This window comes from Paramormyrops kingsleyae, chromosome 5, assembly GCF_048594095.1.
Source record: "Paramormyrops kingsleyae isolate MSU_618 chromosome 5, PKINGS_0.4, whole genome shotgun sequence".
Lineage (NCBI taxonomy): Eukaryota > Metazoa > Chordata > Actinopteri > Osteoglossiformes > Mormyridae > Paramormyrops > Paramormyrops kingsleyae.
In genome coordinates, this window is record NC_132801.1 from 30,218,994 (window position 1) to 30,279,941 (window position 60,948).

At 40.7% G+C, this 60,948-nt stretch overlaps 4 protein-coding genes across 7 annotated transcripts; 2 read left to right on the forward strand and 2 right to left on the reverse strand.

The window, feature by feature from the left end:
* The first annotated feature begins 14,473 nt into the window (after positions 1-14,473).
* Positions 14,474-16,272, forward strand: LOC111845498 (QRFP-like peptide receptor). The gene has a single exon (XM_023814955.2). The coding sequence runs from the start codon at positions 14,637-14,639 to the stop codon at positions 15,957-15,959; it is 1,323 nt and encodes a 440-aa protein (XP_023670723.2). The 5' UTR covers positions 14,474-14,636; the 3' UTR covers positions 15,960-16,272.
* A 13,470-nt stretch (positions 16,273-29,742) lies between these two features.
* LOC111845488 (kinesin-like protein KIF19) lies at positions 29,743-47,705 on the reverse strand. 2 transcript variants are annotated; one of them, XM_023814940.2, is made up of 21 exons: positions 46,526-47,705; positions 45,691-45,788; positions 44,932-45,012; positions 43,983-44,093; positions 43,450-43,537; positions 43,203-43,339; positions 42,619-42,744; positions 41,501-41,695; positions 40,816-40,968; positions 40,388-40,510; positions 39,919-40,078; positions 39,163-39,337; positions 37,933-38,131; positions 37,316-37,586; positions 36,817-36,935; positions 35,943-36,109; positions 35,428-35,515; positions 34,926-35,339; positions 34,131-34,296; positions 33,296-33,403; positions 29,743-33,097 (listed from the first exon to the last, which is right to left on the reverse strand). In XM_023814940.2, the coding sequence occupies exons 2-21, from the start codon at positions 45,730-45,732 to the stop codon at positions 32,964-32,966; spliced, it is 3,057 nt and encodes a 1,018-aa protein (XP_023670708.2). In that variant the 5' UTR covers positions 45,733-45,788; positions 46,526-47,705; the 3' UTR covers positions 29,743-32,963. The 2 variants fall into 2 exon arrangements, with proteins under 2 accessions (XP_023670708.2, XP_023670709.2); XM_023814941.2 differs by having other exon boundaries at positions 39,163-39,334; positions 45,691-47,705.
* A 355-nt stretch (positions 47,706-48,060) lies between these two features.
* LOC111845489 (eukaryotic translation initiation factor 3 subunit B) lies at positions 48,061-55,610 on the reverse strand. The gene is made up of 19 exons (XM_023814942.2): positions 55,401-55,610; positions 54,643-54,835; positions 54,276-54,395; positions 54,093-54,150; positions 53,874-54,002; positions 53,596-53,753; positions 53,352-53,483; positions 52,999-53,065; positions 52,817-52,863; positions 52,101-52,311; positions 51,279-51,351; positions 51,066-51,188; positions 50,899-50,977; positions 50,592-50,730; positions 50,364-50,489; positions 50,181-50,258; positions 49,114-49,222; positions 48,772-48,881; positions 48,061-48,540 (listed from the first exon to the last, which is right to left on the reverse strand). The coding sequence occupies exons 1-18, from the start codon at positions 55,498-55,500 to the stop codon at positions 48,778-48,780; spliced, it is 2,046 nt and encodes a 681-aa protein (XP_023670710.1). The 5' UTR covers positions 55,501-55,610; the 3' UTR covers positions 48,061-48,540; positions 48,772-48,777.
* A 228-nt stretch (positions 55,611-55,838) lies between these two features.
* Positions 55,839-60,738, forward strand: brat1 (BRCA1-associated ATM activator 1). 3 transcript variants are annotated; one of them, XM_023814903.2, is made up of 14 exons: positions 55,865-55,951; positions 56,206-56,336; positions 56,822-56,976; positions 57,068-57,215; positions 57,516-57,936; positions 58,036-58,155; positions 58,261-58,352; positions 58,452-58,567; positions 58,759-58,939; positions 59,026-59,099; positions 59,199-59,283; positions 59,395-59,493; positions 59,646-59,785; positions 59,944-60,738. In XM_023814903.2, exons 1-14 carry the CDS (start codon positions 55,938-55,940, stop codon positions 60,643-60,645), a joined length of 2,478 nt encoding a protein of 825 aa, XP_023670671.2. In that variant the 5' UTR covers positions 55,865-55,937; the 3' UTR covers positions 60,646-60,738. The 3 variants fall into 3 exon arrangements, with proteins under 3 accessions (XP_023670670.2, XP_023670671.2, XP_023670669.2); XM_023814902.2 differs by having other exon boundaries at positions 55,839-55,915; positions 59,199-59,493; XM_023814901.2 differs by having other exon boundaries at positions 59,199-59,493.
* Positions 60,739-60,948: the final 210 nt, after the last annotated feature.

Below are 60,948 nucleotides of genomic sequence, written 5' to 3' on the forward strand. Positions count from 1 at the left end.
ACTCCTTTCTGCTGATCTTTTCAGAATACTGTGTCACGATCAGTCCCTTCCCTGTCCTGTGTGTCATTTCCCTGCTTGGCCAACAGCTGTCACTGGCCATCCCGTTCTTAGTGTTCCAGTCCTTTGTGATTGTTAACGACCCACACCTGATCCTTGTTAGTCCTAATGTAGCTCTAGTGTTTGGTTTGTTGTCATTGGCTGTACCTGTTTCTTGTCTAGTCCTAGTCACCGGTGTGTATACTGTATGTGCCTGCCTTTGCTCTGTTCTTTACTTAGTCATTCTCTGTGTTTCTTGCCTGAGTTTCTGTGTGCTTGTAGTAGATGTTTTTCTTTGTGTATAGTTTTATAGCTCTAAACTAGCCATGCCTGGGACTTGTTAGTCTTACCTCTCATTCTTGCCCTCCTGTTTGTCAGTCACCGCTGCCTTATGTTTGCTCCTTCATTAGTCAGGTATATTAATGTCTCCCAGACTTGCGCTACCTCTTTGCTCATTGTTATCTGTCAGTGTCTGTTATCCTGTGTGGTTGTGTCAATAAAGTCCCCCGTGTGGGTTTTCTGCCAAGTCTACAACCTGCATTTGGGTCATGTCTTGCCCGTGGATGTGACAGTGCTTCATTATTATATATAAATTAAAGTCTCATGTATTCTCGTGTTTCATATAAACTCATGTTTTCACATATTCAACAATTTAAAATTATTTGACTTTTTATTTCCAGTCAAGTAATAAAAGAATCATGAGTTCACCAACACATTGACATTTTTTTGTGCCCTGTAGAGACAAATATTATAAACAGTGTCTAAAAATTTAACATGTTACTTACAAATGATATTTTCAAAGAGACATATTGATATTTTTAAGGGAAAGTATTCTTGCAACACCAGAATATCTTCCATTCCCCCAACGTACAGATCTCAGGTATGTCAGTTTTAATAAGGCCAGTAGGACCATGAGGGTGTTTACGAACATTGACTTCTTTTCTTGGTGCTGTATTATTCCACTACATTTTGCCTTTTCAGCAAGTAATCTAAGCAAATATGTAGGCATGCTGTGGAAGAAAAATCAAACATTATGCAAATTATATACTAACCCAATAAGTAATTACTAATGAGACTTAGGGTGACACTGTTCATTCAAAATATGATGATATAATGATTGAATTATGATATGATACATTTAATTTGTTAAACAATAATATAAGCTTGTATTCAGATAATAGGCTTTCATATAGGTAAGAGGAACTAACATGTTTTGGCACAAAGAGCTTGTTTTTGTAAAAGGTCAAGGTACTGCCTTGATTCAAGAAGTAAGGCTACTGTAGTAAACAGCTATAAGGAATTTGTCTAATTCTGGAGTAAAAAGTCAGGAAAAGAGAACTAATGGGACATATGGAGAATTGAGAAATACGTGTTTTTGAAGGAAGCTTAACAGAAGTAACTGGTGTCTGAAGATATCAGACCCCTCCCTAAATTGTCTGTAAGCTGTCACATTTTTTGGCTATAAAAGATGTAAGCACCTGTTGTTTGGGGAACAGATCACAAGACGCATGAAAGATTGCTGAGTGCCTGTTCCCCAAAGCTTTGCGAAAGAAATAAAGTTTTGTCAGACTTAAATTAATCGACTTCTTCCTGATTTTCTACCACAATGCATCTGTAGTTGTGCAACTGGAAAAAATAGATCAGAACATTGTCAGAAATATATTTGCTAAAATAGATGAATAATTACAAATTTGTAAACACTGCAGTGAATTAATAGCTGGTGTTATATGAAGTAAACAGAGCTTGTGTTCTCATTATCACGGTGGCCCACAGTCATCACTTTCTCCACATTGCCTTCAAGATGTTATTAAGTGCAATGTCAAGCTAATGTGTCTGAACCTGTATCACACTGTGATGTTCAGTGGTTGCAGCAGGGGGCACCAATAAGGAATAACACTGGTTTATAACGTTTTTGTTTCCATTATCATTTTTGGTGTTTGGGATGCTCATCGCAGAAATAACTTCAAAATTGCCACATCACATAAGGTTTTTTATAAACAGCTAGTTTTGTTATAACTATCGTAAAACAATGAAAACATGGCGCTTTCGCATAACACTGCTCAACAAAGACTTTTCACAGAACAACTAAGGAGTGTCTTTTATGTACTTTTTAATGCTGATTTAAGAAATGTGTTCAGTCATTTTTAGGCTATATTGATAGTGTATAATTTCTTATCAAGAATGCATGGACATATTTAAGAGTCATTTTGGAAAAATTATTTAATTCCAGTTTCTGAACACTGGTAGGACATTACAGAAGGACACAAAGTACTGCCGGTCTATTTTGCTAGAGGTTACAGATGAACAACTCTACATCCTGCAGGTCTAGTGATGGATTTGTAGGTCATCAGAGGTCCATACAAAAACATACCAAAGTAAGTGACTTTAACATGTTTGGGCATGTTGTGACGCCGTCCTGCTCTCTGATATGGAAAAATGATATCAAGGCAAGTGGAGTCCCAATACACTACTACTGACTTCTACTGGACCCTTAAGAGGGATGTTCCTGAGGCTAAGTGCAGCACAAAATCATACACTTCTACCTTCAAGATGAGTCACTTCCACCATGTACATATGCTGTAAATATACGTATAGTGTAACGCTTAACTGTGTGTCAATCAAAATCCTTAAATGATAGGTGAATTATGATTGCGATAGATATTTAAATTTGGCACAAACAATACTGCAAGATTCACGTATTTTGATTTGCGTAACAAAAATAAAGTAAAAATTTGTTGAACATGACTATCATTTTTTCAGACACACGGCATAAAGTGCTTCCTTACTGAGTAGTATCGCATAACCACGGAGGAACCAGGTGAGACAGGAGAAACTTTCCCAGCCACATGCACAATGATAATATTAATTCACAATTTTTTTAAAAAATACTACACTAAAATCTTGTGCAAATGATGCACACTAAGGGGAAAAAAATAATGTTTGATCTCTTTGGCTAATGGTGGGGGAATCAGTTCACTGCCTCTATTATGAAGAAAATTCTGATTGCGTGCATGAGTGAATAAAATGTCTTTGCTGTATGCAATGATATGAAAACAAAACTGTGTTGCCTCCCTCTCTGAGCCAAAATATGTAATTGACAGTTATTTAACATTGGTATTGTGCTGGATTCGTTGCAAAAAAGCTCTTTTGAGTATTATTTTATCAAATTCAAAACATTCTATGTAGGTGAATTCTTGTGTTGTACTAATTTAATATAAATGTTTTGATAATCCCTGATACACTATTCATTATGATTTTGTATGGCATATTTTGCACTATGGTGCACTATGGTTTTGCATGACATATCTTGCTGTATGATACACTGTGATGCACTATGATTTTATATGGCATATCTTGATGTAAAAGAGTATTGGATGAGTTTGCATTTTGGGGACTCGTGTTTCAAACCGTCCTGCATGAGCATTTGCTGTTGATGGGCTTGCATCGATCATTTTTGTCATCTGTTTAACAAGCAGGTGCCACATTGGCTCTGAAGGTGTTGTTGTTGACTCTCACCTCAATGGCTGAAGCTTCCAGTTCTGTCTCTGATCATTGTGTGTAGCGTTTTCCATGTGATTCCTCCGGAGAAATGCTCTTAGACTGAATGGTGTCTTCTAATTGATGACATCACTACTGGGATGTGTCCTGTGCTGCTTTCTATGACCCAGACCAGGATAAGTGGTTAGAAGATGGATGTGTAACAAACCATACTGCTGTATATGTGATGTAATGTTGTGGGCAATCAACATAAACCAGGCCAAGGTCTCAGTCAGCCCCACATGCAGAATGTTTTTTTTTTCTCAAAACCACCATATGATAAAACAGAACCATCCTCACCCACATCCCATTGCATTTGAGTTTTCCTTCACTAGTGCCGAAGTTCGTACATAATTTAAGCCGCTTCACCACTGTTTTCCCAGTGTGAGTTGTCCTCAATTCAAATGGTAATGTATGAACACTGACAACATATATGATCGAATTTCTATTTATTTAGCTATATTTTATTTATAAATTACTGATAAACACAGTGGTAAATCACTGATAAAGATGTGATTATGGTTTCCCCATATTTATGTATTTCAGGACGCTTCTCATTTTCCATTGTTTAAGATTTTAGCTGACATCTGCACTGCGGCTGAGTTGCCTCGTGATCTAACTTTCCATAGTTGGATTCCATAGTTATTCATTTCATGGCTACATAAGGCTTCCCACAATGGTTATGATACAGTAGATGACATGTTCATTAATTCACGTTCTACTTACAATATTTATTGCAATAATAATCGCAATTCAATAGGCTTGTTTTTGCTTTTGTGCAGTACGTACAAAAAGGTGGCATATTGAATGGACTGTTTTTAAATTAATTTCAACACATTTTGAAATGTTACTTGAAAATACAGAAAGCATGCGATGGCTAAGTATCAACCGGTCTTCCTAAAGCCAGCGGGGCCTCTATCGTCAGTGGCAAGCAGGACTTGGCCCCGTTGGATCTTCGGGTATGGTTATAGGGAGACTGGAGCTAAGGTCCGTGTAGAATGAGGAAGCTCCAGATCGATGGATAAGGCAGATGGCGCGCTGAGAGTAGATAAAGGGAGGGATCAAATTCAGGCAGTGGTGTGCTTAACAGAAGACTGGGCAGGATGAAAAGAACGACAGGGCAGACAAGGGGTAAGTGGAGAAGTAATGACAAGAAGCAAGTGAGGATCAGGAAGCAGTGAATGATACTTTAACACAGAAGCTTCCTGAATGAGCACAGAACAGTTCTTTCTATACACTTTATAGAAGATCCCAGTGAAGCTTTCAACCAGGAAACCTTCATCATTCTCTTGGTGTCCTACATGTGAAAGATCAACACTGCAACAAATAGATCTTTTAAGTGAAAGACAAAGCTTGTATTTTCGGGATGCATTGGAAAGAATTGGTCGAAACTTGCTAATGCTCTTTTTAATAGCAAACCACTTTGTTCACTTTTTAGACAAAACTTGCTTTCAATATTTTACATTTTATTATATGAACTGGGAAATTGTGTCATATAACACAATTAAAACATAGGAATAATACTCAGACAAGTAAGTAGCATCCTGCTCTTATTCTAACACGCTTAAATGAATCAGCAAGGCTTAGCTACCTTAATCATTCTAACTAATGTTCAAAACTTATCCAACACAAGGCAATTATAAAAGGACATTTAAATGGATTTAAAGCCCAATAAATGACTAGTAAAAATATAAGGCATCAGAAATGTCATTCAGGTCTTTTAAATAAACAGATAAAACTGTATACATGTGAATACATACATTTGAAATAATAAAAATCTAAATGGGGTCAGACAGGATTATAGAAAATCCATCTATCACCCATACTAGAATTTTCTCCTGGTGCTACTTGATAGAATATTTTTTCACATAGGAATTCACATACTGTAGGCGTAGGTGTTCTAGTATCACATTAAAAAGTCATTTTCAAATCTGAAAAATGAAAAACAAGTGTTTAATTAATATCAGTTATATTTAATTCCCTTTGTTCTACGATGTAGTTTTGCCTGCTGAAGCATGGCAAAAAGAAACGACTGAATTTATGAAAACAAGACACGAACGACATAATGGTTGTGGAGCATAACTTCAGCTGTATATAAACAATGCTGTGTCAAAAATTCATACCTATATTGCACAGAGCATAATCCTTTTTAAATGTAAAATTTTAAATGAAATTCAGAATTGGGTAGTATGGTATTTATGAGCATGAATAAATCTATACGGTAAATAATGCTGAATGATGGAAAGAGCACAAATAATTCCAGGTTATTAAAGATAGAGATCAAAGTTTCAGGGTAATTTGCTGTTGTACTGTAATACATAAAATCTGTAAGTTATTTTAATAAATACTGATTTGGAATTTGCTGTCTTTCCATTTCTTGGCTGAAACGTCTTGGACTTTATGTTCTGCCCTGGCTCCTCTACCAAAGGAACCTGTCCAATGATCCTTTCACTCCCCTTCAGTCATCTTATCTTCCCCTCATAGACATAATGAAATTCAGAATCATGTTATAGTTTGTTTGCCTTTGCCCTGTTTCTCTCGGAGAGACATCTTTCGTCTAGCGGAGAAAAGCTGCTGTCACCCACCGGTGAAACTGACCCCAAAAACAACAAAGGAATCGATTTACTCATACTTGCTGTCCACGTACGCCCATAAATAGCAGTGCCTGAAGAAATTACGGTATACGTAGATGAGAGGTGTTTTTAACACAGAGAAGAGCTATCCAGTTTAATTCATTATCCTTTTACAGATAACACTTGCACTTCATAGTTTTAATTTAAACTTCAAGGTTGTATCGTTAGAATCATGAAAACACCGCTTTAGACTAAATTTGATCACGGCCCAAAGCATTAAACCAGCATGGGGATATTACATTTCCGGGGCTCAGTCTGGTGTAGTTAAAAGCAGCAATTCTGAAAAGCCATGCAGTAGTTGAACATCACACTTTAGCAGAGCTCAATGAAAAATAGCACAGGTGCTACCATGTAGCATGAGCCTGGGTTTCAGGGAACCACTTCAGTCGGTGCTTAATGCAATGATGGCATTTTGAAGATAGATTTGAAGATAGAAATAGTTCAAATATTCATCAGAGCTTAAAAATAACCAAGAGATTACCAAGGGGAAATAGCTCTATAGTGGATGCCTGCTACGTCACACTTATTAGCATGTTATTTTAGCTGCAGAACAGAATTAAATCTATTGGCTCCGTTTTTACGACTGCAAATATGATTCTGAATAAACACACCACAATGGAAGTTAATAGAATCTATCATAAACCAGAGAAAAGAATGCAATCTTATTTATTTAAAATTCACAAGTATGACCCTAGGGCTGTGATATAGGGGTGCAAAGTGCAGTACCACTGAGCATCCTATTAAATAGAGAAACTGAGGAGGTAATTAAGGTATACATGGAGAATAACTACCGTGGAAGCAGGCTGAACACGGAAAAGGTTCAGTCATCACGCAGACGCTCTGAATGTGAATGACGAATATTGGCAGGGCCAATAGATTTTAAGGTCACACACTGGATTGTCAATAGGCTGTGGGGGATAATAAGGAAATCAGGATGCAATGGAAAGTTAACGGTGGCGATGTGGGCCTCTGCGGGGAGCCACTCTCATATACAATCGTTTGTCAAGAGCAGCTCTCAAGAGGGTACAGGCAATTACGTCTCAAGCTCACTCTCTCTTCAGACAGACCAGCTATACCACCATGTACGTTACGAGGAGCTTCCATGTTCAGGCGTCATCGAGCAGTTTAGCTATGCAGGATGTGCCAACACACAATAGAGGTAGTCAGCTTCAGATACACGTTGAGTGTTTGCAGTAAGCAGCCCTGCAGCTTAACACACCTAGATTTGGGAGTATTGATTCAAGCCCAGTCTAATTGCAGGGAGATCAATGGTGGGCATCCCTCTCAGGCCCGGACAAGTTGGGGAGCAACTGGAATGCAGAGAGGGGGCGGCGATTTAACTCCCAAAATATGCACACTGTACGATTGTTAGTTCTACATGATAACTGTTTGATCGCACACTGTTTAACAAACCCTAGACGTACGTTTCAAACACCATAGCACAGCAGCGATGTTTAACATTAAACATAAAGCAAGTGGGCGCATATTTCTCGATCAAGCTCGTTTTTCGGAACTATACTATAAGCCCGGGCAAGCTCTTCGTTCTGTCTCAAAGTGTAATCAAAGACAGAAAAAGTCCACTTCCCGCTTGATCTCTGTTATCAACCGAATCGATGGATCCCCTCAATGGCAATTCGTTTGAGACAAGGAATTCAATAACGTCTACAATGGCAGAGACATACAGGCGGTTTTGAGAGAGCTGATCGGAATTAACCAGAGTTGAAATCTCACTGCCTGTAGAACATCGCAACTGTCTCTCTTTCCAAAAAGCCACGCATGTTCTTTACTATTGGCATGTCTGTTAAACCCTTTTGCTGTGTCTGCAGCATGTTTCCAGTTGCTAAAAGTTGTGAACGAGTTAGTTTGCTCCCGCTCACCCAATTGACCAATCAAGTGCCTGGATTTGAAAATCTAGTCTAGAACGTACCGACACGTATGTAAAATGTAGACTTCATTTTTTAACTATAGTGGTCTAACTTATATATTAGTCTTTTAAAATGAAAATAAATAAAAAAAATAATAAAAAGTTCAAGTTCGTCCAAGACCCCGAGATACTTGAACTCCTCCACTTGAGGCAGTACCTCTTCCCTGACCTGAAGAGAACAATTCACCCATTTCCGGCTGAGAACCATGGTCTCGGACTTGGAGGTGATAATCCTCATCCCCGCCGCTTCAACCGCAGATGAAGCCAACAGGACGACATCGTCTGCAAAAAGCAGCGAGGAAATCCTGAGGCCACCAAACTGGACACCCTCAACACCCTGACTGCGCCTAGAAATCCTGTCCATAAATATTATAAACAGGACCGATGACAAAGGGCAGCCCTGGCGGAGCCCAGCCCGCACTGGGAACACATCCAACTTATTACCGGCAATGTGGACCAAGCTTCTGCTCCGTTCGTACAGGGACCGAATCGCCCACAATAGTGGACCCCGGACCCCATACTCCCGAAGCACCCCCCACAGAGCACCTCGGGGAACCCGGTCGTAAGCCTTTTCCAAGTCCACAAAACACATGTAGACTGGATAGGCAAATTCCCAAGCCCCCTCCAGTACCCTTGCAAGGGTATAAAGCTGGTCCAGTGTTCCACGGCCTGAATGAAAACCGCATTGTTCCTCCTGAATCTGAGATTCGACTATCGATCTCACCCTCCTCTCCAGTCCCCCGGAATAGACTTTCCCAGGGAGGCTGAGAAGTGTGATCCCCCTATAGTTGGAATACACCCTCCGGTCCCCCTTCTTAAATAAGGGGACCCCGGTCTGCCAATCCAGCGGCACCGTCCCTGACCTCCACGCACTGTTGAGAAGGCGTGTCAGCCACGACAGCCCCACAACATCCAGAGCCTTAAGGTACTCCGGGCGGATCTCGTCCACCCCCGGGGCCCGGCCACCACGGAGCTGTTTAACCACCCTGGCCACCTCAGCCCCAGTGATGGGCAAGCCCCCCCCAGCACCCTCGGGCTCTGTGCCCTCAGATGTCTCAAAGACAGTGTGCGTACATGGCATTCATAAAAAGGGAAAACCATGTATATGTTATAATTTCAGACTATGAATTACAAAAACATCGAAGTAAAGAAGGTATAGACTTATGAATTACGTACATAGCCACAAAATAAGGAAAGTTAGAGAAAAAAGCTAAGGACAGTTGACTACCTAACAGCTATTGGTCATACTGACTTTATACAATCAGAATGGTGTTTGTGGTGTTAGAAGTGATGTTTGCTATAGAATGATGGTTCTCTGTTCAGCCAATAATGGCTGGTAGGTCAACAGGTCAATGGGCGATTGTAGCCATTAACAGCAATTTTTATGCATTTATTGTATGTCTAAGTGTGCATGGATTTCCATTGCGATGCTGAATTGTTCATCTCAATAGTGAATCTCTTTATTCCATTCCATCAATAAATCATTATGTCTTCAGTACCATGGCAACCTTGCTGACCATTCTACAGTCATCAGTAAATCGCAAAGGACCCTGTATCTTAGAAGTGTTGAAGGGTGCTTTATTGATTTTTCTTTCATTTGTAAACAGGCTTGCCAATCCTCAGATCTATATTACATAAATGAAAAAAAGAAAATGGACGGCCGAATGGATGTTTAACTTCAGCTTGTCATAGTCCTGTTTTTCTTGCATTGCAAACTGAGTTCATGTGAACTCTGAAAGCTTGAAATCCCGGATGCTGGAAAACAGCTGAAGGCAGTTTGGATAAACAAGGTATCCTGTGTTTAAAACAGCTAAATAAAAACAAAATATATATATACACACACACACACACACACACACACAAATTATTTTTTTGACCTCCATATAATGTGAATAATATTGGCTTTCACATAAAAATGGTGCATATTAAGGTCTGGGATATATTAGACCAGGGCTATTCAAATCACGGTCCCCAAGGTCCAAGTATTGCTGATTTTCCGACTTTTCTTTACCTGTGAGCCAGGTGTGAAGCCTCTGTGGCCAATCAGAATCAGTAATTGTTAAACTAACTACCTAGGAGAACTGAAAACAAGGCCTGGATTTGGAATTGAGGTACAAGAGCCTTGTATTAGATGGTAAGCTAGCATTCATTACTTGTATTTAATGTTTAATGAGTTGAATGCAAAACAATTTGGCATGAGAAAAGATTTGAGTGACTTTGATAAGGGCCAGTTTATTATGGCCAGATCAGAGCGTTTCCGAAACAACAAAGTTTTACTCCTGATCTAACAAGACTCGTTGCCCTACATGTCGTGACAGAGGGTGTTTCTAAATATGCATACATCTCCATACTTGATCGTAGATGTTCTCGCATACCCATTTTATGTCATCTTCCATTGCCGAAGGCCAGTACCAATATAAGAACAGAAGTATGGAATATGGAGGAGAGTAAAAATCCACAGATGCCGTTCTTGCCCCGCCCCAAATATCAAGGGTGCATCATTTGCATCCTCACCAAATGAGACCAATCCCATGATCCATTGTGCCCCAAGTTCAATCTTGGGAGGCAATTTTGCAAGACCAGTATAGCCAAGACCACCCAGAGTGTGAATGAGAGGAGGAATGAATCTCCCAGATGGGGTGGGACTATCCTGTGAGGTCAGATCCTGCCTGGTTTAACCAATGTTCATTGGTTACTTGATACAACAATATGAATATACATTTCTCCTTTTGACAGTTGAAGCAGAAAAGAGTAAAAATGTAGGTATGCTACAATTACTTGTGCATTAGCCATTTTTCAGAACTGCTTAAATGCATCTGGTTTTGTCTTTAAGAGCCTTACTGTACATTATGTGTCTAAGAGAGCAGTAAGATTGATTAGATGAATAATGACTTTATTTAATAATTGCTTTACTTTACTTTTAGCATCAGTTCTCTACTTGAATGCTCAAAATAGCCCAATGTAGCCTTTGTTCTTACTTCACTTTTCACTAAACACATCAATTTCTTATCACGTCAGACATTAATGTCATGGTATGTCTTGTTAATCCAGCTTACACATATGCACAACTTTACTTTTGCTTGTTAGCAGATACTAACAGGAAGCAGGATCAGCCAGTCCCTATAAAAATTGGGGTTAAGGGTCTTGCTCAAGGGCTCAACAGTGAAATCACTATTCCAACCCTGCGGTTAGAACTGGTGATCTAATCACAGGCTCAAAGCCCAGCTGCTGATTCACACACTGCAGGTTATATGAAGGTGAAAAGTTAAAACTTGAATTTTTGTGTATTCTCTATCATTCTGTTGAATGAATGTCTGATTGAAAATTTGCTCAGCATCTTATGATTTGCTAATAACACTGTTTTGATTGGATGCTCTGTTACAATGACACAGTCTTTACTTCAGCAGCGTGAGCTTGTGGTTCTGAAAGGACAGCTCCAACTTCAAAGACAGGGATTGCATTGAAAATAGAGGACCAGGAAGCAGGGAACCTAAAAGAGCAAGGATGACATGTGAAAAATCCCAAACACAGGACACCAATGACACAGCATACTACTCGTGGAGTGCAGCTACTTGGGAGTGTGAATCCCCAAACCGGAAACTGGCTAAACAGAAGCTCAAAGCAAAATGGCAGTCAACAGGAACCATAACCCCCAAGCCACACAGACCACCAAGTCAGAACCAGCAGGTAACCGACAGGCACAGGGAAAACACACCTACTATATCTAGCCCCCATAAAACAAACCTCTGACAAGGAAGCAACTGAGCCCTGAGTTCAGTGAGCTCGCTGGTCTGCTTAAATAGAGTTGAGGTCTTTGTACTCCAAAATGTCATGGTACAGTAATCTTCAGATTTTGTGATGTGATTCACAGCTTCAAGTTACACAGTGCCAGAGGTGGCAAAGCAGCTGCAAACATCTGGAAACCTCCTCCATGTATGACTGGAGCGATACTGTTCTTCTCTTTATTTTGCTTTCTGTCGACATAAAAATTATGTGCTTTAGCAAAAATGCTCTAATATGGGTTTGTCTCTGCAGAGTACATTCTCCCAGAAGGACTTTTTATGTCTCTGTGTCAGCAGTAGGTCCTCCTGGACCTCCTAACACAAAGGCAATGCCCCTTGCATTGAGATGGTGACAGATAGTGCAAGTCGAACCTGTGCTACATTGTGTCTGAAGGTCAGCTTGAATCTGTTTGTCAGGTGAATGAGGTTCTTTCTCCACGGTTCAGGTGATCCTTTGCCATGCAGCTTTTGGCTTCCATCCACATCTAGGCAGGTTGGCTGCAGTGCCATGGACTGTAGACCGTAGATAACATCACATACAGAGGACACAGAAACATGAAGGTGGATGGAGATGGACTTCTAGCCAAGCAATTGTCCCTACGCTTCCGAAATTTTATTTCTTACCACCTCAGAATATTCTCTTTTTCTCCGTGATCACTGTGGTACACACATACGCACAAACTGTCCTTTCTTTAAACTGATTGAATGGTGACAATTTAAATTACCAACACCTATAACTTGTCACAAAGTGAACCAGGGTTACGTGTTTAAAATGCGCTAAATGCAATTATTTCTTACAAATTATAGGCTAAAAGATGCCAATAATTTTATGAATACCATTTTTTGTTCTGTGTGAAGTAAGATTAGACTTTTTGTTTGTTTTTTGTGCTGTTGCAGTGCAAATAACGAAAATACACATATGTTAACAGCAATATGTTTATCACGTCAACATTTTTGTGATAGAATTGGTGTATTACTTGGGAAAAAAAACTGCAGCGATGTCAATATTTTTGGATGCAACTGTAAGACTGCTAATCTGAACTCAGAGCTCATTCATCACACATACATTACATTGCCCAACACAGATCGATGGATATTGAGCAGTATTGAGCACTATATAGATCGTATTAATGTTTCCAGATGTCCAGAAGGCGGTTACATACGTCATTGTTATCGTAGGTCTTTAATTATCTGAACGAGTCTGAGACTGGAAAGCATTTGATTTATACAGTCTTTCCAACGAACAGCAGAAAATTGTTACATACAATATGAAACGAATTTTTATGTTGCCTTGCCTTCTGGTTCTTTCATTTTGCACTAACAAGCACCGAAATCATTTTCTCTGTCTAATTAGTTGCGTTAATTTAATACCCTTGCATTCTGAGAGATCAAATGAGTAATTCCAGTCTACTATAAGTAAGAATTGGTATTAAAAGAAAGTCATATAAATTAGGCGCCTCTGGGTTCATTGTGGCATGATAAATCGTAGATTTATATGTGCATTCCGGTCGGATACTTCATAAAACTGTCCATGGGAATGTGCAATGGGAGCCGTAGACTATGAGAAGAATGAGTGAAGGCTTCCCATGCAGGATCACGAAGGCGCATTTGCGATTCGGTTTAACATCTGCATCAAGGAGCTTCTGCGCTGCAGAATTAAACACACGCACTTATGTGGAAGACTCTAAACGCGCTTCTACGGATTTATACAAAGAATATTTAGCATTTTTACTTGAAACTAGACGAAGCACAGTTATTTAGCAAGCAACTCAAGGCATATACCTTCCATTGGTGATCGGGATTATCACTGTTATTCGGCAGAGGAAAAAATAAATGTAAGTATTCGGTAATTAACTTGTTTTTACTAAGTTGATTCGGTAAGTGAACGGTACATTTCAAGAAATAGTGTTTTAGATCTGTCTTCGTTCTAGTAAATTCAGCTGTTTTATAAAGACAGGCAATAGTGAAAATACTTTCCGGTCGAACGAAATTAACAATTTTAATTCTTGGTAGCGCATAAATACTTTCGTTACCTATGGATAAGCGAACATATTCGGAATTGTTTGATCTATGTGAAATATTTTGTAAAATACCAGAAAATATTGGGTATTCTGATAAAGCCGTTATTCTTTACACGCCTGGGTTTAACAGGTGTTATAGTTAGGGTTCATAAGGTTTATAAATTGTGTTTACAAAGGTTTGTGTAAGTAATGAACTAATAAGGAACAGTACAAGTCTGAAATATAAACGATTTATAATTTGATAATCAGTTAATTCGATATTAATTCCAAGTTGCTATTGTTGTAGAAAAATTACACCCTGTCACTGTGGGAAATCATGTTGTATATTAAAATCAGACGGCCCAGATTTGCTGGAAAATATGATTAGAAAACAGCAACCGGACTCCAAACTGAACCATTTCTTTACAAGACGTTTGGGATGCCAAGCTAGACTTCAGTGCAGATGTGCAAGGTTTACGACATGTATCAATTTATTCGGCTTGCAATACTCTATTTGGTGGCTTTTAACATACTTCTAACTTTAATTTCTGTTTTGCATTGTAGCTGGGGAAACATATATATGTGGTTTAAACGTGAGAAGAGGGACTATTGTAGCCAAGAAACCATGACACAGAGGATTCCAGATGTTTTAAACATGAAGGCTTCCTGTGGGCTATGGGGTTAAGTGACTATATTAAATGCCACAAATAACAATGACAGAAAGATGAATCTCTCCTCAGATCAACACACTGCAGGCCAGAATTTAATTCAATCAGTACCGTTTCAAAATGGATCTCCAGATTCAACAGAGAAGATGAACGAGGATTTTTTCCTCTCTGGGGCTGGAGAGTTGGAAAGACTGCTGCTGACCATCAAAGAGCCCACCACTATTGCCTTGACCGTGATGTATATATTATCCTTTGTGGTGGGCTTTGTTGGCAACATCATGTCCATCAAGGTCTTAACTGGCAAAAGAAGCAAGAGGCTTAGAGGAGTGAGTGCCACCCAGACTTTTCTGATCAACCTAGCTGTGTGTGACCTCATGGTGGTCTGCATTTGCATGCCCATCACATTGGGTCATAAGATATACACAGCCTGGGTATACGGAGACTTCCTGTGCCGGGCGGTGCCGTTTATCCAAGCCACGTCCGTGTCTGCCAGTGTCCTCAGCCTCACTGTCATCAGTGTAAACAGATACTACAGCGTCCACAGTCCTCTAAACGCAAGGACCTTCTTCACCTGGAGGAGGATCTTCTTAACCATTATTGTTGTATGGGTCCTGTCTATAGCGATCTGCATGCCTCTGATATTCATGAACAAGAGGGATGAGATCCAGCTGATCGAGGACCTGCCCCTTGTGTTTCCCATCTGTAGAGAGATCTGGCCTCAGGCGAAGCTGAAACAAGCTTACAATGCCCTGCTGTTTGTGATGTTGTACTGCCTCCCTGTAGCTTTCAACCTGACCATCAGCTTTCTGACGGGACAGAAACTGTGGAGCACCTCCCAGAACTTCAGCGAGTTTGATTACCGCAGCCAAGTCGTGCATTCGTCTCGACTGAAAACCCGCAAGAAGATCGCCAAGATGGTGGTGGCCCTGGTGGTGCTTTTTGCCGTGTCCTGGTTGCCCCTCTATGTGGCTGAGATTTGGATCGACAGAGAAGAGCCCCCACCGTCATGGATTCTGCAGCTGCGTCCCTTTGCCCAGTGGCTCGGACTGACCAACTCCAGCCTGAACCCCATCTGCTACTGCTTCATTGGAGATCTATACCGCTCTGCGAAAGTCATTAAAACTCGCTACCATCAGCGGTTCATCTCCTTCTTCAGCTCCTCTTTCACCGAGGAGGTAAACGCATCCACCACGCCGTCCAAACTCTCGTTCAACAGGCAGATGGCCGCTCTTCAGGAGGAAACCATCTGCAAGGCTTTGGAAGGGAAGCTGTCCGACTGGTGTCCTCATGGCAGCGTTTGTCAGACCACACGGGTGTCGCTGCACTCCCCACCGGCCGCAAGCGACCCCAGGAACCTGACAGACCAGACCAGCCTGTGAGCTGCACATGTGCCCTGTGCCCTGTCCCCTGTGCCCTGTGCCCTGTGTCTGCATAGCCTGCTCTACCTACCAGACAGCAAGCTTCCAACTTAGATACAGTGCACAGAAAATACAACAAATTGATGCCTTAAAAATACTTTTATATTACCCAGAAGATTCTGATAGAGACAATTCCACTAACGAAAAGTATTTTGTGAATCTTGTAGACTATAGGTTAGCAACATAGTCATCTATATTGGGAACAAAGTTGTTGGTTGAAAATTGGTTGTGCACTTAAAATTATATATATATGGGTGTGTGTGTGTGTGTGTGGAGTTCTATCAAAAGCATGTCATAGAAAATCATCCATGAAAGTTCCTTTATTGTTTTAAGAAAACATTTTGTTTATAAATTAAGAATGAATATTAGTTGATTTCAATTATGTAAAGTAATTAAGAAGAATGACAGTCAGTAGTCATGTTGTTTTTTACAGTAATATTGTCAACAGATGAATTGCGATTCAGTAATGGAGATCACAAACAAGTTTAAATGTTAAAATATTAAATATTTTTGTATTAAATATAACATGCTGCTAGAACAAATGTTGTACGTTACAATCCGCTAGCTTATTGTAAATTTAATGTGCTTGTATATGTATTTATAAATACAGACTGATTGATATCTGGTAATCAGTGGGTAGTTGTGTTATATGATTCATAGAAAAGATTCCTGGAAAAATGTTATTTATGAATTTACTGGGAAAAGAGGTTTTAACCCTATAGAGTATTTTCCTTCAACCTTGAGGACAAAGTGAATATACCTGAATATATTCCTTTTTATGTGTTTGTGTGTGTGCGTATGTGGCACACTCTTTTATGTATCCTTGTGTCATTTCAGGCACTAGGTCAATGGTGAAATGATGAAACTTTAAGGAAATAGGTAGCAGGTATAGGAAGCTGGTTAGACCGTACCTACAGTACCTACAGTACCTACTGTAACTACTGCAGAGGCTATAAGTGCTAATTAGGACCTGTCTGTTTTCCTTAGAATTTACAGAGCAGAAAATAAGTTTTGAATTTTGATCTGAGTTACATCGTAGAAAAAATTATTAGTATAAATAAGTATGAATAATAAAAAATATTGATTAACTATAGCTCGGTAAAATATTACTCTACAAAAATGTAATATAGTTTTCATATTCTACTTGTTCTTCCGATAACTGTTAAGGCGATAAAAAAGAGAGTAAAATATTCAATTCATATATGCACTAGTGCAGAATAATTGGTTCTTCCATGTTCTCTAGATTAAATATCAGTTCCGACTGTCTGTGCAAAGGAGGTAATGGGGAATATCTATGCCGCACTGCACAATGCACTGTGTGTGTGTGTGTATGGGCTTGCTGAGAAGCAGCCCTGATCATCATAATGCTTTCTGATCTCCAGATATTGTGCAGTGGCCTTCACACCGCCCATGCTGTGGGAGTAATATCACACAGGATATGAGAGGTGGTCCGGCAGGACGCAGTGCGTTGTGCAGTGTGCAGTGGGCTCCGTCTGCCTGAAAGCAGCCTGCTGTTAGGCGGAGATGGGAGCCTTGTCTTCTGTCAGTGTTTGCAGCAGCACTTTGTCAAATTCCATTGATAAAAGGAGCCATTAAATCAGCCGCCGCATGCCTCCCTGGGGAGGGCCCGGGCACCAGTCCATCGTTACGTGGTGCTCCCCCGTGTTCCTCCCCCGTGTTCCTCCCCCCTGTTCCTCTCCCTCGTTCCTCCTTGTCCTAGCTTATCAGCTATGCCATATTTCAGCACTTGTTTACCTTCACTTATATGTGGCACTTGTCTCATATACAGAGATGGAAATTTCAGGTCCAGGAAGCAAAAATCCAGATCGAGATTCAACCAACCATTTGCGCACTTTATGACTGTGACTCTTTATTCTCAACTGGTTGGTTGAAATAAAATCTTGGTCCGGATTATTACTTCCTGGATCTGAAATTTCCACATCTGCTCATATACAGGCAGAAATTAATCTGCATATGATTTAATTCATGCATTAATAAATAATAATTATATACTGTATACACTATTTTATAAAAATGTGATTTGCTGTTACTAAATACTTCAGGCTCAAAATACTCAGGCACTTCCTTAGAAAGTAAAAATGCACAGTGTATAGTGATGCTTATTAAGTTGGTGTGTGACAAAGCTTTACAGAATTAACATACGTAGCAACAAATATAGTAACTGCTTGAGATAAAACATCATGATTAATGAACATGATATCAGTATGTAACTAGCAATTAGTTTGTGGTTAATTAATACATAAGTAATAGCATCATAGTATATTATTTGTGCCCCCTCAAGTATTATTACCCAGGTACTGTGAGGTTAGTAACCACTGATGTGACCATTTTCATATCGCTCTAAGTGCTTCACAAGCTTCATAACTATTATTAAAATAAAAATTATTATTGCAGGTTATTAACAATTATTACAGGTTATTGGAACCACAACAAGAAATTGCAAGGTATAAAACTCATCAAAAAAAGAGAAATTAGGCACTGGGTCTAAGGTGGACTCAAATGAAATTAGACATGAAACAGAAATGAGATACATTTTAACTAAAATTAAAAACAAACAAAAAAAATTTTCATATTTAATATTAAGTATAAATGTGACTCAATTTCTCTAAAACTCCAGTCTAATAAAACACTCCAGTGTTCTCCAGTGTTTATACTGTATGTCAGACCAACTGATTAAACAGTCATTTTATCAGTCCTTCCAATAGGAGTCAGATGGGAGATTCCTCATATATGAGGGACCTGAAAACTCTTGAAAAACTTGAGCAATTATATGTCCTTCACAAGGTGATAGCCATATCAATATCTAGCGTATGTGTTTTGTTATATGATGGATAGCTTCAGTACAGTGAGTATGAATGTGAAAGGATTCCTCTACAGTGCTGACTGAGTACTATCATTTACCATCTGTGTGCATGACTACTACACAAATTTAGTAGCAACATCATATGTCTCTGTACAAACAATGGCAATGTGGTTAATCAATTACAACTGCGTAAAATAATGGGAACATTAGCTGCTGAGACCCAGTGCTGAATTAGGGAAATAGGGAGAAGGCATAACACTCATTAAAATTCAATGTGCTGTGGATTTAAAAACTGCTCCCAAAGATCTGGCAGTTACATAAAATAGAACTGCTTTTGGATATAGGAAGTCTTGAAAGGGGAAATTCCTCTTTGGGAAATGGCTAGCTGGATTTCACATGTGGCATAACAGTGGAGGTGCATATTTGATTGTGTTGCACCACTCAGCCAATAACGAATCATTATGTGAAGGCTGACAGATGAAGGCTTTGCCGGCATGATGTTAAATAGTTCTCTTAGCTCCCAAACTAAAGCAGACAAATGTGCGTGTAGCAGTTTATCATTTAGAATTAATCAAATGCAAATGTATCCATCCATTTTCTGTACCCATTTGTCTGATGAAGGGTCACAGGAGCCTTCACACACATAGAGCTAGGACGGAGACTCAAACCCGGGGCCCCGAGGTATGAAGCGACGTGCTATAACACTTCACTTGTGGCCATGGTTTCAGTAATTTATAAACACTTTCAGAACAAATAATAATGCATTCATAAAGCATTATAAACATGGCTATAAATATTAACCAAAAGGCATGATGCATTGTAGCCATGTGTATTATGCATTATGAATGCTTTATGAAGCTCTATAATGCACTATAGATACCCCTGATCTATTCAATAGCTGGAAACTCCCTTGTCCTGAATGTAATGTGTTATGTCTTTTGATTAATATTTATAGCCATTTTTATAATGCTTTACAAATGCATTTTAATGCATTACGAATGTGTCTATAAATTACTGAAACCATGGCGTTACGTAAAGTGTCAGCTGCGCGTTCTTAGCATAGCGTGCTAATTGTCTCCACCAGCCTGCAGGTATCATTACCTTGAGGTGCTTCTTGAAGCTTTCCAGAGGAGAACCTCATCTTACTTCTATTATTTATCTGTCATTGTAAATTATAATTTAATGGACAAAATAAGAAAGTACCCATCATATAGTTTAAGGAACCACAAGGGCAAACACTTTTGATGTTACTTACTGTAAATAAAGCCAGATCAACAAAACGTTAAGGGCACTTTCTTGGATGTTTGATTAAGCATTTCAAGAGCACAAGATACAAATTTTGTTTTGTACAGAACATGGAAAACAGAGAAGAAAAATATCTGGTTATATTTTTACTTGAGGTGACATTATCTTGCAATAACAGCTTAACTGCCTTTTGATTGAATTAAAAAAAATAGGACATATAAGAATTTTGATATCCATCCATCCGTCCATCCATCCAGCTCTCCATTTTCTGTAACCGCTTGTCCTATTCAGGGTAGCAGGAGTCCGGAGCCTATTCCAGAGGCTACAGGCGCAAGGCGGGGAACAACCCAGGATGGGTTGCCAACCCATCGCAGACAATTTTAATATAGATTTTTTAATTCACAGTCCATTATTAATGTTATTTTACAGTGTGTTGTTATCACACCTGACAAATACAATGCAAACTTTGTTTTCTGTGGAGGACTATAAATCAGCCTTTAATAGTCATCGCTGAAAAGTATTACAGCACAATGACCCTCCAGTATTGATCCATTATGCTGACAGTGTCAAAGGCTCTGGAATTAACCTGATTTATTAAATGGTTTGGTCTAATTAGCTTTTGTGTTCTGACAATCAAAAAGAATTTACCTTGAATCTGCAGTGGGGAAAAAAAATCTATGTTCCTAATACCTGACAGCTATTGGCTGCACTGCTACCCAACTTTATATGCTGTTTGGTCTCATCACCCAAAGCCATGCTGTTTTATTAGACAATTATCTCGGATTTGGACCAAGACACACAAACATTCATGAATTACCTCAATTATTAAATTGGTCAGTTATCCCTGGAACAATTAGCTTAAAGGGCCTTAAGAGTGCAACCACTCTGCTGTCCATGGGTGTTTAGGGCCCCCTTATCTCAAATTACTAAGTATCAGACCCAAAAACAAATATAATTATTTTTTAACGAATTCCAAATGTTTTAAGGCTTTTCTGACAGTTGTTGTTTCAGATGTCATAAGAAATACTTTCAATTGAGTATAAATGCTTTCAAATGTACTTTCGGGCAAGATTTGTAGCATATAAATCAGCCTCTATAAATGCAATAACCTCCTACCCCATATATATTTAAATTCATTCCTTAATTAAACCAACTGGAGCAGAATATGTTCATTTCCATTACAAGACAGAAAACATGTAGCTTGGAGGACAGATTAAGATGCTGCACATATTAGCTCTGAAAATTTAATTAGTGTTTATTTGTACTGTGACAATTGCTGTAAGTCATTACTTTTTGGGTTTGAAGTGCTATTACCAACATGCACAGGAGAATATCAGAGAATACTTGTCCCTGCCTGATGCATGTTATCAGATCTTCTACAAAACCTGAAGCTTAGATGAAAGAAAACCAGGGAACTTTATTGGTGATATAAGTTATAATGCACTCACAATGCAACATAATTGTCAATCCATCCATCCATCTGCCCAAGAGACACATGGACAGACCAGGAAATACTCTGCAAACCGTATACACAGACAGAGTCAGGGGAGGGGATGCAGCCCACGTTCTTGGAGACGTGGGACCATCGTGTCACCTTCTGAGTGGACAGCATGGCTTGATTGGAACACACTTTAGTAAATTCGGACCAAGTGACATGACTGTGACTGGAAACCAGTATCAAGGGATAGATGCAGTGGTCAGAAGAGGGAACGATGCAGGTTATGCTATTCAAGCCTGAACCAGACCAAGACCTGGGCTGGCAGCTGAGTAAAGCTGAAAGTATCTTATAAATTACACTAAAATGTCTTTCTTCTTCTAACCAAACCTTTGGGTAGAAAATGAATGAGCAATACATTTACCTTCCAACATACAGTCAGCAGACCGGGGAAAAGTGAAAGATTGGGCTGCTCGGAAACACCCCCCCAGGGGGCAATGTGCCCCGGCTCTCGTGGCTATTCTACCCCATGCATGTTAAATAATAAATGACAGTAATAAATACGCTCTCAAAATTTAGGAGACGGTGAAGACGGAGCTTCAGTCTGATGAGCAAACATACAAGAACAGCAAAAAGCAAATCCAGTGCTGCATTCCAGACTCTCATACAATAGTACGGCTTTCCAATAACATCATGGGCTTTTCAATATGCATGATTTTACATATGCTACACTAACCTTATATCTACTCTTTACTAAAAGGTCACAATGAAGATGTACAAATAACTGAGAAGCACAGCCTATGCAATTTCATCAGTATATTTGCTGTGCAGTTTTTTATGCAACAAGAATTCTTGTTTCAATATGATAAGATGCATTGATTTTAATCTGTGCAGGCATGGTAATCAGAGCAAACAGAGAACACAACTGCAACGCGCAATTGGTTTTATAAAAGAGTATCGCATCCATTCTTTTTTAATGAATTGTTTTTATGATTCACTAGCTGACAGTCCCCCTAGGTCATTTATGACATGTTAATATTTATTTTACAATCTATTTCTTTTACTTTAAGGTGTATTGAGAATATACAGCAATTGTTTGGTGGTGTCCATCTGAAATGGATCGATTTTGAAGTTAGCAGGACAGTGTTGTGCCGTTTGCCTTTAAAGCATGAGACATATGCTTCTCTCAGGTTTACTATCCAGGTTCAGCGTGACTGTTTCCTGTGCTGTTTGTATCCTGTTGTGTCCCTCAACACTAAATGAACTCCATCATCATTATTTTATTTTGTATCTGCTGTAATGTCTCTGCCTGCAGCAGCTGTAAAGCCCAGTGCTCCTTTATAGGGGCAGATGGTGGATAATAACAATCTATTCAAGGTTTTCAGAATCACCAGAAAATTGGGGGAGAATCTGAAAATTAAGAATTTTATTAGATGATTTAAAAGTTTGAAAACAGCCATATCAACTATCAACAGCTTTGTGCATAAGCTGCCAAATGTGAGCCTGTGTAGGCTCTTGATTTTAACAGGAAACACCTTTATAAAAACTGTCCAAACCTGGCACGTGAATAATGTGTTTATTTTACAGAGGCCAGTGATGGTTTGCAATGGCTTAAGTCATTATTAGGACAAAATGTTACCTCACATTGTGTTTTTAAAATAAATAGGTCAATAACCAAAAGGTTAACACGATATAGCGCTGAGTGAGTTTCAGTATCAACTTGCTGAGGGTCAAGATAAGATATGGTTTAATGAGTGCCATGCGGACTAATTTATGTCACAGAACCAAACCCGACATCCATTATTAGAAATGTAAAGAGAACTCCCTCGGGACCTTGCTAGTAAGATACCAGAAGCTGAAGAAGGACTGGAGAACGTGGTACAGGAGGGGTGGAGTGAGTTTTGACCGTAGCTGCACCAGAGGAACACAAAATACTGAGTTGACTGTATGAGTAAATGCAGGCCAGAGGTGCAGCCAAGGCAGGCAGAGGTAGAAGCCATAGGTAGAAGTTCTATAGATTATTTCCTAGTGCTCCAAACCCAGCTAGAGCCCTGGGAAGGAAACAATGAAGAACTACTGCAGAATTCAGAGAACTCTTACAATGCTAAGCCTGCTGGCCACACAGAAGTTAAGAGTGAATCAAGCGAGAGCATGCAGAGCCATTTTGACAGCATGGAGAGGCGCGAGACGGAGAACTTATCCGAAAGAGTCTGTTGGCGGTGGGGACAGGCACAGTCAGGGGAGGGACAGCAGGACGAAGCAGTACAATGACGGAGGGTCGCACAGCTACAGAAGGGATGCGGTCTGTCGTGTGAGAAGGACCAGAGGAGAGGGAAGCAGGAAGGTGCAGGGAGATCCAAAGGAAGGGGTGTTAGAGAGAGTATGGCATCCCAGGTAACCTGCCCCCCATTACGGCATGTGATGCCTTGTACACACATATTACATCTTAAATATCCATCTTCTAAGCACTTATCTGGATCTCAGTAGTAGGGATGGGATGATCCTAAGCATTCTAAATGTACATTGTAATAAGAAAAATTAGAACTGGTTGTCAAATGGAACATTTTAAATATATTACTACAATAGTAATTATATGTTATATTATAATCCCATAGACCCTGAAAAGAATTAAAGGTTGGAATTTGGTATATGATTAGAGCAGATGAGTGGTTTTACAGTTGAAATGTATTGAGGTATTGAAGTTTGTCGGATGGCTGGATTTGTTTTGTTTATCTTGCATTTTAGCTGAATGTTAGTGCCAAGACTGTCAAGACTTTCCTGACATCTCCACACCACACTGACCCCTGCCCAGCCTGTCTGATGCTCCCAGGAGACAGTTTGAACTGTTTAAATAACAGAAGAGAAAGAGAAATCAGACACTTGGCCATTGGCCTGTGAATTGTTTTTACACGGCAACAGAAAAATTATCAGCAACCTCGACTTAAATCAATAAAAGATTTTTCTTAACCATTTTTTCAAATAGAATCAGTTTCTTGTAGTCAAATTTTATTTATGGGCATTTATAAGTACACTGCCTCAGGTTGCTCAAAATAAAATAATTTAGAGTCACTGAATTGAAAAGTTTTGACAGATGTGCCCCTCAGAGCAAGGGCTCTGACCCTTGACGGTAACCTACAGATGCGTATCCAGTAAACAGAAGCTGATGAAAATGTTATGAAAGTAGGCACTTCATTTAAAATACTGTCACCAATATGAGCAACTTTCTCCATGAAATTAACGATGAAGCCAACCAAATTACCAACAAGATTATCAACATATCCATCTCCCCATTGGTTATCCTGGTGAGGGCTGTGGTGGGACAGGTTGGGACACCCCCTGAGCAAGATGGCAGTGTGTATGCAGGACACAGACAATCATACACTGTGGACAATGCAGAGATGGCATTTAGCCCACCTGAGTATGTGTCACTGCAGGAAAAGACCAGTGCATCTGGGAAGGAGATACAAACTCCTCACACACCCAGAAGGGGCAAATGAAACCCCCAACCCTGGAGGTGTGATGCAGCCGTGCTGCCCTCTGAGCCGTCCAGCCAACAGATAATGTTCATGAAATGCAAGTCTCTGTTATTCAGGTCGCTCCCCCAGTACACTATAGCCTGTGTCTATATCATATATTTACCCGCTGAATATACATGAATCCACGTCTCCTAAAATGGGAAAAGTGCCATGAATTTTTGATCTTTGGAGACTAGTAGTATGGATGGAAAAGGTCTTTCCCACTGTACTACAAATAACAGAATTCCTGTAGCGTTCCATTTTTGTGCTGCTTAAATAGTCACCATAATTAGCATTTAGACAATGATCGTAAGGTCTTAAATATGCGTTAAATATGCTGAACATCGGAAAAGAAAAATCATTTAATATGGTCAAATTTTACAGTGTTCTTTAAAGCTTAGGATCTTCCATTTGCACTGTGGCTATAGGCCAAAATATCCGGAATAATTTCCGGTTGCATATTTGGACGGGCAGCCAGCTGATTGTGCAATGCGGTTTGCACAGTTTATCTAAAAGCCAATGTCAACACACAGACATCTTTCAAAGGCAAGCCTGACGTATCCGTCATTTCAGATACGAAAAGGCAAATTACCTACTTTACAGAACATCTCACCAAGTCAGGCACACTGCTGAGTTCTACTAGCATGCATGCAGGCTGATCAAAGCGAATGCAGTTAATCCTCTCAAAGAGACTAGTAAGACGATAAATCATTCGTTTTACCAGGTGAACAAAAATTCCACAATAGTGTCCTGTTTTCTTTATTTCTGTGTGAAATTTCTCTGAAGGTACGTGGAATGGGCTGGTTCCTGAGAACCTCTGGGAGTACCTTTAAATCTTTTTCTCAATTTCTCTTTGACCTTCTAGATTAATCGTCTTTCAGTGAAGGCGGCAATAGCTATTAAGATTTGCTGCCAGGATGTGATTGTGGAGCACCTGGCCCCCAAATAGCATTAATAGCAACTCAACTGGCAGTGAAAACACAACAGACTTTATCTGCTGCCGATGAGAGATTAAAGCCCCTTGCTTAAAATTATTTCGATTTCTGTTGGTAGTCTATGACTTTTTAAACATATGGCAAAGGCAATTTTTAGAGCTCTATTAAATTTGTACATCATAATACATTAATTTTACAATTACCAAAGGGCACGTTCAGCAGATTACTTTTGTCCTTGATAAAGCGTGGTACTCATGTTAGTAAAATGAATAAGTTAAACTAGCTTACAGGTGCTCAGAAGGGATATAATATAGGCTACAAAAAGACAAGTGCATTACAAGGCCCAAAGATGATTACAAGCTCACCATTATAAAAACATCCATCCATCCATCCATCCATCTATCCATCCGTCCATCCATCCATCCTCTACCGACATGCCCGGAACAGCTCACCAGGGAGGCGTCCAGGAGGCATCCTGACCAGATGCTCGAGCCACCTCATCTGGCTCCTCTCGATGCGGTGGAGCAGCAGCTCTACTCTGAGTCCCTCCCGAATGACCGAGCTCCTCACCCTATCTCTAAGGGAGAGCCCAGCCACCCTGCGGAGGAAACCCATTTCGGCCGCTTGTACTCGCGTCCTCGTTCTTTCGGTCACTACCCACAGCTCATGACCATAGCTCATACAAATCATGCATACCATATAGATACCTGTGACACTTGGAGAGACTTTGATATTTCTGTTTTAGATGTTACATTTCTCACTTTAAAATGTTTGCTAAATGTATTTTATTGATAGTTCTGCATAATCATGATACTGGTCCAAAGAAATTCATTGAAAAAGAATAAAAAATATCTTAAACGTCATTGTAAATGCAGTCAACTACCATAAAGCTTGTGGTTAAAGGTTCAGGCCCATTGCAATAAACAAGGCTTTTCTAAGGTGTAATCAATGAACCTTGAAAGTAAAGCAGATTCCATTATACCAGCCTTGTTCCGGGAGAGTAATGAACGATTCCTTCCTGTAATTGACACATTGGATTGTGATTAAGCTCAGCACTTCACACAAATACCAATGAGGCAGGACATCCACATGCCAGAAAACATTATTTTTGCTGAGCAACTGAGTGTCTCACTGTCATGCATATAATTCTGTTAAATATAATATATATTTATTATAATTATTATGACAGGCATAAAAATAAGCACATGCTGTACAAATCTCATTTGAAACGGCATTTATATAATTCACTAATAAGTCCAAGTTTTCAATTTTTTATTTAACATCTGAAAATGTAAAAATACAAATGACTGATCTGAAGTTGAAGTTTCACACTGAAAAAAAGATTCTCTTTTTTGCATAGCCTAAGTTTGAAGCATTCTATTATTGCTTCAGCAAGAGTAGTAGAATATGATTTTTCCATATATAGTATATAAATCTTACAGAAAAGCATTTGCATTACAGCAGCAAATCATCAGTATTCACAATTTGCATATAAATTAATATTTACAAATGCATATTTCTGCATTCGTGGGTGTGGTCTGGATAATCACACTGACTAATTTTCCTTTCATATTTTCCACATAATTAAATTTCAAGGTGTTCATCATCACAACCTTCCATTTATTTACGAGTACGCACCAGATGTTCCTTTATGAGACCATGTATAATTTTTAATTATAATACTCAGGAAAGTTAAGAAGAAACCCTTGATGCACAATATAATGACAACAGGACTGGCTTGAGAGGCGTTAAGATCTGAGAGGGGCATCACTGAGAGTGTCCTGACCAGCTATATCACTGTGAGCTTTGGAAACTGCAACACCTCTGACCACAAGACCCAGAAATAGCTAGTTCCTCCATTGATGACATGTTTATGAAAGGTTCTACTTGTAAGGCCTCCAGCTAAATAGAGGACAGCTCCTACCCTTCCCACAGTCTCCGTGTCCCTCTTCCATCTGGCAGAAGGTTCCGGAGCATCTGAGCCCATTCTGCCAGACTCTGCAGCAACTTCTGCCCCATGGTCATTCAGGCTCTGAGCTCTTCGCTGGCTTCCTCTACACAGATTTGGAGTTAACTTTGCAGTGTCACTCTAATGCCATTTCTACCAATACTCATTATTTATTATTATTTAGTGCTCAGATGTTTATTTATTATTCAGTCATTCATACTATTTATGTGCAACTCTGCTGCTTCCATCTCTATTATAAACATTGCAGATTGTTCACGCTTAAATTAAATTAAATTAAATTAAAATGTGTTAATTATTGTCATATCTTGTTTTTTTTTTATTTTTTATTTTTTTTGCACGTCCTGGGGACCATTATTTTGTGCCATCATGCACTGTGTTACTGTATATGTTTGATTTGACAATAAAGCCCCGCTTGACTTGCCTTGACTTCATTGTGTTCCCATTTCCCACTTTTGTACTGCGTGTTCCTCTTCTTGTATTGAAAACCACAAGTCCCAGTGCAAAAAAAAAAAATTTACTGGGAGAATGATGTAAATTTCACCATTGGAAATCAGCAATTAACAGGTGTCATATAACGTTAGGTCCCAAAGCAAGTGGCTTATCTATTCCCCTAATTACCTGTTTATACATGAAGGGAGTCAGCTGTTAATTGGAGATAACTAACACTAACATTTGCTTAAGACAGAACAAATGTATTATTAATCTACGCTATCTAAACACCTGCACCGAGACTCTGGGATATTGCAAGGATTACTTTACATACCCCGTGAATGACTGACATATCCAGAACCCTATGTGATAAATCGTAAAGAGATTCACATATGTTGAATTTTAAGAATTTAACTTAATTATCACATTAACAGGGAGATTCACTCAAGGTACGTCAGCAAGAACTGTATAGGAATGACAAATTAAATTTAATAAATAAATAATCTTAAGAACATATTGTTTTTTTTTAAATCAGAAAAAAATGATGGTTTCATTTATCATTCATCCATCTGAACTTTAGCTACCAGGCGGAGTAGCTGATTAAGGTACATTTAATTGTGGAAAGCTGGATGTCTAATTGATTGACCATTGCTGTAGGCAGGTACTCAGAACACACCAGTGCTTTTGTGACTGTGAAACGGGACCTTTCACTGTCTTAAAATGTGCCTCAGATATACCCTGAAATATCATCAATTCATGTTTTCATACTTTGAGAATCTCCACAGGTTGAACGTGGGGTCAGTATGTGCAACCATTATGTGTAATGTTGTAAATATAAAAAAAAAAAAAACATGTAGATTTAACTAATATAGTCATTGCCCCTGCAAACCAACGCAGTATAAGCAGGCGGAAGGTGGATGGATTTAGTAAATCTTCTGTGTTTATTAATGACATCAAGTTGCAGAAACACCAAACTGACAATGCTGCTAATTATTCTGTTGTACTCCTGTTGGATTCCACAAGGTTCGATAATCTACCATAAAAGTGTTCCATTTTTCAAAGGACATACTGGAAAAAAATGAGGCAAAATTGCTTATGTGATTTTCGCCTCAACATCAGTGTATCTTTCTCCGTAAGACCTCGTTCGATGCCTTAAGTTGTGGCTGAACTAACAAATGTAGGCAATAAGGACTGATTAAATAAAACATTACTACCAATACAGGAAAACATTATTTGTTGTTATCTATCAAATAAGCAATATGTGACACATGAGAACGCTATACAGGCCTTGCAATACATGCAAGTAAGTCAAACACGTCTGTATGGCGAGATACATTACAATATAAACAGCATTAATTAAACATAATAATAAACAAGACAAATACAACTAAATAATGAATAAAATAAAGTTTATGTTTGAAAAAGGCATTTATTGAAATATATATTTTTATTGAGGGGTAAAACTGCAGAGCAGTAAACAGCTTATATGTATCTAGAACAGAAATGTCATTATCTGGTGCTTGTGTGTCGCCATCCCTGATGTATTGTTTACTAAGATTATGGGATGGCTTCTCTGTGAGCTGCATCCTTTAATGAGTAATGGTGAACAATTATAATTTCTTCCATGTACAAGTGAAAAGTATAACCGCGATGCATATTTTATACACCACTTGGTATCTGCAAATCTTCACCTCACTCAATCATCTACATCCTATGTCAACATGGGATCTTTATTAACTTGCCTCCTGATGCACTTTCTCACCAACGCCACCGGCTTGAATCGCGTGAAGCAGAATTTTACAGCTTCAAAAAAGTGGAGGGTCTGTGACCGAGCCGTCAGAGCGAATGCTGAGAAAGGCTTTCCTGTAACCACCCTGACCTTTCCCCAAGCCGTAGCTGCTCAGCTCCTGCTCCATAACACATTTAGCGAGCTGTCTGCTGTAGTCTATCCCTGCGTCTTTCAGATGCCTACATTTCTTATCAGCTATGCCAACATACCTATAATGCACTGCTGTGCATGGATGTGAAAGCTGCTCTTTGTCATTAAGGGAATCAGCCATATGCATCTGACACCATTAGAATCTAAGTACCGGAGCAATGGGCACCTGCTGATGCAGGTAGATTACTATTGTGCATTACACTTGTTATACAGTTTTCATACCTGTTAGTATAACCAGTAATCCATGAGAATAAGCTATTATATGACATTGCCAATTTGAAAACCTTATAGATTCACTTCTCAATCTCCTTCCTCTTCAATGATTAACAGCTGAGTTAACGGCTATTGGCAGGACATGAAGCTAAAATATTGATACCAAGTTAATTGTATCACACGGTACATTGCTTCCACCTAGTGGTAGATACTGTGTATTTAACTGTCGGTGAGAATCCATTTAAACTTCAATGTGCAAATCAGCAGATATATTTTGCACTTAATACAGACCTTCGTATCCCACTAGTAATTGAACACCTAAGGAATTAGCCTTATGCAAGCATGTACCAGATAACTCAAACAGTACCATACATTATTACACTAAGTAAAGAGTTGGAAAAAGGCAATTAAAACAGCAGAGAACTACAGCAGTCTGATAATTCCATGTTATGAGCACTGTGGGTGAAACTATGGGTTATTTAAATTAAATGACAGTATGTACATACGGGCATATTTTTGGAGCTCTTTAAACTGAGTAAACCCTTGTGCTTATTTCTGTGATCAGCTGGTGCAGTTTCCTTTCTTTGGCTTAAATCAGACCCCTGCCCTATCTGAGCATCCCGTCATGCCCTATCTGGGTATCCCATCATGCCCTATCTGAGCATCCCGTCATGCCCTATCTGGGTATCCCATCATGCCCTATCTGAGCATCCCGTCATGCCCTATCTGGGTATCCCATCATGCCCTATCTGGGCATCCCGTCATGCCCTATCTGAGCATCCCGTCATGCCCTATCTGAGCATCCCGTCATGCCCTATCTGGGTATCCCATCATGCCCTATCTGAGCATCCCGTCATGCCCTATCTGTGTATCCCATCATGCCCTATCTGAGCATCCCATCATGCCCTATCTGAGCATCCCGTCATGCCCTATCTGAGCATCCCGTCATGCCCTATCTGGGTATCCCATCATGCCCTATCTGGGCATCCCATCATGCCCTATCTGACCATCCCGTCATGCCCTATCTGAGCATCCCGTCATGCCCTATCTGACCATCCCATCATGCCCTATCTGAGCATCCCGTCATGCCCTATCTGGGTATCCCATCATGCCCTATCTGAGCATCCCATCATGCCCTATCTGAGCATCCCATCATGCCCTATCTGGGTATCCCATCATGCCCTATCTGGGCATCCCATCATGCCCTATCTGGGCATCCCATCATGCCCTATCTGAGCATCCCGTCATGCCCTATCTGAGCATCCCGTCATGCCCTATCTGAGCATCCCGTCATGCCCTATCTGGGTATCCCATCATGCCCTATCTGAGCATCCCGTCATGCCCTATCTGAGCATCCCGTCATGCCCTATCTGGGTATCCCATCATGCCCTATCTGTGTATCCCATCATGCCCTATCTGGGCATCCCATCAGGGTGCTCCATTCATCTGCCTGGGCCACTTTCCTGATGTTAGGGTTTGTTGGCGGCATATAATCCACTGTGTGTCATCGACTGTGTGCCCTGTCTTGCCTCTATGGTTTGTAAATTAGCCTCTGTTATCCATAACTGGATATGTAGAAATGACAGGACACCACTTCATAAAATGAATAATATGAGTAATGGTACCTCAAAATCACAATTAAAGACATACAGGTACTTCTGACAGAGGTGAGTCCTAATGAAAGGAGAAATAACTATGAAATGAAACTGTAAATTTAATAGGTGGCTTCAATCAATATTATAAAAGGGTAAACGGAAGGCTCACTCAATCCACTGAAAGCACACACAAAGTGGATTAAAAAACTCCTTCGAATGTTTGGAGTATAAACACAGGCCATTTTAATTACACTGAAATACACATTGAAAATCTCACTTGGTCTCTGTGCTACATTTCTGTTCTTTAACAATAGCATTAATGCAATTTTACAAACCATATGGAGTTTGGTGCTGCAGCGCTGTATCTGTTTGGGCTTTTCCTATATAATTCATATATGTAACAGGCATGGATCAACAAATATCTTTCACTCATCAAATATATTAAGCGGTTTCAATATGGAACTCATTTTCCACAAAAATAAAGGAGTAGGAAAGATATAATCGTTACACAACATGCACTGCCTAAGAAGTATATCAAAAGATGAGATCATGAGGAATGTGTTTAAAGCAGTGTTTCCCAATCCAATCCTTGGGGACCCACAGTCGGACCATATTTTTGCTCCCTCCAAGCTCCCTGACAGACATTCCACATTTTTTCTCCCTCCCAGCTCCCGGGTAGCAAAAACATGGACTGGCTGTGGGTCCACAAGGACTGGATTGGGGAACATCGGTTTAAAGTGATGAAGTGCTCAGTGAATCTGAAAGCTAACTTTTTCCAGCATTGCTCACATACACACACTGTGTCACAGATGACCCACCAGTCTCTGCACATATGAGGGATAGCAGTGTGTAATCTCTCCCTTTCCTCAGTATGCCCCTTTCTTGTAGCGGCTGTCACTTCTGAGGGCCGTGCCCTTGTGTCTAATGTTGAAGACGGGCATCCGTTTGTAGTTTCCAGGCTGCAGAAGAAGCTGGTTCGTGCTTGATGGTTCCGTTGGGCCTGGGCAGTAAACAGAGGTACATCATAGCAGGGATGTAGCTAAAGCCATTTTAGGGAAGCATAAATGTACACTAATTAAACAGTATGTTCTCATTCACTTTCATAAATGTCCCTGCATCATAGTGGTCAGACACTGCACTATGATGTAAGCAAGTCCTTAACACCCATATGCAGGGCACTGTGGCCCAGTGGCCAGACCTCTGACGCGCTTGTGCACGGTCTGCCCTCTTCTGCCCTCCGCGTTGTACTGGTATACGGTGCTAGGAGGGGTGCTTCTCATCTCCAGCCTCTGGAGGTGGCTTTCGCCTGGAAATGGCCACCTCAGTAAGTCTCACGTAGCACATGACGCACACATACAGCAACTTGCGTTACAACGTAAACATTTTACACACTTTTATAGGATGCACTGAAGTCAAGGCAAAAAATAAACCACGTACTGTTTACAGCGTGATCTACTGTAGCTGTTTCTCTGCCCTCATAATGCAGATATGAGTCATGCCTTATATGATGGACTTTCGAGATAACCTCTCTGATTGCATCTCCATTCCTTGGCCAGTTTTAATTTTTCACATCATAATGTCATTCCTGGTGGCAGGGCTCAGATCTTTGAGCTTTTAACTTCAAGCAGGCAGTAAACTTTACTTGACGGAACACAAATAATATAGTATTATACTATTACTTATGTATTAATTAACCACAAACTAAATTTTAGTTACCTACTGATCTCATGTTAATTCATCTGTTAATTCTGTAAACCTAAAACTATTGAAGGAACAAGTAATGAAAAACACAAGTGAGATACTGATCTCATGTTTGTTCCTCATTAACGAATCGTGACATCTTTTCTCTCAAGTAAAAACTATATTTGTTCATGATTTGTTTATAATTTGTATTTAAGTAGTATTTATTTAATGAGTATTTGTGCCCCGTCGAGTAAAGTATTACCAGTAAAGCTCATTTATTTTCTGTTAATTACAGTTGTCTACAAACATTTTCCGCCATAATTGTTTTAATTTAATTAAAAGCACCATACCTGTGTAATGAGACACGGGGTATTTAACCTTTGTTGCTGGGGGTGGCAGTGAGGAATCTTCCACATGCTTTCCCAAGTACCTGTTTGCATTTTCTGAGTGCAGTACAAGTCTGTTGTCTGAGATGCTTTCAAGGACTGGATTCCTGGAAGCAATGATCTTGGGTTTCTGTGGGGATGGAACAAGTGGAAGGAAAAGCTGGAGCTGAGCAGAACAGTGACAGACCGGCATTCCGGAAAGATCTGCCACTGCCTTAGAAAAAAAATGACAATCATCTGCAGCTCCATTGTAGTTACAGACCTTCAGTCTTCTGTAGTGAAAAATCACCACATGGACTAACAGAAAACCGACACCCCCCCCCCCCCCATGCTGCACCACATCTCTGCTACAGAACATCACTTCTGTTAAGCATTGGGGTCGATATTCTGTAATTAGAAATTTCATCATTTGAAATTTAGCTCTACTGGGATGAATACGAACAACTTCCACTCTAATCTCTACTCCATTTTTAACCCCTACATGTGAGGGCCCTCAGTAATCCTCCTTCCTCTCCAGGCAGGCCAAGGAGGGACATGATAATGTATGATATAGCGAGCGGCGCAGTGGGATAAGCCTCTGTGTCTGTGATTGGAAGGTCGCCAGCTTGAGCGTGGCCTCGGTAGAATAGGCACATGCCTGTGGGCCCTTGAGCAAGGCCCTTAATCTACAGGTGGCAGCCCTTCACTAACGAGCATGCTCTCACCTAAGGATCAATAAAGTATCATCATCACATGTCAAGCTCGCTGCCAGAAGCTCACCCATTTAGCATTAGCCTCGAAAGATTTCGAGCGCTTCTTGCGTGCGCGTCTCTCGATGGAGATGTTCCTCCTCTCCCCCCGGTGTGGCTCCTTCTTGGAGCTGGAACGGGAGCTTCCCTGCAGCCTCCGGGATCTCCTCTTGGGATCCAACTCAATCGGAGTGTATAGGGCCAGGCTGTGGCTGCTGACAGCCGGCCTGACGGCGGTGGTTAGTGGGGTCCCCTGGGGCTCTGAGGCGGCCCCGTCCGACTCATCTGCTTCCTCCAGGGACTGCACTGACATCAGGCTCCTCTCCTTGGCCCTGGAGAGGCCGCTGGTTGACATCACGGTGTTCATGCGTGTGCGCCGCTTAGCTGCAATGACGGAAATGCTCCTGGTGTCAGACGAGATCTCCTTCATCTTTTCAGCTCCGACCTGAAGAAGGCCCAGGCGTAGAATGAGTGCACATTTGCGGAAACGGCAATGCAGCAATTCCTTCTAATTAATGTCAGTGTAGCATTACCTGATTTAATGAAAGGGGAGTGGAGAAGATATGACCACTCTTCATTTGATGGGACTTAAAAGTGGATTTAAATACTTTGTCGTTTTCACTAAGATGAAAAAACAGTATTAAGATAAATGCATATATCAGAGTGATTCACACTTTTGCGTCAGTAAATGTATTAACCTGTCAATGTAGGTCAGAATTTTTATATATTGGTTTTTATATACAGCAGTGATTCTCAACCCATGGGGCTGTAACCCAAATTCCAACCAATCCAAGAAGCCAAACCACAGATGCTTAATTTAAAATTCACTGGCACATCCAATCAGATTTCTGCGACAGGCATTGATTGGCGTAAAACGCAGAGTGCACTGCCTATTTGATCATAGCGTTAATTTAAACCTGTACTTGATATGGGGTAGCGACTGGGCTGGCATGGTAAAAATAGGGTTGCGGTGCAAAAAAGATTGAGAACCTCTGATCTACAGCGTCATGGCTGAAGAAAACTTGCCTGTAAGTATTTTTCTATTTACCTTTCATTATCCAGTTCAGATGGAGGAAGTGGATCATAATTCTGTGGAAAATTAGACCTTTTATCCTCTTCAGCGGCTGACCTATGGCTACGGTCATCGTTTGATTCCATTTCAGGAATCAAATCTCCCAGCTTCAGCTGTTTTGCTATATCTAATATTGATCCGTTCTAAAGATAAAAAAGTGACTGCGTGGTCAGCATTCATGCATGCGTCACGTGAAAGCTATTCACTGCCTCCAGTCGTTAAGATGTGCGCACATTGACTGTAATTTCACTGACTTTCTGTGTGCCTGATAATTATGCTGCGTTCCATTCACCTCAGAGGTCGGAGTTGGGAATTACATCATGCCTAAGTTAACCGCATTCCAGTACAAGTCGGAAAGACATTTAGCAGTACCAGTTCTAGCCAGGTTCATCATTACCCATTGTTAGCAACATCAGTTAATAACAATGCATCATGCAGTATTTTGCACATAGAAAAAACAGATAGAGGTTGGACAGTGCTATGTGAATGATCGATTTAATGCAACACAAATAAAATATAAGTGCTATACAGTATATAACTACAGATTTCACTTCTGTTGATAAAGGACGCAGCCATCTTGAATTCTTAGGTTGGGGTTCTAGAGGTTCCTCCAACTTAGTGAATTGGAATTCTGACTTCAGGGGACGTTCCTATTGAAATGTCCGACTGAAAACTCGGAAATTCCAGCTTCCCAGTTGAAATGGAAGGCAGCAATAGTGATGTGTTAAGACTCTAACTATTGACATAACATGCTGATTAGTGACCTGCCATGCTCCATGACTAGCTTACTGTACTTATACTATCAGACATGATGTAAGAACCATGAGGGAATGAAACCAGAAAGTCTTGCCTGCATCGTGCTGGATGTGATGTTATGGAGACCGAGGATTTGGTCGATGCTTCCATTCAACTCACTGAAATACACCATGTACAGCTGCTCGAGCTCCAGGGGTACTGGGATGGAATGTTCTGGAAAAAGACAGATAGAAATATTGGCATTTATTGGATACCAAAGAAATGTGGGTTTTAAGAAAGCTACAGGATTAGCATCAGTGCTTATGGGGAAGCCCCTTCAGAAACCTCTGACTGAAGGCAAATGGAGCTGGGTAATAGTCTCAATTCCGAAAGCAAACACCATCCATCATATAACTGCTTATCTTGGCCAAGGTTGTGTGAGAAGAAACCCTCAAGTCACAGGAAGAACATACAAACCCCACACATACACACAGCACAGATGGGATTCAACTCCTGACCCGGGAGGTGAGAGGCAATGGGCGTATTAATTGAACCACCAGGCTGCCTATAAGCAAACAGCAATCAAACAGAATCATGGGTTGTAAGTCAGTCACCTTCGATGAGGCTTTTCTGCCGCTGGATGATCTCATGACACAGTGAGCGGTGTTGTTCGTAGCGCTGGATGGTGAAGTCCTTGGTGCGCAGGACGTTCTCCTTGCACAGCACTGCTGACTGGATCTCCGTGTTCTCCACCTCCAGCTCGTGCACCCGGCACAGCAGCGCCAGGATCTCCCGCTGCTCCTCGTTGCTGATTCGCCTGGGCAGCAGCTCCTCCATCTTCGACGACTTGATATTCATGCTTGCCAGTTTCTCCTCCAGATCTGACTAAGGGTTACCGGGCAAAGACACTCCATTAACAGAGCAGTCGTACTTCATTCATCTCTCCCGTCCATCCCACCCATGAGAGATGCAGGTTCACACATACAGTAAATAGAGGCGAGAGCAACATTTGGGGTTAAAGCGCAGGGTCAGCACCCCTGAAGCAGTTGGAGTTAAGTCTCGGTCAAGGGCTAAACTGTAATATAATTACTTTGCCAGCCAAGGGATTTAAACCAATGACCTTCTGGACATGGGCAAAGATCCCTAACTTGCTGATCTATACACCACCCAAAAATATAGGATAAATAAAAGCCAAGCAGACGTAAGTGAACCGCAGTTTACTCGGTGATACCTTCAGGGCCATGGTTCTCCTCTGTTCCTTGAGCAGCGTGCCGATCTCTTCCCGAGCCAATGCCACATCCTGGGGCTCGGCCGAGTCCATCTCCTCAGCCTCGCTGTCCTGCTCCCCGTCCTCCTTGTCTCTGTCGATCTTCCCACTGCGCCCCTCCTCCCTCCATTTCTTAGCACACCTTGCCTTCTCCCTTTCCCAGCTTCCACAGAGAGAAGTGAGTGTCACCAGAGCATAAGAGATACCACATGCTCACCAAGGAGCAGGGAGATACACAGCACTGTGCAAAATCCAAAGGAAGTGTTTAAAGCTATTTATCTGGGTAGTAAGTGTATGTTTCCTCAGGGAAAAAAAACACACACAATTTAGCATTAGAACATATGCAAATTAACAGCAACATAATAAAAACTATCAGGAATTTGGTATCTTCTCCAAAGAGTTGCTGATATCTCGTTAGATGACTAGATGAACACCGCTTCAGTTCCCAAACCTCTCATCAAGGGCACCTCAGCCATTCCAGTTATTTGTTCATTCTCACTACCAGCTCAGTTAATTAGCTTAATTAGTAATCCAAAAAGGTATTGATCAGCCACACATGGTATGCGAGTGGTCAAGTCAAAAAGTACATGGGTGTATCAGATGGTTGTTGCAAATACTGGGTGATTTTAGGAGAGGTTTCGAAATGGCTAAGGTGACATTCTTCAACAGACATGATGAATCTTCATGAACATAAATATAATTTTAAAATCTTTTTTTTGACTGCAGGAGACTTTGGCACAACACAGTACATACTAGGGTCTGTCTCAGTATACACTGTAAGCTTCTTCATGATGTGCAACTGTTTACCGTAAAACCTTGCATCATTACAAATGTCGCAATTAAAATAAACCCTTAGCCAATGCTACAAATGTCCAACCGTCTCAACGTTTAATGGAAAAAGAGCATTCCAAAAACACCTAGCCTTAAAAATATAAACTCAGTGGGTAGTTTATTAGTGTACCTGCATTTTAACACACAGAACGCAGGGTCAAGAGGTTCAGTTACATTCAGGTTAATTTTCATGTAATACAGTGGCTAGAGTTTATAGAGCATGGTGTGATAAACATGAGACATTCAGTCAGGGACATTTCTGTGGCTGAAAACACCTTGATAAGGACAGAAGTCAGAGGAAAATAACTGAGAGTATCCCAGTGCCTAAAAACATCCACTATACTAAATGTAGAGGAGTCTCACTCTGAGATGGTGGCCAGGTGCCTGGATGTGTCAATGTGCAGCTCCATATTGCAGTTCTCCAGCTCCATCAGGCTGCGACGTATCTCCATCTGCTCTCGGAAAGCGCAGAGCAGTTGCTCACGCAGCCGACCCATCTCCCTGTGGCTGTACTGGGCCGAGTGCTGCTGCACTTCTGCTGCAAACGATACCCAGAGCCAACTCTCAGTCACCAGTAAGGAACCCCTCCAAGAAAAGCTAGGGCCTAGTTAACTTCAACACAGGCCCTGTGAACATCCGGATCCATCCATTTTCTGTATGTACTTGTCCGACACGGAGTTTCAGAAGCTACAGGAGCAACACGGGGAATAACCCATGATGAGGCGCCAAGCCATCACAGGGGACACGCACACAGGCACACCTGGGGGCAATTTGGCAACTCCAACTAACCTCAGCATGTTTTTGGAACCCCAAGGCAACAAGGACAGACCATGCAAAGTCCACAGTCAGGCTGGAGCCAGATATCAAACCTATATCTCAATGTTTCCCAATCAGGCTCTTGGGGACCCACAAATGGTCCACATTTTTGCTCCCACCCAGCTACCTGCCAGAGTGCACATTTTTGCTCCCTCCCAGGTCCCAAGTAAAAAAAAGTGGACTGTCTGTGGGTCCCCAAGGACCAAACTGGGTTAGGGTTAGGTTTAGGGTTAGGGTTTTTAGTGTCAACACTGCTCTATCTGGATAAACGGCAGTGATGTCTTGAGGTATGTAAGTGAGTACCTTGGACATCACGTATGTCAGCCTTGTCTCCTTTCCTCAGCTGCTCCTGGCCCTGTTCTTCTATCTTGGCTTGTAATCTCTCAATCTCTTTGCGAAGCTCTGCAATGATGCTGGTGTACTGCGCTATATGGTAGGACACATTTAGCAGGTTGCGTTTCACCTTCGCATTATAAAAAAAAAAAGAAAATGTTATTAATACTACTGAATGCAAGAAATATGTACTTTAAAAGTCAAGTGAAAAATCTGCAACATAGACTTGCATAACCATTCATTTAACATACAAAAATAAGTCTTTAGCTTCATGCAATGTTAAGACTGAATTAACTGATGTATCTATTGTTACAATTTATCCTAAAAAAATGAAAGACAATTGGTTTTTATTTGTAATTATCCGCCCAATGATTTCCCATATGTAGCTGTCTGTTTTTTATACTTACAAAACAGTAATACATTGCTGTCAGATTCTTACTTTAGTTTTAATGTTCTTGGCCTTGTCTGCATACATGAGAGTATTTCTGGATTCCTCAAAGTTAGTACTGGCTGGACTTATGTGAGTGATCATCACCGTCCTGCTGTTCCCACCCAAAGCATCCTGGGGTCAAAGAAACGAAAAGGGAAACACCTGACAAAATAAATCAAGAAACTAGAAGAGTGGAAATAAATAGCCCATGAAAAGACCCACTCATAAAAGCTCTTTCAAACCAAGCCGGATAATTATTGGGGGCAATCTGACACATTGACACTTTAGGCTGACACCTCCTTTATGTGTTACTCAAGGCGAACATGACATGCTGGATCCTCTTGACAGGCTGAAGATTCAGATAAGAGAGAATTTGGATTTCACACCCGGCGTCCTCACATGGACGGTCTGGGTGGTGCTCTTCTTACGGATCTTACCTTTAGCAAACGGGTGAGCTTACTGTCCCTGTAATTGACAAACTGCGTGGCCCGTCCAGCTTTGTCACTCAGTGCGTTAATACAGTTTGCCAAGGCCAGCAGGGAGCGATTAATGTGAGCTCCCTCTTTCATCCGCTTTCCCCTGTTCTGGGTCTACGAAAAAAACGGAGAAGCTGTGAATAAAATAAAGACAGGGCACCTAAACAGTCAATGCAATTTGTCACTATGAGGTTCCACAGAATTTTATTGGTATAATAAAAAACTATTGCTTGTTCTTATTTAGAAGAATAAATGCACCACATGGTTTAAAACATTTGAAATATTCTAAACGGGGCTGAACATTTTAAGAAACATTTTGGCTTATGTTAATTTTCACACTGCTTACTTCCTTTGTGAGTGGCTCTGCCCATGGGCGGGACCAGGGGTGGGTTTACTAGGCTTAAGCCCCAAGTACTTTTAGTAAAGCCCTGATCTTTTTTTTACGATCATTTTCACAATCCCTTTTAGCGTGTCATGATGCGTGACAATTTCTGGCCTCAGATATCGCCTGACCCCAGAGCCGCCCTCGGCTCTCTCCCTGCTTATCTCTACTGCTTAGTTAACAAGAGAACCAATGAGACACCATGTATTTTGGTGAAGATTTGAGATGTAGTGGGGAAAATAGCTAATCCGACAAGCAGCCTACCTGCGAAGCTCTCTCAGTTCCTGCTAGGTCCACCATGAAGAGCTTGCCCACCCGTACCTCCTGACTGGTTCCCTTCAGCCTGCTCTTCTGCTTCACTGTCACCTGCAGGATGGCATGAGAGCGAGACGACGTCTTGTTGGCAGCAGTGGGCTCCTGGGTCCTTTGCTTATTTCCCTTGGTGAGCAGCTGCATTATCTGTCACGGAACACAACACTTAGCCGACGGGGATTGATTGACAGCCACTCTTTCCATGAAGGCTTCAAAACACGAGATGTCACACTCCGACCCAAAGTGCTGCTTCTCCCAACTTGGCAAGACACGCCCAAGTTCCCTCTTCTTGACACTTTCTAAATCGGTTATAAATTCACTAATTTGTCACTGTTGCCTAGTTATAGCCCACAAACACTGATACTATATGGCTGTAAGTACTGTGACCTCCTAATCCATGTCAGGGGGACACTATGAGCTAAGACAGAGTTGCAAATTACCATTTAATCCATTTCAATTAAAAAAAACCTGGATTTCATTTTAGAACTGAGTTCTTGCTGTGTGCTGATTGGCTAGTCTCCTATAATCGTGCATGTGTCATATCATATATCACTATCAGATAATGTTAATGTGGAAAAGCTAGATGAGTTTTTCAATCAAGGAAACAAACCAGTCAAAGCACAAGAAGAACTAAACCATTCAGCCAAGCAAAGGAGCCTTTCAGTTTTAAAGTAGTTTGTGAAACCTGAAGTAGCTCATCGTGACATGGATTAGGTGGCCACCCTAGATGTAAGGCATACACATAAATCTTAACAGGGGTAAAGAACTTAAAAGCTGAATCTAAAAAAATTAATAAATAGTCTGTTGACACACCAACACTTTACAAAAAAATGATGAACCACCTTCAGTAATTCTGAAGAACAAATACCAACAACACAGCAGGCAATAAAACCAGTTCTGTAATCTGTGCCGCATTGCAACATAGCGTAAGATAAAGTAGTGAGTGACTACAGCAGGAAGTGATGATAAAATAGTTGAAACAGAAACACAATTGCATGCACTAGAGCCAAAATGTTACTCTTCAGCCGAGCCTACATCCCATCTTTTGATGTTCTGGGATTAGCGTTTACCTCCCTTGCGTTGCTTGTAGAGAATTCGGTGATGCCTGCGATACGGATTTCGCCTTTGGAGTCCTCTCTTAGATCAAGATACCCTGACGAGGGATTCAAAAGGTCACGGATCATCTCATTGTAGATCTAATGAAGAAATAAAGAGGGGATACGTTTAGGTAGATGTAAAGATTATAATAACCATCCATCCATCTTCCATAACCACTTGTCCTGTTTAGGGTAAGGGGGGGTCCAAAGCCTATCCTGGAGGTTACAGGTACAAGGCAGGGAACAACCCAGGATGGGGCGCCAACCCATCACAGGGCACAAGGCAGGGAACAACCCAGGATGGGGCACCAACCCATCACAGGGCACAATTACACACCATCCATTCACACATAGAACTCCAATTACCCACCACATGTTTTTCAACTTTGGGGGTGGGCTGGGAACCAGAGTACCTGAAGGAAATCCCACAATGACATGGGGGTGAACAGGCAAACTCCACACATAGAGCCATGGTGGAGACTCGAATCCCGGTCATACACACACACACACGCTTATATATATATGTATATGTATGTATATCAGAGGAGCATATTCACCTCCAGATATGACATATAGACACTGCAATCCATGTCCTCGCTGTTTTCCTCAATAACTTTGAAAAGATCATTCAGTGTTCGAATATAGATTCCTGGCTCAGAGTCAAGGCCCAGCATCGTATAAGTCTTTCCTGTACCTGAGACAAAAAGAGGAACATCAGATTTATACTCCACCTGCACATGTATACTAATGCTATGCTAATACAAACGCTGATCCTTCCTAAAATATCAATGTATTTATGTGTACCTGTTGGTCCATATGCAAAAACTGTGGCGTTGTAACCGGAAATAACCCCTTCAATTAAGTTCTTGGTGGTGGCCACATAAATATCATCCTAAAGAAGGAAAATTACTTGCTAAAACACTGACAAGAAACATGAAACATGCATATTTCTAATTGCATAAAATTGAAAATGCATTCAAGAATGTCAAGGATGTTAATGCCTGCATTAGAAATTAACAATATTAAAATCCAATATTATGAAGCATACTGGTGATAATACAGATTCGTGTGAAAAACATGCATTGACTCAAACCTCCCCCAAAATAAATAAACCAAAAACCAATAAAAACAGTGACTTGTTTTGAAAAATTTTTAGTATTTTTTATTTCATAAGTAAACTTAAGTTGATAAGTCACATCCAATCAAATCTGAGCAGAATCCATTCATATTTGGATGTAATTTTATTAAATCATCACATGTTAAATTGTGCAATTTCTGAATTGTATTGTAGACCATGTACCTAAATGCATATCGCATGGTCTGAGAGGAAGACAAACCTGATTGGCTGTACAGTCGAAAGTTACATCAAACATGTATGTTTTCTCTCTTGAACGATGAGCTCGCAAAACATCATCGGGGTCCTCACAAGGGTCCATAAGAACGACCATCTACAATGAAATTAAACGACATCAGTCTTTTACATGCCACACACATATTGCACTGCTTTCTCTGAACATTTTTTCATTGTTCTCAATCTCAACACTATGCAGTGTGCATGTATTTTATTGCTTAATACTTAATCATAAGACTACCTTTGATTTAATACTTCTGAAAAGTGTTATCCAGTGAACCAAGATCTGCCTTCACCACCGAAACCAAAAGCAGCCGCCTTACAGAAAGTCCTTGACTGAGCCTTCATTACCATGTTTAGGTATGACCTGTTGCCTTCCAGGGAACACAAAGATTAATTAGCTTCCAGGAAAAAGGCAGCTGCCCCTCCTTCATTGAGGACCATCTCAGACTACACTCAATAATGGGCAGTAAGGAACTTGCAGGAGATATTTGTGGAGAAGCACAGATCAGGTGAAGCATAGAAAAAGGTCAAAAACGTCAATGGGCGTGATCTGTAATATTAGGATTGTGTGATACATTCACTGTACATTGTGTTGTATTTTACTTAATAATATCATTAAGGAACTGACTCAACTTTCAAATAAATTGCAAATAAAAACCACAATAAAATACCGAATTTACCTTTTTTTTAACCACTAGCTTTACAGGTTCAGTAAACACAGTTTCTCAATAGGGGAGGGACTGACATCTTGTTGCCTGAATAAAATCATTTTAACCAATAAAGATCCAACTGCCAGCTAAAGACAGACCACTATCTTTGTGCTGAAAATGCTCATTCAGAGAAAAGCAACCATTGAAAGGGTCTATGTGTATAACTGCATATCAGCCCTTCTGCCTCATTCAGATGGCTTATAAACCTGTAATCAAGCCCACCTGCTCATCCACCTTGTGGGCTATCACGGCAGCCCCCTCCTCCATTTCAGCCTCGTTCATTGGACGAATACGCAGGGCCACCTGTAGTAAAACGCCGAACATAAAGCACTCAAACATCTAATGCCCTTTTCACCTCACTGTCAATTATCTTGCATGATTGATCAAATATTTAACTTTCCAGTTATTTACCGGATATTAAACCAATACCATCCAGTGAATATTCAAAATAGTTCCCTACCAGCCACTTCTTACTATGCATATCCAAAGCGAATTTGGGTAACACTTTGAGTGGGCACAAATAACGTAGTAGTATACTCTTAATTTGATTAATTAACCAGAAACTGAGAGTTGGTTACATACTGCATGATCCCATGTTCATTCATCATTAATTATACTTAACGGTCATGAATTTCATGCAGCTGGTATATTTGTTCATGATTTGTACATGAGTGGTAATTGAGTTATAAGTGACTTGTGCCCCCACAATTAAAGTGATACTCAAATTTGTTTCTCACTTTCTGATAGATTGCATATTACACATCTAATATAAATTGCACACTATCTCTTTGATTAAAAATTGTAATTGCTTCTTGAAATGACACTACATGTAAATTGCAATTAGTGCAACATCTCATGACAACAGGAAAGAAATCATAACTTCATTAATCACACAGCTCAATTAACAAACCTACATCATAATCATGCATGGTAATATAAGGCTGGAAATGCTCATTGGCATCCTCATGTAAAACATCTCACCGTCAGCTGGTGGTCCTTGGAGTCTCCTGTCAGGTCTTTCATGTTGCCTCGTTAGTTCAGATTGTTGCGCGCTCAGTCCGTATTTTACATACTTTCATCTGTTAATTTTAAGAGACTCGTTAATGCATATTTCTCTATATTCATAGAACACCAGTCTGTATCATGCTGCTGTTGACAGTAACTCTGACTGTTTGCTTACTATTACGGTATAAACTGGATATTAACGGCAACGAAAGATTGTCTGTCACCTGTCTGCTTCTAAAAGTCATCGATACTTAATATCACAGTATTTATATGGGTAGAATTTTGAGTTTACGTTCTAGACACTTCTCAGATGTAGCCTATTATCACTTAAAATGTTTATGTCATATGCTTATTTGTGTGCACTTAGGCATCCGGACAGTTACTCTTCCCCAGCTCACACATCATACTATATTTAGGCTGTAATGAAAGAAATCTGCTTCAAAAAATACGATGGGAAGACTGTTAGTATCCCGATGGATTAGACAGCCATTCCGATATCCATACTCATAATTATACATACTTCTAGCAAGAGATGGTAACATGACGAGCTTTTTCCAATTAAGAAAACATAAGCTTAAATATTAGATAGGTAAACTTGAATAAATTTTTCTGTTCAAAAAATCATTTTGGCTTAAGTTGCCTGTTTCACAAACCACAATAAACTACGTCAAATGTAAAACGGGTATAACTTCAAATGGGATACAATAAATAATGAATACGACCGTACAGTAAAATAGAGTTAAGCAATACAAATGCATATAGCACTCAGTAAAAATAAGAGAATTCAGCTAACTATTGAAAATGACTCAACCGAAAGTCTGGCTCCATCAATCTGACATCCATTCCATAATCCAATAAGGGTATGAAATTTATGCGATATTACTACTCATTTAAAGCGCTTCCGCATGCGTTATTACTGTATGAATATCTGTTTTAATTAAAATAACACGCTGCGCAATTTTTAACACGTAGTGAAGAGCTGAGCCGACTTCACTTGCTTTGTTTACGCGAATTTGCGCTTCCAATAGCTTGGCCGTTACCACGGAAACGACGTCCTGACGCACATCAGGGGTGTTCTTCGTAAACGGGATGTGCACCCACGTCATATGAATTTGTCCTTTAATTGCATTGTAATTAGAAATATATTACCAGTAACTCTACGTGGAGATTTCGATAGATGCCAATCACATTCTATTTAATACAAGGCAGACTAGCCTATTAGTCTAAGCTTTCCATCATACTATTTCTGACGCAACCATCTCAAAGATGTACTACAGTAGTACACTGACCTACCACAAAACAAAGGCAAGCTGATAGCAGTGTTGCATTTAGGGATAGGGTTCACATTCCACCCTGCTACGTGGGTATTGAGTTTGATGTTCTTCCTTTGTGGTCTGTGATGAACTGGCATCCTTTACCAATGTGTTCTCTTGTCTCAAACCTAAACTGCCTGAGATCATTTCCAGGGCCTCACATAACCCTGCACTGGATAAGCAGCTGGAAAACGGACGGATTAAAACTCAACAATTTCAAACTTGCAGAACAAACAGAAAATATAACCATATTGTTATACAATAACCATATTTTTCTCTCACTGATTAGTTATTCAATAGCTTGAAGTAACTGAATCCATCCTTTAAGGCCCTCTACAGTGCTTTCAGTATTCCAGAATGTACAGTGAAGAGGGAAGCTAAGCCACAGAGGAGTGTACACTGTACAGTGTGTCACAGGGCACTCACACATGTTCACAGACACTAATGAGAACAGGCACCCTGATTCAGAACTACACCTTTGGATCTGAAGTGTACCAAGAAAATGTACATGTTCATTTCAACTTCCTCTAAAATGTCTATGCAAGTTCAAATTAATACAGTACAGAACCAAGCTGCTGATCAGCTTTGCAAAATCATCCAAAAGGTCCACACTTCATTTCTAGATTCAGTTGCAGTAGGAACTGACATCACTTAAACCCATTAGCAAAGCTAAATCGGATAACTTGCTTTATGTTTTTTTCTGAGCACCAGGCTGGTACCAGTTTTAATATATCAGCAGAAATGGATGTGAAAAACCCAAACAGGACTTTACTTTCCAGCTCAAGAAAGTTGCCCACAGAGTTAATATTCCAACATGATTGTTTATGTAGGACAAAACTCCATTCATTTGGCTTACGTGAAATATAGCAAAATACAAACCTATTTTTCCCTTCCACAGCAACATACAGGTTAGTATAATAAACTTATTTTCATTGTTAGACATGGTAGATTACTACAAAGTTAAACAATTTGTTTTAACCTATATTTAATTAGCTTGTCTTTTAAAAAACTTACCAAAGAAATCTAACAAACACCATTTTTATCTTTTAATTTGTAGCACATTTAATATAAGGTCATCATTTCCAGGTGGGGGAGCATTCAGTCCATTTTAGAGCTGGACACACTAAAATTTGTGTGAACACTTCTGGTGACCTGCAGGAGGCGCTGTTCATTTCAAATTCACTGATAACACAGACTGTGGTAAAACATGACATAATGCTCCTTTTTGTTCAAGAATCTTTAAAACTGCTGTAAATGCAGTTAAAACAAAATGGAAGTATAAATCTGAAAAGTAGAAAAACTAAATGTACGAATGATCTAACGTGTAGCTGTTTCCTAAGATCCAAGTGGTGCAAAATGACCAACACCCAAAATTCGCCATCAATGGTTATTGACATTAACATTAAAAGGCACTATATGCTGTATCATATCAGGATAAAGGCGGAGCATGGAATTTGTAGACACCACAAAAATCTGCGTGCTTTGCTGCAAAAGATCTTCTCAGGGTAATTGGCTGTCAAAAAAAAAAAAAAAACAGCAGCAGTCAACATCTTAACATTATTACAGATACATATTTCTTATGAAAACTGCACAGCCAAGGGGGCGGCAAGCATAGTCATATACATTCACATTATATTTATCATTCTGACGTAACTGGGTAGGCTTCATTTACGTTACGACCCGGGGAACTGGAAAACATTTCGCTGGCCTCCGCGAAAACCACGGAATAGCTTAACTCCATTACCCAAAATCACGCCAGATCTCCAAGTGGAATAATTTCTTCATTGATGAAAAATTCAATGGTCTCTTCCTCCCAGTCATCAACATTACTATCCAGTTCATCTGTGTCCACACCTAAGAAACAGTGCGAAGTAAAACTGGTGAAACAGCAAATTTACTCGTAATTATATAAAAACACAAGTGTAAATGAAGGTGTAATTAATTCTAAAGGTTTAGCGAAACCTACCAAATGAAGTGAACGTCTAGTTTTAAACCCACATAGCTCCTCTGCAGACTGTTCTGAGGCTTGCCTCATTACATCACTAGTACAAAAACCCTTTTCTGGAGATGGTGCAACAACACATACCTCCCCTGATCTCCAGACGAAGAGGTCTCTGCTCTTGGTACAGCTGCATTGCAGCAGCACGGTACTTGCGATAGTCTTCCATCATGGTCTGTCTTTTATCGATTAGTTCCTGTTTAATAAAACCATGGGTTAGGGTTAGTTAGGGAAAGTTTAGGCAATTTCACACCACCGGAACCTTTTCTGGAACGAGAACCTTTTTCCTGAACCAGGGACTTTTGTAGTGTTCACACCGCGAGAACTTTGTATTATAGATTGTAGCGCCTCTGAGGCAGTTCCCAGAGACCTTTTTTAGTTCCTACTCCAAACTAGGTACTTTTTGTTCAAACATGAACTACTGGGGAGTCTCTTACAGTGATGGCTCGCCGATTGGTTGACCACAAATACCAGCACTAACTTAGAAGTTACACAGACGTGCAGAAAAAGATGTATAATTAGCGGAGCAAAAGAATCAAGCAAATGGAATTATTTCTGCACCCCAATTAGATTTAATGCATCAATTAATACATTTTCTGCTTGTCTCTCCATATTTCTGCATCAGAAAATTCAATCGTTATATACCTTTGTCTAGTATTGTTGGTGCCGGCAGTGAAACTTGCCAGCGCTTACTAGTGGATAACATTACAGTTTTTTTTATTCTGTGCAGAACTAAAGATCGATCTGCTGACTAGATTGGAAAAGAATCATGAACATGTCTCAGATAAATAAAATATAAATATAATAGGCTGTTTCCCATTTTGATTAAGAAAGACCCCCCCCCCCCCAAATAATTAACAAGTAACTAACAAAACAACTTATTTATCCTCCCATTGTTTTGGCCTGGTGGTGTAGTTTCATATGAAATTATGTGTGAAGTTTATCCTGCAAACTTTTTGCGTCTCCCATACTTATTTAGCATAAAGGTTCCAGTTCCTGTTGTGTGGTGAGACTCACAAAAGTGGCCAGGAGCTACAAAAGTTCCTGGTCAAGACAGCCCGGGACCAGGTTCAGGAACTTTGGTGTGAAAGCGCCCAGTTATGTAGCTGATTGACAGCTTGGGGGGAGAGACAACACTGAAGCATGAAAATTACCTTTGATGCCTTGGACTGACTCAGACGATCCTTCTGCTCAAAAATCTTTGCGTATCTCTTCAGATCCTTCTTGATAAGCTTTTATGAGAAAGAGCATTAGTAAAACCATTCAAGGACAAGGAAAAAAACAATCCAAGACACAGTTGACCAAGTAATTCTCTAAAACTTCCACCTATAATTCACCTTGATCTGCTCCTGGCTGAGAAGAGTTGCAGGACGTGGTCTCCACAGCAGCTGGCAAAACCGATCCTTGTTGTTCTTCTGAAGGAGGCGCCCTTGGAACGTCCAAAGCCAAAATGCGTTGTCCACCTATTAAAAAAAAAACACCCACAATCCTTTCAGACTTCATTCACGTGATGGGATCTTAATACCATACAAATCTGGGAGGGAGAGAGAGGAGAGATAACTTACCTTGTGGCTCCACCAAGAAACCGAGGTGACCACGTATCTACCGGTTGGGTCCCACTCCACATCTGAAGCCATATAGTGTTCTGCGATGTTCATCATCGTGCAGTCTGACGTGTCAACGAATGCCAGAGCACCATTCATACTGTCCGAAAAAAGGTAACAAACTGAGGAGCCCCAAAACACTGAAGCGAGACTATTGGCAGGAATATTACTTTCCATTATGGAAGCCTTAAATATCTGAAAGCATAAATTCTAAAGGAGGATGTGTGTTTATTGCACACTATTTTTTGGGCATACGAGAGCTACTGACCTCCTGAGTCCAGCCAGCACCAGGAACTGACCCTGTGGGCTCCAGAAAATGCTGTTTGCTTGCTGTTTGTCAAACATTTCTGTCAAAAAAAAGGGTGTTTAATTCCTACACAAGATGCAGAAGACTAACCAGGCCATAATTTTAGGGTTACAAAGCACGATGCATACTTATCAGCTCAATCTTCCCATTGCTCTTCACATGGTAGAATGACACGCTGATCCTAGGAGACTCTCCATGCAGCACAGCAAACTTACTGCCATTCGGCTCCCAGGCAAAAGCGATGATGCTCTCTGTAAGATTACATTTTCACTAAGACGTCGAAAGGCCCCGACAGATGACAATGACCAGCAACAATAAAGAGACACTTCATGAGGACTAACCTTTCATCTCCACCACGTCTACTGGAACCTGCTTCTCTCTCATCCTGAAGATTTCAAAGTTGGTCACAACACCCTTGAAATAAAAGAAACAGCATCACCCTTTCAGGCCAGAAGTACAATAAGTTTAAAGTTTAAACAATAATGTTTAAAATGTGAAATTGAAAGTAAAAAGTTACTGAAAAAGTGTTCTGTTATACAAAATGAATATATATCAAATAAATCTTTCAATATGAAACTTCTTACTACACACTGTTTACTATGTGCTATGTGTGTCATCTTTTATAAAAAATAGATAGGAATTACTAAACAGTACTGTACTAAATGTTTTCATATTGTACTTTAATAATCCATAATAAAGTTTCAAATAGAGCACTATTTGCAAAGTATCTAAACTCCTTAGTACAGTAATTAAGGGCATCTTACACTACGGCAGGGCAGAGTAGCCTAAACTTTCTAAGTGACTATGGTAATATATGATCAATGTCCAAACCATTTAATGTCCTGTATTACAGAACGAAATGCGGACAGTAATTGTGGGGAAACCTGTATGTAAATGCACTACCTGCCACTTGCCAAGTGCCCATTATGCATATTTCTGATTACTGTTTAATATCCTGTGTCCTGTCCATTTATACCTTGTATGCCTCATGTTCAGAGTTTGGGGTAAGGCTACAATGCATTTCACTGCACATTGCACTGTGTACAAGTGTAAGAGACAGCTAAAAGTTTGACATTTAAAACTTTACAGAACCCAAGTTACATCCCCTATTACAGCCTTAAGCGATGACTGTGCTAATGACTGAAGGAGAAGCACAGCCGTACCTGAGCACCCCTAGGTGTCCTGTCCACCTTCACACACAGGTAATCTCCATTCTTCTGCCAGTGAAGCTTGCAATCCACTACATTGAAGAGGTTCCGCACACGGATCTCGTGCCTGGACGGAATCTGCATCAGGGTCACTCTTGCCGGGATATCTTTATCCTCTGGGACCCAGAATGCAATGATGTTGTCGCCGGGAGACCAGGAGAAATCCCTGTAAATGGCACACAGCTTCTCAGCAGACGCCTTCACAAAAGCAGAGCAGAGAGCTTCCAAGCAGTAGCAACCTTCTAATCAGAGTCTGTCCTTAACCACACTGCCACCTGCAGGCCTGGCACCAGACAGCTTTACAAAAACGTGTATCGGATGCCATTATGATTACATTGCCAACTTTCAGTTTTAAAGAAACTCCACAAGAAAAAGAATAATTAGCGCTACATCTTAACAGGCTTAACAGTTGGAAGAGGATCAGGATAGACAAAAATCACAGCCATAATGCTTGTTGAAGGCTTTTCCTTCCTGTTATTTAACAGAAGAACCCAGAGTAACAGAGATACAGAACCCTAGTAGGGTTACACAGAACCACCAATGTGCCCTGAGCACAAATGCCACATAAGCATGCCTATAGCAGTTTCTCTAGCTTTTAACATCTAACGCCTACGAAGAACATCATCACTTCAACGCACATAATATGAAAATCAAATAAAAATTTTACTCACTTAATCCCACTAATCTTCAAACTCTTCTTGTCCAATAGTCCCATTGACTAGAAAAGTGGCAAAAGAAATGTAAATGTTAAATGCTGTGTTATGGGGTGGTGAACTGATAATCTCCATCATTCAGGGAGGAACACAAGCATCAGTGGATCTTAGAGTATTTGTTTATGTAACGGAGGTCTTACAGGAGTCTCATATATGCTCAGCGTGTCCTGAGTCATCCGAGCGAAGAACTTCCCATCGTGACTCCACCTGGAAAACCAGCGATGTGGTGTTTAGGATGTGCAGTTTCAGGGAGGGGGTTAGGGGTGATGTGACACTAATCCAGCTGGCAGTATTATTTCTGTGACAGTGGTATGACTCTAGCAATGCAAACCCATCAAAAGATGAAAGATTTCAGTCTACATCAGATCCTCTAAGTGAACATGCACTATAAACAAGGTCTACTACAGGGATGATGTCTTTCAGAAGAACCAAACTATAACATAGTTTTAAACGATTTGACTCAAGCATCCTAATGCTCTAGAAAATTCCTTACTTGAAGATTGGCCAGTGGGCAGAACTTTCACAATGGAAGCCTCTCTTCTTCTGTCCAGTAAGGACATCCCAGATTATGATAGCCTGAGGGTCATCTTTCATGTCTACGAGAGGGCTGAACGTAACCATGTACCTACAAAATGAACAATATACTGTCACTGCAATTCAATTACTAACAAATCGTCTACGCAAATTGCATTTCCTTGGCATTAAATATTCTACATGTGCTGCATTTCCCAGAATACCTTTCGCATGGAGAGAAGTCAATAAGCTGCACCCCTTGGTGACTGAATCTCTGGATCTGCTTGAACTTCTCTCCACCCCAAAGTGCAATGCCCCTCTGATGAAATGTGGCCAGGTAGGTGCCTTTAGGGGACCACCTAACGTATGTCTCCGTCCAGCGCTGCGGGTGACATCACAAAGTGCAGAGAGAGCGACGGTGTCAAACAACTGCACTCAGCATAGAACATCACAGACAAAGATGGCTAGATCTGTTTTAATTCATACTGCCAACGTAACTCACAGGCCTCTCCTCAGTCAAGATCGGTTCTTTAACATCATTTGAAAATATTCCCGTTCTCTCCCCAGCTTCAAAAATGACACTGTACTGATCCCGGCAGTCAGGATCCTCCAACCAGTGTCGCAGGTTTCCCTGAAAACGAGAGAAATGGCTCCAGTGAAGAACTTAAATCCACTCAGACGAAGCTGGCGAGCGGGTTACTCCCTCGAGGTAAATACTCACAAAATCTTTGAACGGCTGTTTTTCTGGAGTTTCCCATTCGTCACAGATCGTCATATACCTACAAGTGTTTTTGTTCACATGTTAACAGCAGTTCCCACCAATTACTTGACCTTTCGGAATGTAGGCAGGTAGACATAGAGAGAAAGAAAACGGTAAAACACAGAAGTGCCAGTGATGACATACTTATCGAAATCAGTGAAGAGATTCACTCGAAAGGTGTGCTGCTTGTCCAGCTTGTAGCCATCTGCATTTTTCACCGCTTCAGCTGCCTGTGCAGGAGAAGTGTACTCCAGAAAAATGTACCTGCCAGAGAAACAAAACAAGCCTTCATCATTGTCATGAAGATCTGCAGAACATTCACAAACTGCTGCATCTACATGCTTTACATCAGTGTTTCTCAAACCAGTCCTCCGGGACCTGCAAACGGTCCACATTTTTGCTCTCCCAGTTCCCTGGGAGTTGGGAGAGAACAAATACATGGACCATCTGGGGGTCCCCAAAGACCGGTTTGAGAAACACTGCCCTAAGTTATGAAATAAGCCATACTAACCCCTTGGTCTTGCCCTCAGCTTCAGGGTAGAACTCATTCGTGATCTTCCCAAATTTTGAGAAAATCTTGTGGATGACAGTCTTTAGCTTTTCCAGACGTTCAGGTCCAACCTGGGGCACATTGTCCACCACGATCACCGAATCGATTCCATCGGCCTCCTGCGGTCTCTCCTTCAGGACATCACCCAGAAGCTCTAGGGTGGAGAAAGAGCAAGAAGTGTGGGGTCACAGGAGTGAAATGGTGCCACATTTAATAGGCACCATGTGCAATTACAATTACTGGGACGGGTACATCTTTAGAGAAAAAATAAGTGTCTGTAAGCTTCAATGACGTCGCTTTTCTATAGACAAACCAACAATCACACCCAATTTTGTCATCGAAGCTGGCATCACTTGTCCTGAATTGACAAAAATCATCACGGCGATTTTTTTTCTCCTTAAAATTATTTCCGATATTACATTCAATGATAATCATGCCTGTAGTGCCCATTTTAACTTAGCAACGTAGTTTATGACATTTTTCACTGCCGTGCATATCTGGCTTACTATCAGATGACTAGGCCAGACACAACCCTGTTGTAAGCGAGTAAAAATGCCGCATTTAGGAATATATTCCTGACCAAGTTTATGGTATATATAGTTGATGAATAAATTCTAATCAATGGCACGGAAGAAAGAAAAGCAGGTACAGACAGTATCCGGTGCAATTCTGCTACCAGCATTTATAGCACAAGGCCGCATGGCCGACCTTTCCAATACCTTCTTCATCGATATCATCCACAAAATCCTCCGGATCACTAAATGAAGGTTCTTCACCCTCGAACCCGGATTCGGCCGCCATGTCCTCCGTGTCCTGCATTTAACTAGCTGTCTAAATGTCCTGTACAATACATAAATATGATTAGTGTGTCTAGAATGAAGACTTCACTCGGCCAACCATGTGCGGAACACCCGGCGCCAAGGAGCAAGATGGGGGGACGGACCATACCTTAAAGAATTTGGAGGGGTGACATGTAAATGTGCATGAGTTTAAGCATAAATTGCCCACACGAACTCATGTTAAAGAGATAAAAAAAAAAGTTTTAAAAGACTCTTTTATAAAATCAATGAACTGAATATAAACACACCATCACGGCATTTAGTATATATTATCTTATAGTAGGAAGATCCCCCTGTGGTTATTTTGGTATAATCCCAAAATGGACGCTCACTATAGTTTTTGACTCCGTATTGCAGAAAGGGAGTTTCTCGCAGTTCGTGGCATGTTCATGCAGGTATATATGAGATCGCGGAAATATGCAACAGAGAGAGTATGATATTTGCTACATGTTATTGCTGCATTGTCTATCAAAAATATCAAGTGTAATAAAAGTGAATGCTGAATTGATTGATGCGTGGCTGAAGTAGTTTTAGATAAATTAGGAATTAATAAATCTGGTATAAACCACTATCTGTATTTTTGTTACGCGGTAATTCATCCACTGTTTTGAATCCTTCACATAATTTCTGAAAAGTGATATGTGATTGTTCTGATCAAGTTTATTTTCATTTCTGTCCTGCATAGAGCGATGGACAGTGACTGCACTGAACTACTGCCGCAGGTTTGCGCGGTCCTGGCAGACCCTAATCAAGCGATTGCTGATGATACGTGCCTAGAGAAACTGCTGGATTGGCTGGCAGATCTAACCGGCCAGGGTGAGATGCTTCACTAAAAGCCGATATTCGTTCAAATATGAAGCAGCCATTTATATACGTTAAGTGCAAATAAATGGTGATCACGTGTTTTACACTTTTGCCCAAATCTGCATGCACAGTCCATGATGTTACCCCCCTTCATGTTTCTGTTCGCTGACGAATTAAGTGCCAAGCTCATGGTTACAAATCCCCCCTAAGTTGCAACTCGTTTAAGTGTTTAGTTTACTACTCTATTAGTACAGTTCATGGTGAAAGACGAGAGTTTCTTAAAAGAATTATAGTGATTGTTCCATAGAACCTGACAATTGTAGTAACACAATGCTTTTGAGTAACAGGACCTGAGAGATCTAACATAGAGGATTAAACATGCAATTATTTGATGCATATTTAATTGACATAACATTTTGCCACTATCGTTAATAGTGGTAATTGTGTAGTGTATGCCTGCAGTTCTTGTCTGATTTGGGCGTATCTGAATATTGCAGTTCCTGGAATATCGTTACTGGAGCTGAACCCATGCCTGTCTGCTTTCCTATCTGACATGTGCAGATCAGGCTCTGCAGAGCCAAGTGTCTTTGCCTTCAGCCTTAAGCTTGCCGGGCTGTTGGCGTCCAGTGAGCAAGGCTTCATCCACCTCAAGGTACTACCTAACCCAAACACTGCTTTTATTGGCTGGTTGATTTTTTTCACATAAAATTTTACTAATTGTTTTTCTTCTTTTTTAATCCAAGCAACAGGGAATTTTGACATGTGCGTTTGAATATCAGGAATGGGCTGGATTGAGTCTCTGGCAGGATGCAACAGTCCGCAGTGGATGGATTCATGGACTTTGGAATATGCTGCAGCATTGGAAAGCTATGCACTTCCTGTTTGAGAACGGTAGATATGGGAAAATGGGTGCACAGTTATGGCAATAGGGCATTAAGATACTAGTTTTCATGCAAGCAAGATAAATGTGAGTTTTTTTTGTTTTTGTTTATTGGCTGGGAACATGCAATGATTGTAAATGTTTACTACACACTTACTCCTGTGTACTGCAGTTGGTGTTTAATTTGTCTGCGCTAGAGCAGTGTGTACTGTGCAATTGGGGCAAAAGTCCCAGCATGTGACTGCACTCTGTTGTTGTAACAATTAAGTTTTTGGTCTCTGATCCCTAAAATAGTCTCTGTGTTTCCACAGGATTTATCAAAGTTATCCTGCATTTGCAGTTAGACAGAAGCCTTTTTGTGGCGTCGGCAGCAAACCGGCTGTTGGCTGGCATTTTGAGCTTCCCCGGGCTATCGGACAGATTGCCACTCATAGGAGAGGGTGCCACAATAGACCAGAGGGGCGAACGCAAGGTTTGCGAGGACTGTGATTCGCCAGTATATACAGATGGCATCATGGAGATAGTCCAGCACGTGGAGGCCTCGCTGACGTCTGGCAACCCTATGCATATTCAGCGGTCCTTGAACTTGATTGCTTCAAGTCTTGCCCAGTGTCCACCACACGTCAGGGACACATTTTGGCAGGGGACAGTGGGGACACTAGAGGCATTGAAGGGCAATGATGGAAACTCTTTGATACAGCCTTTTCTGGAAACGCTACATGCGGCTTCCAGGTGTGGTTTATCGTCATTAACCAGATGACTGTCGTCACATGTGGAAATTAATTGATAGGGTGGAATTCATGTGATTTAGTATTCCCAATTTTCTTTCAGGACACCTTTACTTAGCAGTGGAAATCCCAGTATTACAACATTAATGGAAGACATGCTATGCACTCTAAACCCAAAGGTGGCGATTCCATTTGCTAAAGGGGTAATTCATATGGAAAGCTGGTAACTACTGTAATCTACAGTCAGTTTAATTTGCATATTATTTCTGTATTTCTCCTACATACTGCAGTAGTAAATATGCTATGTTGAACGCCTGTTGCCTCGTAGCCCACAAAGTTTGAAGAAGAAGGCCATGGTCGTCATTCTCCAACCCCTTGGGCGAGTCGGAATGCTGGCCGACCCGAAGCAAGAACCTTCAGGTAATATTTTTAAAAGCCAAGAGAAACATTTCAGAAGAGCCTGACTGTTTTGAGGGTGCTTCCATATGGACCAGTTCACCGGTCTTCTCCAAAAAATAGGTCTCCTCAAAGATTGTGACTTTCCACACGTAGCCTGGGAGGAGGATCTTACCCAGACGTCCTCTTACGTCTCAGTCCTCTGCTTGTCATTGACCAGCGCCGCTGAGCTTCTCCTAGTATGTAGACCTAGCAGTTTTTTTTTCTTTCAATCATTTATTGCATGATTTGATCTGAAAAAATGTGTAGACGTGTACAAGACATCAGTTTTTTTGCCACAATAATTTCCTGTACATACAATCTTCATAACAACAATTGATGCTAATTTAAAAATGAGCAGGGTAATAACGCCATGTCTTCCTCCCCCCAGGAGTCCTCATGTGAGGAGCTTTGCGTGTCCTCTGTCGTCCTCTCGGTGATTGCCGTGCTAAAAGTGTGTCAGGGAAGTTCATTTTCATCTTCCGCTGGCAGAGCTGTCAGGAAACTCATTGGCTGCACTCGAGTTCAGAAGTGTGCTCTGGACACCTTGTCAAGCCTTAACAAATGCTCAGGTAGGCCAGTGTTATTCCGCAAACAACCATAACATCGCAGAGTTAAAAATCTGAGTTTTGACTTGGTTGTTATGTCTCTTTGCCAGGAGTAAATCGGTATGTTGGTGAGCTCTTCAGTGTTCTTCTGTCATATTTAGAAAATCCTGATTCCGATCCAACTGTAAGTTATTTTGCTCTCTGTTAACAGAAAATGGTTTACAATATTTAATGCTGTTGTATTCTTTGTGTTATATAATTGAGTTTGCCATTATACTTTCAGGTATTCAAGAAGGCACTTCAGGCAGCTTTGAACTGGCTCTGTACATGTTCTCAGTCATCTGCAGCTGGCTTGTTTCTTAATCAAGGTGGCAAAACTTTCATAGACAGCTGTGAAGATCATCTTGTGCTGGATTGCAGAAGTGTTGTTAGTGAGAGCCTTACAGTAACTATATTCATTCATGTTCCATCCTGCTCAGATCTGTTCCCTTTGTTGAAGAAACGATTCTGTGACGTACGGTGGGAGATGAGGGATTCGTCCCTTGAGTTCTTCACTCAGTTGACGCTACAATTTAAAGGTGGGCTTAGTGATATCTCATTATGAGTATAACGTGTACTCATCCATCCATCCATCCACTTGTCCTGGTTGGGGTTGTGGGACCTACGCTCATGCATTTCTCAATCCTCAATGGGCAACCTGCGTTTCAGATATGCTTGTTTATTTCAATAGATGATGCCAGTTATCGTGGGAGCCTTTCGAACAGTGGGCTCATTGACTCCCTGATGGCTTTGCTGACTGATCCAGAGAGCTACGTCCGAGCGAGTGCCATCTCCGCTCTGGGGCAGACTGCCCATATCATAGGCCAAGAGGTAGTTCCCAGCCTACAGATGACCGTTTTTCATCTGTTCTGCAGACTGCGAGTGAAATAATATAGAAATACTGTTCACTGGTTGTAGAAAACAAATGTTCTAAATTCCATTCTCAAATTGTACTTCTGTTGTAACTAGAGTGAAATATTTAATTTCAGGAGGACCTCTCTGCACGTTTTCTGGATATTTTAGCTCAGGATACAGAAGGATTTGCAAGGAGAGCGGTGATAAAGATCTTCTCCATTTGGCTTAAGCATCCTAACCAAGATCTGTGTAAGAGTTTGGAGAAACATCTAAGCAAAGTGCTGCGGCTTGGTAGTAATGACTTAGACTGGGAAGTCAAAATCCATACTTTGGAACTGGCTCAAATCCTGATCGACCAAACTCTGGAAGATTCTGGCCGGTCCTCATGTCCTTATGTGTCTGTCATTCCTGCTCCCCATGTTAAGCGGGCAGAAATGACAGCAGCTTTTCACAACCTGCACCATCACAAGCTCTTCGACGTGCTTTTCTCTGGCTTGTTGGATTGTGACAGGCCGGTGGCCAGAAAGGCATGCACTATCCTGCTCTACCTGAAGGGGGTGCTCACGGGAAACACGGACACCTCAGACAACACGGTGGCCTTTGATCTGCAGGGATGTAGGTGGGGGCAAGAAATGGTGAAGCGATGCTTTAGCGCTGCATCTGATTCTGCCATGCATGTTAACATTGTGGAGCTACTTTCAACTTTGGATCTGGAGGAGATGAAACAGGCTTTGGATCAAAGAAGTGATCACTTGGAGAACAGTCCTCGTTCCCTATTGCAGGATATATTGGCATCTTCTCACACACCAGAGGACAATATTGTGGACTGTTACTGATTTACATAGCTCTCTTACTTCTCTTTTGTAAATTATATTTCATTATTGTCGGTTTAATTGAATAAAACTGAAGCGTCTTGTTAATGAATAGAAGTGGCAGTGTTGCGCCAAGTATTTTGCTCCCAATTTTGTAACTTTTGCTTAGATAATTTTCCATAACCATTTGTCCTTTACAAAGCCTGGCATTTTCCCCAAGATGCCCCAGATGCAAGGCTGGAGAGCCCCCACGGGCCTGATGCCTGTCCACCTCGGGGGGGCACACGCTGTGGGCAGATTACACATGTGTCTTTTGGCTACTCAGCG

Coding starts and splice junctions, on each gene's coding strand:
- LOC111845498 (XM_023814955.2), top strand. CDS start 14,637: ATGAATCTCTCCTCAGATCAACACACTGCAGGCCAGAATTTAATTCAA.
- LOC111845489 (XM_023814942.2), bottom strand. CDS start 55,500: ATGCAGGACACGGAGGACATGGCGGCCGAATCCGGGTTCGAGGGTGAA. Junction 52,864..52,998: donor TGAGCATATATGAGACTCCT/GTAAGACCTCCG, acceptor CCACTTTTCTAG/TCAATGGGACTATTGGACAA. Junction 49,223..50,180: donor GTCAGTCCAAGGCATCAAAG/GTAATTTTCATG, acceptor TTTATTAAACAG/GAACTAATCGATAAAAGACA.
- LOC111845488 (XM_023814940.2), bottom strand. CDS start 45,732: ATGAAAGACCTGACAGGAGACTCCAAGGACCACCAGCTGACG. Junction 40,969..41,500: donor GAACTGAGAGAGCTTCGCAG/GTAGGCTGCTTG, acceptor TTTTTTTCGTAG/ACCCAGAACAGGGGAAAGCG. Junction 33,404..34,130: donor CCCCGTGTCTCATTACACAG/GTATGGTGCTTT, acceptor GGCCATTTCCAG/GCGAAAGCCACCTCCAGAGG.
- brat1 (XM_023814901.2), top strand. Junction 58,353..58,451: donor CCCGAAGCAAGAACCTTCAG/GTAATATTTTTA, acceptor TCCAAAAAATAG/GTCTCCTCAAAGATTGTGAC. Junction 58,568..58,758: donor GCGCCGCTGAGCTTCTCCTA/GTATGTAGACCT, acceptor TCCTCCCCCCAG/GAGTCCTCATGTGAGGAGCT.